This window comes from Nicotiana tabacum, chromosome 11, assembly GCF_000715075.1.
Source record: "Nicotiana tabacum cultivar K326 chromosome 11, ASM71507v2, whole genome shotgun sequence".
In the NCBI taxonomy this organism is placed as follows: domain Eukaryota; kingdom Viridiplantae; phylum Streptophyta; class Magnoliopsida; order Solanales; family Solanaceae; genus Nicotiana; species Nicotiana tabacum.
In genome coordinates this window covers 35,290,495-35,362,583 of record NC_134090.1, presented here as the reverse complement: position 1 = coordinate 35,362,583, position 72,089 = coordinate 35,290,495, and the positions used below count along the sequence as shown (strand labels likewise).

The window sequence follows — 72,089 nt, the reverse complement described above, 5'->3', positions numbered from 1 at the left end:
GGTGGGTTGTATGGGTAGTTTGACCTGTGAGGCCTGGGTTGGTTGTAGTGCGGCCTGCCAGCCCTGGACCAACTGCCTGCCTCGATCGTGGCAACCTCTTCTTTCTTTCTTCTTAGCGCACCTCCTGTGCCGCTTTGAATAGCCTGGGTTGTGGCTTTAAGTGCCGAATAGTTTAAGATCTTGTCCGACCTCAAACCTTCTTCTATCATGACCCCTATTTTGACCACCTCGTTGAAAGATTTTCCAACCGTTGTCACCAAGTGACCAAAGTAGGTTGGATCCAACGTCTGCAAAAAATAGTCTACCATCTCTCCCTCTCTAATGGGAGGATCGACCCTAGCTGTTTGTTCTCTCCAGCGGAATCCGAACTCGCGAAAACTTTCCCCGGGTTTCTTCCCAGTTCTCAATAACGTGAGACGGTCAGGGACTATCTCTAGATTGTACTGGAAATGACCTGCAAAAGCCTGTGCCAGATCATCCCACGTGTACCACCTGTTGAAATCCTGCCTGGTATACCATTCCAGTGCAGATCCGCTCAGACTTTGGCCGAAATAAGCTATCAAAAGCTCATCCTTGCCTCCTGCCCCTCTCATTTTGCTACAGAATCCCCGCAAATGTGCCATGGGATCACCGTGCCCTTCATATAAATCAAACTTGGGCATCTTGAACCCTGCCGGGAGTTGGACATCTGGGAAAGGGCACAGATCTTTGTATGCCACGCTAACTTGATTGCCCAGCCCGTGCAAGTTCCTGAAGGATTGCTCCAGGCTTTTGAACTTCCTCAACACTTCATCCTGTTCAGGGGCCTTAACCGGCTTCTCAACCTCTGCCGGTACTTCCAAATGGGGATTGTAAGCCTGTGGTTCGGGTGCATGGAATGTAGGCTCAGGGGGATAGTATTGTGTATCGTGAGCCTGAAACAATGGCTCACTGGTCGTTCGTTGCAAAGGGGCTGATGCAGGTCCCACAAAAATGGGAATGTTGGGTGTTGGGAGAGGTTGATGGGGTGGTGGAGCTTGGGAATCGTGAGGGCTTCTTTCTTGATGATAGAGGGGATTTGGGCGGCTTGTGGAAGGGCCAGAGTGAGGGTATTCCGGCATGTGTCCCAGTGTCTCAGGGCTCTTTTGTGTTTTGGCCAGGGCTAGCTGCATTGCATGCATCTCTAGTCCCATCCTTTCAATCTTTTCCATTGCCTCTTTTAGCAATTGGCTCATCGGCCTTTCTTCCTCATTGCTATTCTCCGAAGTAGTCATGCTTGATGCTATCGGTCCTTTGGATCTGGTTTGGTATGAATGTGTTGCCAGAATTCTTTAACAACTAACTGTCTGATGTCAGACAACAACAAACTTTGTTAGTGTTAGAGTTTAACAGATTTGATCATAACACATAGAGGATGCAATGCACCTAGGCAGTTAACCGTTTCTACATGCTTTGCTTCAAACAACATGCGTCATCCCGGTTTGCTCATTCGTCTCTTTAAAGTATTTTGCGAAACCCTGCGTTTTATTTTATTTACATTTTCTTTTCTTTATTTATTAAAAGCGGTCGAATCTTATGGGGATTGCCTACGTATCACGTCCCCACGTGAATCAGACCAGGCGTAGTTCTGCCATGAGGCTAACATTTATAAAAGAAAATGAACAAACATTACATTTGAAAACTTTGTAAAACAATGTCTTGAAATACACATCAAAGAAAATAAGCAACATTACATTTGAAAACTTTGTAAAAACAATGTCTTGAAACACACACATTCAAATTGAAAGAAAAAGATACAATTCTTAACATCTCATAACGTGCCCCACTTTCCACTTGTGTTGTAAATTATTAGATCATTTGTTCAAGGCGGGGCTTGACCCGGATGTCCTCCCAATGTTCGATACATCCTTTCCAACTCCACTGCTAGATGACGGGCAAAGGTGGGTGCATGCTCGGTAAACCTTTCATAATCCATTCCTTGGCAGCTTACATAACTTTGAGAGGTGTAGACCGCCAGGTCGTGGATCTGTGCCCTGAAATCTTGGAGACGTTGGCCTTGATCCTGCAATTGCTGCTGGCGAGTGGTGGCTACATCTCGGATACGGCCTTCACGATCTAGGGCTGACTCTAATATAGCTCGGAGTCTGGCCTGCTCTAATCTCATCTGCGCTCTTTCTCTCTCAGTGTCTGCTTGTTGATGCTCTCTGTATCTTCTTGCCTCTTCCAGTTGTGCCCGAAGTTGGTCTCCTGATCGTATCCAATGGTCTTTTTCCTTCTCGAATTGTGCCCTGTCTTTCTCGGATTGCCTATTTTGGCGTTCCTTATCAGATCTGGCTTCTTCGTTTAATTGTTGGACCCTTTCTTTTGCTTTGCTCAACGCCCTTTCTTTTGCAGCAAGAATGGAATCATAATCCTGCATTCTTTCAAAAAGTTTGGCGATGGTTTTTTGATCCTTCCAATTCCTCATTGGCGTTTCAGAAGCCTTTTTCATTTTCAGGAATCGAGCATGAAGACTTTCATTCTCACAGGCTAGACTCTTCTTCTCGCCTTCAGCTTCTTGTGCTTGCAAATCCTTCTCCAGACTGAGGTTCCTTAGATTTTCCTTTAGGGCGTGGATAGTTGCTTTGTACCCCTTCTCTTTTTCTCCCCAAATCAACCGCTCTTGGATTTTATCATTGAAGTTTTGAATATGGGGTCTTTTAATCGGCCTTCTCAGCTCAGGTTCTGGTACATCGTCCACGCGAGACCGTTTCTCGAACCACCTTGCATATCCGGGATTTATCTCACCCTTTGTGGTGTCTGGGACTTGAGTATCGTTTTTTAAGTATCGACACCCATTCCACATCTGTTGAAGTAACGCCTCAGGGATAGTGGCCTCTGGGTGTAATTCGATTTCTTGTGTGCTCAAATCTTCATCATCGGGGACTACCTGATATCTTCCTAGTTGCCTTAAGACTCTCAATGGCGCGTATGGCTGGATGCTTCTCAATCCCAATAGTAGCAAATAACTATTTGAGTTTGACATATGTATCACTTCCCTCATTGGTAGCCATCCCAGAGTCCATTCAATTTGATTTGCCGTTAGAGCCCATAGCCGAGATACCCATGCTTCTGTTCCTTCTGGAACCTGATAATTTTTCACTCTTTCCTCATAACCCTCGATGTAATTATCGTTGTTTGGCCTGTATTGTATGATCTTGGGTTGTTGTTGGAGATGTTCAATCAGCCACATTTGCAACAAAATTTCGCATCCTTCGAAGACTTTCGCTCCTGCTTTACATAAAGTCAAAGCCCGATAAATGTCTGAGAGAATGATGGGGACAATGGTGTGGTTTTCCTTGGAGGTGAGGATTTGCACAACTTTTGCGGCGTGAATATCGATTGTTCGTTCTTTGTTCGGGAAGACCATGATTCCTAGAAAAGCCACCATGAAGGCGAAACGACGGTGAACCTGCCATGCGTCTTTGTCTTGTTTGTTAGTAAGGCCTTTCTCATGAATTTCGAACCCATCTGACTTTCCGAATCTTGAATACAAAAAGTTGAAAGAACAACATCCGTTGATGACATTGCTTTTCCTGATTTGACTACTGATGTTCAGAAGACCGAAGAATCGATGTACCGAGGGAGCCTTCGTAAATATCAATCTTTGATTCCTTAAACTTCCGTCAAATCCAACATATCCGGCTACCTCCTCTAATGTAGGAGTGAGCTCGAAGTCAGAAAAACGAAAGACATTGTGAACAGGGTCCCAAAAAGTCACTAATGCCGCAATCAGATCCTCGCGGGGTTTCACCTTCATAATGTCCGGGAGATTTCCGAGATGCTTGATGACCCACTTTTGACCATCTTCGCCTAATTCACACCACCACATTTGAAGCTGGAATAAAAACTCCTCTGTATATGCGGAGAAAGGGTTTTGTGTGGTGCTCATTTTGTATCTGAAATTTTAATTTAATAAAGTTAAGACTTATTTCGAAAACATACTCCAATCATTTTCAGTCAAACTATTTCAAGACTTAAAACTATATATTTTTTTTTATTTTTTTTTCAAATTATTTTCAAGATTTGATACCTTTATTTCAAAACTATATATTTTTTATGTATATATATATTCTATTTTTTCATTTTCTTTTTATTTATGAAGACCTATTTTATTCCTCAGCTCTCATCATAATTTATTTAAACCGGTCAGCAAGCATGTTCGAAGCAAATGAATGCACATATAGCAAGTAGGATGCATCAGGATGGTCTTTTTATTTTGGGTTCACCTGTCCTAGACAGACCCAACCCCTATGTTGAGTCCCCTAAGTCAAATGCACGTGATGCAAATAAACGTTCCTACTAGGGATCCGGTACATGGCTGAGTTATTCTAAGTGTAAGACCTGAGGTTGATTGCTCTAGACCTGGCTTACCCAAACGGACAGTTTGAACCGAAGTGGGGGCAACGTACCGGGAGCACGAAAGTCTGCCCGGCCTAGTTACTTGTCCCAACTCCGTCTTATTTGGTATGACTTTAACAGAAAGGTGGGTCACGCGCACGTGTACACCATAAATTCAGAAGACTCAGAGGGAAGGGTTTCGTAGCAGTTTTATATACACAATTCAGATAATATTAAAGCGGTAAAAGCATCATTTAGCACATTAAGCATATATCATGTAAAAATCCGATAATAAATAAAGCCAAATAACAACAATTATTCTAAGCTCGAATTCTTAACCCTGAACCAGTGGTTCTGGGTCAAAATGGTCCCCAGCAGAGTCGCCAGAGCTGTCACACCTCCTTTTTCCGCACCAGAGAGGGTGCAAGGGAGTTTTTCCAATTAAAGGACAATCGAAATGGGATTGGTTTATTAATTTCAGAGTCGCCACTTGGGAGATTTAGGGTGTCCCAAGTCACCAATTTTAATCCCGAATCTAGGAAAAGAATGACTCCATATTACAGTCTGCGCACCAGAAATCCGGATAAGGAATTCTGTTAACCCGGGAGAAGGTGTTAGGCATTCCCGAGCTCCGTGGTTCTAGCACGGTCGCTCAACTGTTATATTCGACTTATTTATCTGATTTTAAAATACAATTATGAACCAATATGCCAATTTTAACTTTTAACCGCTTTATTATTATTGTATTTACAAGAATGTGAACATCGCTTAAAACACGTCTTTGGACTGCGTCACATGAAATGCACCCACAATCCGGAACGCATTTTATTTGATGTTTTGAGATTTGGATTTGGGTCGCATGAAATGCACACCCGAGTTTAAGAAAGTAAATTATTAAACGCGCGCCTAAAGAGACTATCGCGTTATTATTTTTGGGAAGGCCACGAAATTCACTAAGCGGCCCTCCTGAATTCTAAATAATTTAAAACAAGTATTTACTGAGGGCCCCGCATCTGTGTTTTGTTTATTTTTATCGAGGCTCATCTCGTTGTTATTTTTAAAGGATATCCTATAGCACCTACGTTTCTTGTCGTGTTTGTCTCTATCAATTGAAAGCAGTAAATAGCCTTAGTCGATTATAAAACCGGATTTAAATTGCTTTTACAGGATAATAAAACGTGACTACACTTATGGACAACTAGTCGCAGATTATGGGCCCAAACTAGCTCATGCGAGATGGCCAGACTTGGGCCCTGTTTTTCCGATACAGGCCTAGCTGATCTTTCGATTTCGGCTCGGCCTTCCTGAGGCTGAGGCCTAGAAATGATTCTTTGTTCTTTATCAATTTATATGTGACAAACTAGCAAAAGGGGAAAGAACTTTAACTCATGTGGATAGTTTTCCTATTTTGGCCTACATTACAGCATATATGGCAAAGCAAACTAAATCTGAGATGCAAACTAATTCATTGAGACCACCTTTATCTGACAGCAATACATATACAATTATCATTCGATACCCTACATTGACATCTACTATGCTTGCAAGCTAACTTCAGTATCCCAAAATGTGGTCTATTAGACATTACATGACATTCAACACACCAGTACATATATATAAACAACATCTGCAGATCTTCTCTTTTATACTCATTGCTCAAACTTTCGAGTTACATTGGTAGTGTAATTGTGTACCTGGTATGGATGACAAAGAAGAAAGGAATGATCAGCTGGGCAGTATGCAGTAAACACAGCAACAACAGGTACACAGCAACAGCACGACAACAAACCAACAACCAAATGTTTTCCACAATCCACGAACAACCAACAATAATTCCCAGAACAAAAGAAACCAGCAAATAGTCGAGTGCCAAACCAGTAATTCCAGACGAAGAGTAATGAAATACCAGAAGTAAAAGAGTGTTCAATGCAGCAAATACCAACAGTTCAGCAACCAACACACAGCTCAGTCAATGCAGACGACAGAACTTGGCCAAGGCAGCTTGACCAATATGAGTTCTTATTCAACTTTCGGATGGTGTTTGGTTACAATCTATTTGGAAACTAACTTATGTTTTCAGCTTTTTTTTTAACTCAGTAAACCTTTCTTTGGACTAAAAGTTTCAGCTTTAAGACTAAAATTCCAGCCCTTTTTCTCTTTTTCTGAAGACTAAAAGTCCAGCCCCTTTCTAAGTTCTCAAAGGGCCTATTTATAAGCCAAATGACTCAGTGCAGCTAGGCTGCCCTCGTGCTGCAACTTTGCAGCCTGCCCATACTCTGTTAAAGCCATGCCTAAGCATCTTTTGTGCCAGCCCCTTTTGTTCCCCACGCCTGGTTTTGTTTAATCAGGAGTTATGGGCATCATTTTATTATTCAATTTAAGCCCCATACCCTTGTGTCTTGTTCCCCATTGGTATTAGTTTAATCCTAAATTAGTACCCTAGTTGTCAGCTCATTTAAACTAATCCTTTTTGTTCTTTTCGAACCCCAGACTACCCCTGTCAAACCCTGCTTATTACTTCCCCGCCCCCCCTGCAATAATGGGTTATTTTGGACTTCTGAAAAATTTAAAATCGAAGCTGCCCTAGACTGAATCTTTTAGCTGTTTTGTAATGCAGTTTATAGGCCAATCTCAGGCAATATCGAGCATTCAGTTAGTGACATGGTTCATTTAGTCATGTGAAATTATTAGCTTATTTGATCCATTAGTTATATAGAATTAATCGACGACATTTATCGAGTCGACTATACTAATTATAGCAGGTAATAATCAGTCGCTCATATAAACTATACGTTCAGGGACCTAAAGGGCATCAGACATTTTTTGTTCAATTACTGGGGCCTATATGAGTTAACTTATCTGACGATTAAACTAATCGACGATCATGTTTATCACAGAGTACATTCAGAACACACACATAGAAAATCAATCGACCAAATAAAGGTCTTTGACAGAGATGGAAGAAATTAAGAAAACTATCAGAAAATAACAAACAAATACAACAAAGCATGCTAATGACTTAATCAGCAGTTGATATAAACGAAAAGGGAAAGAAAAACTTACCGACAAAGTTTGAAATCAAAATGGACCCCAAGTCAGACTCAACTTCGAACTCTTGAGGCCGAACAAACTTTAATCAAGGTGTTCTCACATGAGAACAACTTGATTAAGGTCTATTAGACCTCGAACCCCTGTTAAGGTCGGCTGGATTCCAAGGCTATCCGTGTTCTAGGTTTTGGATTCTCAGATCTGTTTTTTTGGGAGTTGTGGGTAGATTCGGACCAAACCAAGCTTGGTTTGGTCACGAGGAAGGTCAGGGGGGTGTCTGGTATGAAGATGGGGTGGTTTGGCATAGATCCGGGTTCGACTCAAATCTTCAAATGAAGATTCGAGACGAACGAAAGTGATTCGAGGCTCGTGGTTAGTGGATTCGTGTTCAGGACAGTGAGGTGGTCCTAGGGTGTTCAGGAGGCGGTCATCGGCGTTCATGCCGCCGGCTTTAATGGCGAGGGATACTGGGGCGGCTGCTAGGGTTCGGGGGGTTTCAGATTTGGGTTTGGGGACGATGAAGGGTGGGGTTGGTATAGGGGGTGCGGGGTACGATAGGAGGCTTATATACGGGGAGGCTGATTGGATTTGAGCCGTTAGATCAGATGATCTCAACGGCTTAGATCTGATCCTGAGAAATGAGACGGGGTCGTTTGGTAGTTAAACGAGGTCGTTTGGTTTAAGTGGGGGGTTGGGTCAGACTGGTTATTGGGTCGGGTTTGAAAACGGGTCGTTGAAAGGGGTCCTGAGCCGTTGGATTGGCCTGGACGGATGGCTCAGATCGAACGCCCTTATACGGCGTCGTTTGAATTGCTGCTTGGGCAGCCGGTTTTGGACTGGACTCGAGTGTCTGTTTGGGCCTGCATTGTTTTATTTCTTTGGGCCCAAACCGATTTTCCTTCACTCTTTTGCTTTCTTTCTCTTTTTTTTTCTTCAAATTAAACAAAAATTCCTAAAACAATGTAAAAATTAAAATAAACCTACACACATATTGAGTGATACCCACAACGATAAACACAAAAATGAACAAATAAAATAAAAATAAAAATGGTTAGCTCACAGCTGAGAATGAACGATGCACACATACACATTTTTTTGAATTTTCTTTTAACGACAGGCATTTTTGTATTTTTGTTTGATAATGCCTAGATGCAAAACGGACAGACCCATAAATGACTAACAACACATGTCACGGAAAACTCGAAGAATTGTACCGCGAAATCATTTGTCACTATTTTTATTTTCTTTTGGAGTGATTGCTCGTAAAGCAAAAATCACGTGCTTACAAGTGCAAGATAGGGGGTTGGGGAATGCCATGGCAGGCTGGTGGTCATGCCTAGACACGAGGTAGGCTGGCACACCCCTGACCAAGCCTGTTCAACCAACAAATAAGAGCACGAACCTATTGAAGGTTAGACTATGGTCTGGGCAGTGATTAGGACACTGCCAGACCAAGGTCTCAAGCTCAGAATATATATAAGGGGGAAAATGAATGGGAATTGAAAGAGTTTAGGACTCAGGGAGTCCAGTCCATATACATGAACAACAATGTCAAGGATTGTCATGTTTTCTGAACCATAACTCAGCAGACAAAGGGTTCAGGGATGGGGATTCATATAGGTACAGGAATAACAAGCTTGCAGAAAGCAGTAAAATAAACAAAGAAAAGATTGAAGCATAAACACATAAGAGAGGGGGCAGAATTTAAACAAGAAGAGACATACTAGTTGCAGAAAAGTAAGCACAAAGAAAAGCAGGATACTTGCAGCCAAAACACAATCAGAGAAGAGAGCTTATGAGTTCAGAGAAAACTTGAATGCTTTTTTTAGAAAACCTAAGTGTATTTGAGAGAAGAAGAGGTGACTTATGTTGTGTGTTCGAACTTGTTTTTTTTTTGAAAGAGAAGAGGTACAGGTATTTATAGTTTTGAAAACGAGTAGAGAATAAGGTAACAAATAAGGTTTCAACACAAACATGGAAATAAACACAGTCAGAATCAATTAACACAGGTATTCCCCTTTAATCAAGGGATTACTGCTCAAACGGACACTAACAGGATTAATATAAGGAAAGAAGATCAATTTGTAAGCAGAATGATTGTTACCATAAAAGGAGCAGTAAAACCATATAGTAAGGGATTAAGTCTAAATACAGGAATGTACTTATTTTGGAAAGGATCTGGTAAGGCCAAACAAAGAGAGAGAATCAATTAACCCTTAACGGGCGAGTAAAAAAATCAGAATTTCATAAGGAAAAGTTTTGAAAATCAATCACGAGTTTGAAAATCAATCACAGAAGGGACTCAGTATATAAATGAAGTGCACAAGTAATAAGCATGTGAGGCCAAGCTATGGCGAGAAGGAACATCATATAGTAATAGCATAGAGCAAGCATTCATAGTATGATAGTCACGTAGGTCAGGTTTCAGTGATTTAGTAGTAGAGGAAAAGATCAGAAGCATGCGAAGAATCAAGTAAAAACCTTTCTGAAAACACAGTCGAGTTTGACAGATAGTCGGAAATCGGAACAAAAGGAATCACATAAGGAAGAGAGATGTTGAAACAAAAAGAATCAGGCTGAGCAACTTCAGATAGATGAATTGCACGAATAAACTCAAGGGACTCGAATAGGCCCCAAAAAACTAGGGTTTTCGAAAATTAGTCGAGTTTAGAGGCGATAAACAAGTGAAACAAACAAGCTAATTCATAATCTCAAATAAACCCCAAAAATTAGGGTTTTCAACGCTATAACTCAAATAGAAAAACAACACAAGCAAAACACAGCAAAATATGTTGAGAATCAGAGAAGAGATTCGAAATAACTTAACATGAAACCCTAGTTGAAGAATAAAGAGTTTTGAAAGCAAAATTAAAGAAACTTCGAGAAAAAATGCTTAGCAAGTTCAAAACACACATAGATCCGGAGCAGATCTGAAAAAAATTCGGAGGAACCTTAGAGATTAGGGTTTCGTAAGAAACCAGGTGATGAGGAAGGCTTTGAAAACCATCGATCTAAGCAGGAGAGTCGAAGGTCGAACTCGGATAGCCATGGCTGGCCGGACAAAGGTTGAAGACGACCGGAGAACAGTCATCAAGCAAAGTCTTGGTCGAAACCTTTCAAGATCTGGTCATAGGACCTCAGAAACGAGCACGTAGAAGCCATGAGAGGCTGGTATAGGCCTCCGATGAGCCTGAGAAGCCATGGATTAGGGTCTTAGTGAGAGGCGGCGGCTAGGGTTTGAGGTGAGTTGAGAGAGAGTTGAGAGAAAGAAGGGATTCAAAGGCGGCGTCTCTGAAAGAATGTGGTAGGGTTTAGGGTCGTTTGGATTAAAAAAGGTAAGAAGCAACGGTGGCCGTTGATCTAAATGATCAACGGCCGGGATTAAAAGGGGTTATAGGGTGGGTCGGTTGAATAGGTTCTGGGTCGGGTTAGAGTGGTAATTGGTCCAGTCCGAATTTGAGTTTAAAATTGGGTCAATTTTAGGCTAAAATCGAAATGTAATGGGGCTACAATTGAAACGAACTGAGGCCAAAATTTAAATAGCCAGTTTTCCCTTTTTATTTTATAAAAATAGTAAAAAATAATTTTGAAATCAAATTAAAAGCACTGGATCCGTTAATAGTATGTAAATATTAATTAAAAAATATTGAAACTAGTTTCATAATTATAAAATGCTATTAAATCTTAAAGCAGACTAAAATTGCAATTATATGCAATTTAGCTTTTAAAATACCAAATTAATTTGTAAAAATATATGAAAAGTAACCTACCTATATTTTGGTATAAATATGAGAATAAAATAAGTTATTCACCAAAGTGATAATTTTGGGAATAATTATTGAGCAATAAATCAATTTAAAAATCTTTTAAAAAATTGGAAAAATACTAAAACACTTGGGCATACTTATATATGTATGTACATGATATTTGAAAGTATTTGTATATAAAAGAAATACATAGGGAAAAATTGGGTATCAACAAGCACCACCGGAAAAAAATGAATAAATGTAGTAATCGATAAGTGGTGGTTTGTTATAATTGCATCCAATGGATGAGGTTGTTGTAAATAAAAAAATGGTGGGATGTTTGGTTGACATAAGTATGGCTTTGAATGTTAATGTAATTGTATTAAAAAGTGCTTAGGGAGGTTAGTCACTACATCCAAATATATCTTCCCCGTCCCTTAGCTTACATTACAACCAAATGAAGTCCTAATTGATCTTAGACTGGATAGGCTCGATTAGTAGAGTATTACACTACGGGCAAGCCTATGGTGCATCTTTGTGGCATGTGAATGTTTTTTTGGAGAGTGAGCGTATTTTGACCATCTAAGTTCCTAATTGTTCTAAACATCATTATATGTGGAACTACTCTCTTGTGTGGATGTGAGGACATGTGATTCATGAAGGAAGGGCAAGTCTTGACTTCTGTATAGAGTAGTTTGAGAAAGTATGAATATTGCACGGCACGTGAGAGTCGACTTTTGAGGCTAATATTGTTCACTACTAGGCATAACTCATGTGATTTGTTCTTGGTGTGATGTGTTAAGGAAGAATGCTTAGTAAAGGAGCCTCTATAGAGTGTGATGGATTGCTCGAGGACTAGCAATGATTTAAGTGTGGGGTGTTGATAATAGGCTAGATTTATGTAATTTGGCGATTGTTATGCCCCATCTTAATTATGTTTCAATGTTATAATATAGTTAAATGATGAAAAACGGGCTCTAATTGTGAATGTCATACGTTGCAGGAGTGAAGAGCATGTATGAGGCCTTAAAGCTGTGATTGGAGCTACATTGAAGCAAGAAAATAAACCCCTAGGAGCTGAGTACGCAAGAAGACGAGAAAAAGAATAATTAAAATGAAGGCTTGGACTAGCGCGACCATTAGCGTGCTCACTAGTGCGACCGCGCTAGACCAGATGGTCGAGGCAGAATGTTAGGGTATTAGCGCGGACACGCTAGCCCAGTTCCGGAATATTAATTTTCAGGGGTAAACTTGGAAGTCTGGGGGGGAAATTCACTTAACCTATAGAAGGTCAAGCTCGCCTAAGGAGGGGATTATGCAGCTTTTGATAGCTTAGTGCAAGAAAAGGAGAGGCAAGAGGCAAGGAGGAGGATTCAACATCAAGTTCTTCATTTATTCCTTTTGTTTTTATGATTTGTGATGAATTTGATTATTGTAGTGATGAACACTAGTATGAGTAGCTAAATATTTATTCTAAGGTTTGATGGAACCTATTGAAGTTTGAACTTCTTGATTATGTTAATATAGTTTGCCATTTTAATCTCTATTTGTTCAACTACATGCTTGTTGTAGTTAATTGACAGGATCCTCAATTAGTTGTGCCTATTTAATGTGCATAACTCGGGAGAGAGTGCATATTTAGGTAATTGTTGAACAACACCACTCCCAAAATATATGAGGGATCAATAATTGCGAGTTTAAAGGCGGGATTAGGAATAACGAAGCCTTGGGTGCAATCTAAAGTGAGCTGTAATAAACAAAGCCAGCTAGCGTATCTCGGGAGAGTGCGTCTAGTAAATTATCGTGATTACTCGGGAGAGATTTACGGTAAGAGGAGTGCTTATGATTGATAGAGATGATTTGGTGATTCTATGTAAAGCATAACCGGAAGGGATTCCATCAATAAGGGAAATCATAGCCTTAGAACCTTCTCTTAATTGTTACAACTAAATCATAGTTAGTTTTAAGCTATTTAATTACATTCATTCTTAGTTAGTAGAGATACCATCAATTGTTATTGACAACGTTTGGGAAGTTGATTCCGTAGAGTTTAGTACGTTTAACGAAAGTAATTGATAGGTTAATTCCTTGTGGGTTCGACTCTGGGCTAAATACTCAGATTATATTTGCAACGTCCGCGTGTCCTTTTTATAAGGCATAGTTGGGCGTGATCAATCACTATCTCCATCATTGTCTTGGGTTCGTTCATGTGCAATAGGTGCCTTAGCAATTGAAACTGGATCAATATCAACTAAGCTCTCATTACTCTATATCTTCAATAGTTTGGTCTTAAAAAAATATTGCATCACGACTTCTAATAATTTTATTGTCAACTGGATCATAAAAACGATACCCAAACTCATCTTGACCATAACCGATAAAGATGCACTATTTAGTTTTGACATCCAGTTTCGATCTCTCATCTTTAGGAACATGCACACAAGCTTTACACCCAAAAAATCTCAGGTGATCATAAGAAACATCTTTGGCAAACCAAACTCTGTCTAGGACATCACCATCCAAAGCAACTGCAGGAGACAAATTGATAACATAGGCAACAGTGTTAAGTGCTTCCGCCCAAAATGTATTTGGAAGTTTAGCCTCTGAAAGTAAGCATCTAACTCTCTCAACTTGAGTTCTATTCATCCCCTCTGCCAAACCATTCAATTGAGGTGTCTTGGGTGGAGTTTTCTGATGACGAATTCCTTTTTCCTTGCAATAGTTATCAAAGGGACCACAATATTAACCACCATTGTCAGTGCGAATACATTTTAATTTCTTCCTCGTTTGTCTCTCAGCTAAGGCCTGAAATTCCCTAAACACGCTAAGTGTTTGATCTTTAGATTTCAAAGGATACACACAGAGCTTACGAGAATGATCATCAATGAAGGTCACAAAGTAAAGTGCACCACCTTTTGACTTTACTTTAAAAGGACCACACAAATTAGAGTGTACTAGCTCCAATAAATCGGGCTTTCTTGAGGGAGGATGGATATGAAAGGAAACCCTTTTCTGTTTGCCAACTAAACAATGTATGCACATTTTCAGCTTTGCTTGTTTCCCTCCAGAAAGTTAACTTTTCTAGGCCAAACATGTAATCCCCCTCTCACTCATATGACTCAATATTCAATGCCACAATTCTAACAAAGTATCACTTTCCACCAGATTTATTGAGTGATTAAAAATAGAGCCCTGTGTCACATATAAATAACCAGACTTGACTCCTCGAGCCACTACTAACGAGCCCTTGGTGAGCTTCCATTGGCCATTAAAGAGGGCATTATGGTAACCTTCATCGTCTAATCTTACTGCGGAGATCAAATTGAAAGGAAAGTTTGGAGCATGCTTGACATCTTGAAGATCTAACGTTGAACCATTATTAGTTTTCAAACAAACTGTGCCAATACTAAACACTTTAACTTCACTGACATTGCCCATTTTTAACACTCCAGAATCAACAGGAGGTATAAGATGAGAAAAAGTCTTTTCTTGGTGTGACATGTGAGGTAGCTCCAGAATCTACTATCCAGCTCGTCTCATGGGATACTAAATTGATGACATTTTCATCATAAGCAAAAAGAAGTTCATCTCGAACAACTTTCTTTCCTTCTCTAGTGTCTTGATTCAACTTGCGGCAAAACCTTTTGATGTGTCCTTTCTTCCCACAGTGGTTGCATGTAATATTATAGTATTTGGACCTTGACTTACTTCTACTTTTACCTCTATTCCTTGAGCCTCTTGTTCTATCTCTCCCCCGGTCTTCAGTAACCAAGATATCTGCTTGTGAGGACGAACCCTGAGATTTTCTCCTTACTTCCTCGTTCAACACACTACTCTTGGCATATTCCATGGTCACCTTACCTCCAGGAGCTGAATTTGTCAAAGAAACACGAAGAGTTTACCAAGAGTCTGGCAGAGTATTAAGAAGCCAAAGTCTTTGTATCTTATCATCAAAATTAACTCCCATTCCAGATAGCTGATCAAGGACGCCCTAAAAATCATTTATGTGATCAAGGATACGGCTGCCTTCCTTGTATTTAAAGGTCATCAATTGCTTTAGCAGAAATAATTTGTTGTTCCCTGAAAATTGTTAGGTGTTTGCCATAATTTTCTTACCATATTTGATTTTCCTATTTGTTGAAGGAAAGGGCAATATAATTACCTTAATTGGGTTTTCCTTTTTGTAGAAGGAAATTATAATTCTCCTATACTTGGCTAATCCTTTTTCTTGTAGGAAAAGGTTTGGAGTTCTATAAATTGAAGATCTGTCCTTCTCATTCAGTAGCATCCACAATGTTGCCATGGAGGCTTGAGAGTAGTGTTTAGAGGGAGAACTTTACGGGACAAGTATTAGTGTGTCACTTGTGTTTGCCTCTTCGTAAAGTTGTTCTCTCGATATTTTGTATTCTCTTTTTATATAGTGGATTGCTCATCCCCGCGGTGTACGTAGGTCAGTTGACGAACCACGTTAAATGTTTGTGTCTCTTTTGGTATATTTCTCCTTTGTTGTATGATTTATCGTCGTTCAACGTTTGCTTTTTTGCTTCCGCATGACTCCTGATTTTTTTCGGTCCTAACAAGTGGTATCAGAGCGAGGTTCAAGACAGGTTCATCTTGGCAGGTTCAGTTCTAGCCGCAACCTATTTGACGGTAATCATGATTTTTTTTTTGAGAAATTTGACCGGTGTGCTAGCACGTTGAGACAAACTTTGTGGTGGAGATTTGGAGATGCGAACTGTTGAAGGCTATGTGAAGAAGGTGGATCAAGTTTATTTTGTCAGAAAATTTTGGCCAAGGGGGAGAATTGTTAGGTGTTTGCCATAATTTTCTTACCATATTTGGTTTTCCTATTTGTTAAAGGAAAGGGCAATATAATTACCTTAATTGGGTTTTCCTTTTTGTAGAAGGAAATTATAATTCTCATATACTTGGCTAATCCTTTTTCTTGTAGGAAAATGTTTGGAGTTCTATAAATTGAAGACATGTCCTTCTCATTCAGTAGCATCCACAATGTAGCCATAGGGGTTTGAGAGTAGTGTTTAGGGGGAGAACTTTACAGGACAAGTGTTAGTGTGTCACTTGTATTTGCCTCTTCGTGAGGTTGTTCTCTCGATATTTTGTACTCACTTTTTATATAGTGGATTGCTCATCTTCGCGATGGACGTAGGTCAGTTGACCGAACCACGTTAAATGTTTGTGTCTCTTTTGATATATTTCTCCTTTGTTGTATGATTTATCGTCGTTCAACGTTTGCTTTTCTTGCTTCCTCATGACTCCTGATTTTTTTCGATCCTAACATCAAGTTCAGTAATCCATTAGCATGGTAATTCAATATTTACTTTGTACTTAGACGAGTTCAAATTATAAGATTCCTATGATATAGAAATACAGTGTCATCTGGTCTTAAAAAGACAAAAATCCTTGAGTATAGGGGCGGATTTATAGGATATTTTATGGGGTACGTGAACTCATAGTTTCTCCACTAAATTAAATATTTTATGTATGTATTTTTAAGAATTAGTCTAATATTATATATTGGCACTCATGATCCACAAAGACGGAATAGTACACTTGGCTGAATACTAAATTATTTATCCAATGAAATGAAACAAGGATCAATTCCCACTTAAATATTCTTTTTCACCTTTCTTTAGAGTGATGCACCCATATTTTAAAAAACCTAGATCTGCCTCTGCTTGAGCAGTATTAAATTTGTTGGTGTTAACGTAGTTGACACTTTTGTATGTAAAAAGGATACAAGAGTGTAATGCTTCATTTCTAATTTACCATCAATGATCATATAAGATTGTAAAGAAAGCAATTTGCCTTTTCCTCCTTTCCGTAACTTTGAAGAGTAGAGACGATCTGCCTTTCTTTTGATTGAAGCAAAATCCAAAACATGAGAATTTCTTTAATGTCTTTGTTTGTTTTATTGTTTTTTCCCTTCACTTAAATGATAATTTCTTAAGTAACAGTATGTATCATTGTTAACAAATGTAAGTAAACTACCAGATAATATTCTTGTTACTACCCTAAGATCGATATCTTTGTTTGGTAAAGGAGAGTAGAACTCGCAGGATATTAATTATGCTGTAACCTGTATACTACCCTAAGTATACAGGTAGGTTACAGTATCCAATTTTGATATAAATTCTGATATTGATTTCGTAAGTTCATTTGAAATAAAAATTTACAAATTTGGGAATTACATAAAGATAATATAGTTTGAAATATTTCAAAATTACAGAAGTTTTGGCCACTATATATGGACTCTTTCAGCCCTAGCGGCAGCACCGTGGTCTCTGTTCAAGGTCGGGTTCTAATTGGATTCAGCCTACCTAAATTGATGTCTAATAGAAATAGAACTTACCGGTGAAAATAGTACGGGCTAACAAGTTTTCGGACGGGTAATTAAAAAATAACTATCGTTTGCAAAGTCATTGAAAAATAGCACTATTTTGCTGAAACACAGAAAGTTCCAATATAATATGCTAGATTATGGAGCTCCTGCATATAAACTTCTAGCATGTTATGTTGGAACTCCAGCACACGGAAAGTTCCAGCATAATATGATGGATTATGGAGCTCCTGTGTATAAACTTCCAGCATATTATGTTGGAACTTCAGCACATTATGAAATTATAGCATATTATGCTGGAATATCATATGTAAAAAATTTGAACTCTAGCATATTATGCTGTAATTTTTCCGGATTTTTAAAGGTTTTTGTTCAGATTTTATCTTTACATAAAAAAGTGGCTAAATTTCGATTACTTTTGAAACTATGACTATTGTTCAATTACTAGTTGTAAATCTAAATATTTCTGATTTTTCCCAAACTTACTGGCCACCTTTCGGCCATGTCGGACATTAAAAAGTAGCCTACTATCCTGTGAAAAAAGAGTATATCATATAAATTCATATTTGGAGGTGTAGCTTTTGTTATTTTTTATCTCTTTTTGGTGTATGGTATAGCTTTTGTATTACAGTTTGTGAGATTTGACGGGGACAAACCTAGTATGGTTATTTTTTTCCCCAGAGTTTCAATGCAATCTAACAATCAAGTCTATTAAATATTTGATAGAGACTAAAGGTGCTCATATTTATCAAACTTAAGGACCAACCTAGTCAGGAGTATATTGAACGGACCACTTTGAACCTACCCCAAAAGATAAGGGACCATTTTGTCATTTTTTCGTTGTCCGGCTGCTGGTATTTAATATTCTTCCCATTTTACAAAAATATGCTTCATTTGGTTGTTGTATAGATACGACACACTTGACCTTTTTATCCTTCAACTCTTCGTTTTTCCAACTCTTCGTTTTTCCACTGTGCTGATAATTTTTTTTTTAATGAATAACTTTCACATCACGCAACTTCCTCTTAGCTGTAGTTTTTCCTTTGTCCCTGAGATCATTTATCTTTCAATGTTTTTCTAATTTAATTTCTATATTTTTCAAATTATTATCTTGTATGATTATACTACATTTATTCTTAAAAGATAATTTACTTAGGTCGCTAATATGAGTTCCATATCTATGCTTAAGGACGAAAACTTTACTCTATCTTGTGTAATTATCCAAACACATTTAATTAAAGAAAGGTTTTACGTTTCAAGCTTCAACCTCTACTAGAGAATTCTGATCGATCATCTTTAAGATTGATATTTAGCCAATCTTATCTTTTACTTAAGGAATTAAACAATTACCTTTGGATATGGTGATATATGTCACGAACTTAACACATTACGTTTGAATTACAGAGTAAAATAATTATTTTTAGTTTGAAATAAAATGAGTATCAAGTTTCGCCATTGACTTGTGAACAATCATCTTTACTTGTAAATAATTTAACAAGATAGGCAAAATTACATAGTATCAGATCTTGCCAATCCGTCATGGTTCGCCAGCAGTTTAACCAGGTAGGTTTGTTATAGGTTCCTTGTGGGCCTAAGACTAACAACTTGTTTGGATGGTTGTTACTTATTGTATTGTATCTATTGTTACTTTAAATACAATGTTTGTTTTGACTGTTAGTAAAATCCATCGTATCATATCGTTAAATTTATCATTACGTAACGATGAAAAGTGTCACTTTATGAAACGACGGATTTAGTGTGGTGGTGTCGTTTCCTTGCTTTTTTTCTCTCACCTTACCCTTTCTTATTATTAAATAATCATACTTTATCCTTTGCCCTCCTCTTTTATATAACAATTCTACTCCGTATCCTATTTTTTCTTAGTAATGTTGCAAGTTTATTCTTCGTATTGTTAGTGCGTGACATCATGAAACGAAAGCAAACGATACAATCTATCCAAATGTTGTGTTCATTAAACAATACAATATAATGCAATACAATACAATACGTTATAAAATGACATGTTACGATATTCCAAACAAGCTGCAAGTGTAGTGAAAGGTTTGTTCGTTACAATGAATTGAAGGTTGTTTCAAGGAGCTGTTAGTTTTTAAACATGTTGAACACACACGTAGGAAATATTACTCAAAACTTATTAAAAAACTCAAGTTTGTCTCAACAATATAACTCCTTTTTCAAAAAGGGTTATTATGTTGTGTTATCACAGGAATATCAAGAGAGGATCCACCTCCAGATTATAGATTCTTGCTATGATCATTTTGGAATGGACATTTGTTCACTTAGATTTCATTCTGAGGAAATAAAAGCCTGGTCTGTAGTCCAGATATGCTTGTGATACACACTCCTTGAGTATATATTTAAGTCGTTGAAAACTTCACCAACAGATAGAAGTTTTTATTTCTGAATATCTATGGCAAATTGGGGAATAATCAAGACAAGGGCCCAACCTGGTAGGACAAGTTACATGAAGTCAAAAACTCTGCAGCATTTAAACCTTAATCTGTAAAATATGACGAAATCTAGCCAACTATCAAGCTGGAGGCAATGTAACCAACTTTTAAGCTGGGGCAGCAGACATTGCCTCCGTTTCTTCAGCTGCAAAAGGAATTGGCTTGGTTGGGGCAGGCAACCGCCCAATGCTGTCCACCTTCTCCTTCAGTTTCGGTGGAGGCCTTGCCGGTCTTGGAAGCAACCTGCCCTTTTTCTCGAACCACTCGGGCTTCAGTAGTGCTCGCAACCCTAGTTTGTTGTAATGCACTCTCCTTACAGACCCGCCTGCTGCTTCAACAGCTGCTTTAGCTCTAACAGTCACCCTTGAGACCTGTCATCAACAGTTGATGTTGGATGAATACAATTAGGGGGGCATACATACATGCTCATTTTTTGAAGACAAATGTGCTCCATATTCTTTATTTAATGATACCGTTAACAAGGGAATAAAAGGATCATGTCAAACCATATTTGTCCTCAATGAAAAGCATTTATAACCACACAAATACTCTGACATGTTAACACCACAAGTTTCAAAAGAATTATAGCCACACAAACGATATGGTTTGTTTAGGACCACAAGTTTTAAAATTCTTCATTTCTTTCTTAATCTCCGTACCCGGTCAAATAGGTTCTCATAAATTGGAACAAAGGGAGTATGTGATTTTGGTCATTTTCCATTTTCTTAGTTTCTTGCCTTCTTTTCCCATAGAGTAGTGACTGGGGCTTCAGAAGATACACCTAAAGAAGATAAATACTCGCACCCCCAGTCCCAACTAATCAATATTTTTGAAGACACACAGACACTTCTGGGAGTGCCAAGCTGACTTAAGCTTTTAGAATTACTTGCACTTCCGAATGCATTCACAATAAATGGCAGTACATGTGCAAATCGATTCTGAAATTCTAACGCAAATGTAAAGTTGATGTTATTTCTATCAAATACACTTTTAGATAAACTTTATAAGAAGTGTAACACAATATATTATGGAAAAGAAAAAGTAAACTATAACAAAACTAAGAATCCAAGGCTATTCCAGTAGTCTTAGCTGAATATTACCTCTAGATGGATGGGCCATTGAATATGTTCAGCTCCACGCCCCATCAACCTGACTCCATCTCCTATTTGCTTCCCTATTGCCGCAGAATCCTATTGCCAGGAGAAGTTGATTTATAACTCAAGGTCTAAATGCTTAAGCAATATCATGCTATATTGTTGCATCAGAAGCCATAATTACCTTTAAAGTTTTCATTGTTATCAACTCTGACGAGTCAATCTTCCCTGCATTTATCAGCTTTGCAATCTTTCCCAACCCAACTGGCTGGACAAAGCACAAGACAAAGAACAAGAAATCAGACAGCAATCAGCAAAATTACTCCAAAGTTTTACAGTTATAAGTGGTTTCAGTATTCTATACAAATGCTCAAAAGTTTTGTCTCAGCAACAAAAATCTTAGTAATATATGTCATATGCCTTCTCCCCACATGATAGTTCAATTGTATCTGTTTGGTGCAGATAACATATCTAGGTAGAAGTTGAAGACTTTTGCCAGTTTTTACATTTCCTTTCATTATAATGAGTCCTATGACTATTACAGGTTTCTGTTTATGTCCTTTATGATCTTTCACCAGTGTATGCATTTCCTTCATGCCTTTGTTCATCAGTGACATCTTATTTACCAATCAACCAGAGAGAGAGAGAGAGAGAGAGAGAGGGAGGGAGGGAGAGAGAGAGAGGAAGGGTGGTTGCATAGCTTTTGTTTAAATCCATAGAAAACAGGCAAATAGCTTGTGACACCGGAATGAAAATAAGATCGTTGGCAACTTGATGCTCGTCCTTTTGGGAAAGAAAAAGTTTTCAATGACTTTTAACAGCAGAATTGACAAGCTCATGCTTAGGGTGTCAGTTAATAAACACAAATATATAATTACATTGGCAGAATAACAGTATAAAATCACTAAATTGTACTGGGCTTCTACATCATTATGCAAAACTTTAGCAATATTAGATATGCTGATATGAACAGCAGAGGACAGTGTAGCCACAAGGTAGCGAGGAAGATCCCTCAGTTTGAATAGAAGTAGCTGTGCTTACACTAGTTGACAGATCAACACAAAGAGTACAAAGCTAACAAACAGACATTCTTAACAGCATCCTTGGAATGTTATAAATGAAAGTCCAACTTATTTGTTCGACCAATAAAAAGAAAAAGAAAGTCCAACCTATTTGATTTTAAGGTAAAATGTAACAGTGCCCTTCATTTGAGATTGTAGTACAATAGAAGGTGTTTTATCTGGTTTCAGAAGCTGGCTAGGTCCACAAAAAATAAAGAAGAATTCACTGTCCCATACATTACGTAATATACTGGCAATACTCAAGTGCATCCTGAGCATAAAGATGTCATTTTATCACTCACATCCATTTCTTGACCTTGCTCCTTAACATAATAAAGCAATCATTACCAATTTCTATATACCATTCAAAAAGAGAAATATGCACAGAAGTTAACATTTTTCTTATATCAATAGATCAGGTAACTGGCTAAAGGTGATACAAATGTGTTCGTTCTTCTCCTGTTGTTCTTTAAATACCAAGAGATTCTTCCATATCTCACACTCAAAGAGGTAATGGGAGTGGGTACAACAACAACAAACCTAGTGTAATTCCACAAGTGGGGTCTGGGGAGGGCAGTGTGTATGCAGACCTTACCCCTACTTTTAAGAAGGCAGAGATGTTGTTTCCGGTAGACACTCGGAGGTAATGGGAGCGGGTAATTTGAAATTTATTGATCTGATTACTCCATCAGAAACAGGACATAAGCAGGTGAGGATAAGAAGTTATAATTCCACCTGAGCCCAAGGTTATCAAACACTGCACAAGGGAACAGTAAGTATCCTACTTCTTCCGGCTAAAGATAAACAAGGGCTGATAAAAAGAAATAGATTAATATGGGGACATGCTTGATACTTTATCATGTCCATGGCTATCCACGAATTACCAAACAAGTAAACAAAGCCAGGAACATTATGTTTTAATGAACTAAAAGCTATCAGTTATAATTCAGATTTCATGGACATGCAACTAATCATGTTGAAACAGTTCTCAAGTTTTGCTAAAAAGCATTCAAAAGAGCATCAATAAATTCCTTACTTTGCAAAAGATTATAAGATTTTAAGCATCAAAATATAATTAAATAAAGCTGTATAGTGTTTGTTGTTTAAAGTGGAGATGACAAGTGATAATAGTCTTGTAGCCTGCCATAAGGTAATTGAAGAAGCTTGAAGAGAGGGGAAAAGAAACAGAGAGCCAAACGAAAAGCAGAATGAAAGGGATCACTTCTTTCTATTTTGACTAATAATGAGACTACTGACAGGATCTTTAACGAGAAACAATTTGCAGGATTGAGATTTCTAACACCGTAGTTCCAAGTATCAGTGTTGATTTGGTATCGCAATGCCTACAATTTTCCGTAAGGATGGACAGGACAGGATGAACGGGGGCAGGAAAAATAGGGGAGTCATATATCTAATCTGATAAGCACTCCTGCAGCCACTCCCCCTAATGTTTTTTTTTTAAATAACCGTGGTGTCTGAGCCAATTCGCTGACACCTCGACTAATTATTCCATGGGGTACCTACACAGGTACCGGGTTAGCCACTCCCTAATGTTTTACGATGTCCAAAATTGAGTCCTGAAACAGATATATCGAGATCTTAGATGTTATTCTAATTGTATTTGGTACCAAAATTTGGCCTAAACTCCAAACTCTTTTTGCTAAACTTCTTTTTTATCAGGATTGTATACTAAAACAAAGTTAATCTAAAGCAAATGAAGAATTTGATCTAATAATGATTATTTGGTTAATTAATTTACTAGCAATGACTAATGTGTAGTTCCGACCAAAAAAGTTAAGGGTGAACCTAGTGTAAGGAACTTGATATTACTCAATAAGAGCCTGCTTTTAATTGGTTGTGGAGATATAGATAAGAACAGGATACTCTATGGAGAAGGGTCACAACTGCTAAACATGGGGTACTGCATAGGTGCACTAAAAGAGATTCATACAGTCAATGATATGGCTTATGGAAACACTTAACAAGCCTCTGGCCAGGTTCCAAACGCAAACCGGCTAAAAGTAGGAAATGGACAAAAAAGAGATGCTGGAATGATATTTGGCTTGGAGATAGCCCTCTGAATGAGATTTATCCAGATGCTTTAACCTAGCTGTTAACCCAAAAGCCACAATATCCATTACAGAGCTGGTAACAGTTAGGACATAAAACTAAGGAGAAATGCCCAGGACTAGGAGATGGACAGTTGTTATATCTGATGGGCACAATGGATTGGAGAGCTTGGGAGTTTGAAAGAAATGACAAACTGAGATGGTCATATGAGAATAGAGGGCTTTAGTCGAATAAGTGCTGGCTGCAGTTAATATGTGTAATTTGCCTTGGAAAATGAAGCGTCTCAATTCAAGATAATCTGAAGGAGGAATAACAACATGTAATAGATGTTCCATGTGTGAAACAGATCTGTAAAGCGTTAGTCAACTCTCTCTACACGGTAAAGTTGCAACAGATCCATGGAATATGTTCCTATATTTGTTTGGGGTAAAATGGGTGATGCATAGTACCATATTTCAGCATTCCTGGAGCTGGAATTGAGAACAAGGAAAAAGGAATGCAGGGACATTTGGAATACTACTCCTGCATGCATCGTTTGGTTCTTATGCAAGAGAGAAACAGTATGTGCCTTGAAGACTGCTGACGGACACTTCATCAGCTTAAAGTTTTCAGTCTGCATCTTCTATACGGCTATACCTCTGGTGCAAATCTGAAGTTGTTATATAGAAAATCTGGTGGATTTTATCACTTTTCCTTCTTTGTTAGGAGGATGTATTTATAATTTTTAAATGGTGTAAAAATGCACTGTCCTAGTACCATATTATTAACACCTTACATTTATGCTCCAAAAGAATGTTTCGAAGATATTCGGCAACATAATAACATGAAAACCTTGAGATTACATTTTCTAGTGACCCAATAAACTTTTTTTTAAAAAAAACAGTAAAAAGAAACAAGACTGAATAATGTTATTTGGACTGCTAAATTTAGCAAGCAAAATCCAATCACTAGTCCTGTGTGTCATGAAATAACAGCGACACCCATTTTCCACAGGGCTATCCTTCAGGACCTTCACGATAATCATACCTTTATTTTATTTTTCCATTTTTAAAGGAAAGAAGTAACAAAGACACTTTTGGTGCGTCTTATATAGTTCACCACCATATCATTCCGATCATAACCTAACTCCCTCTACCAACATTAAGTAAAATCAAAACAACAATTATACTCCACTATAAGTAAATTCCAAGAATTCAGACAACCTCTTAAAACAGACACAGAAACCTCCAATGGATAGCCCTTATTTAGTACGGTCCTCACCCAAACTGCACACTAATTACCATGTTTTCACCAAACCCAATTATCAATACCCTTCCCATTTACATGTCCTGCTTTCACTAAATTAAATTTAATATTAACAAAAAGTTGTACAGGGCCCATGTCTACTCTGTTTTTCTTTGAAAAGGTAAGGTTAGAGATTTCAAAAAGCACCAAGGAGTTACAGCCCATGCCTGCTCCTATTAGAGAAACTTTCTCCTTCATACTTCATTGTATCATCTAACAACAACAAAATGACATGTGACCTCGCATATTTGTTCAATAAATACTCCCTCCGAACAAATTTACTTTAGCACTAATTCAATAATAAACTCCATGAAAAGATAGAAAAAGATAATCATTTCTCTTGTTTCTAGTTTTCAGTTTTATATGATTGACACTACACACATGTTCTTAAGTGAGGAAACAAAATCCAGGATTGGGTTTTCCACATGCTAGTAACGATTAGGTTTTGTTGGAGTTAGTATTGAATTCTGAACCCAATCACGCCCTTGGCCTATAATATTCCATAGAGGTGCGACAGGGTAAAGGGGAGTACAGGAAATAGCATACCCATGTATTACTATGAATGCAAAATTTAGCAAGCAGAATCCAATCATTAGTTCGGCGTATCATGAAAAAACCATCAGTTCACCATAGGGCTGTCACTCACCGCTAATCATAATTTTGGCTATACGCGTATAACATTAATTTCATTGAAAAAAGGGGCTATGTACATATAACATTAACTAAATACATAAGCATACTGACTTATTTTAAAAAGAAATAGAAAAATAAGGCACCTTAATTATTCTCCTATGGTTCCCATTGTAAAGGGACATCAATTCTAATAATAAAACTAACTTCCTCAAGCAACATAAAAGTAAAATTATAACACCAACTATACTCCACTGCACTTAAATTCCCACCATACATAACACCACACAAAATAGCTATAGCCTATTACAATCCTCACTCGACCACACACCAATTATCAGTTTTTCTACCAAACTACTATTCCCATTTTACATGACCTACTTTCTATTTATTACATTTTACATTAACAAAAAAGTTACATAGGAACCTCATTTACCCTTATCAGAACAGCTTTTCTATCACTCTATCATTCAACAACCAAAAAGTGATATGTGATCTCACGCATTAACTCAACAAATACTCCCTCTGTCCAATTCTATTATAATACCATTTCACTAATAATAATTCATTTAACTAATCAAAATTTTAAAATTTAACACAAAATCAATGACTATACCTGAAATTCGAGACTGAACGGGTTCTTGAACCCACGTTTAGGCAAACGGCGACGAAGCGGGGTCTGCCCACCTTCAAAACCAAACTTATGGGTCCCTCTAGCCTTCTGACCCTTATGTCCTCGACCCGCTGTCTTCCCCTTACCCGACCCGATACCTCTTCCTTTCCGGGTCTTCTGCTTCCTAGCACCCTTGTTATCTTGCAAATCATTTAAGCTCAGAAGACTGTAGGCTTTCCTCATACCCTGATAATGCTGAAACTGTCGCCCCAATGATCCATTTGGAGCAATGCTGGAGATGGGGTGTTGAGAAAATTCCAAAGATTGAATCTTTGGGGAAGACGTGAATATGGGTTGGGAAATCTTGATGGGTTTGTTATAGATTTGAACATTTTGGAGTGAAGATGATAGTATTAAAGTGATTCTCCTTCTCAACATTTCTTCTACTTCTGGGGTTTATGTGTGAGCATAGATAGTAGTGAAAGTTTTGGATTTTGCTTGAAAGCTTGAGCTTTGATGTGTAGGGTTTTAATGGGGGTTAAATTGCTGTTTTTGTTTTTGGTTGAAATGGCTATTGTGAGAGTTTAGGGAAGATGGGAAGTTTAAACGACATCGTATTGCTTCCTACCAGTGTATTTTCTAGGGCACTTTCTTTTCTTTTCCCCTTTTTGTAAACTCACGATTTTAAAAAAAATCCCTTTTTTATTAATTATTACACACACATAAGAATTTCCACAAATATGAAAAAAGAAAATAAAGGCGATTTTTTTTTTGGCGTAATTTTGGTGAAAGTACTATATACACTAAGTTTTAGAAAATTATTTTGAAAAGATGATGCTATACTAAACGATTCTTTTGAAAATAATGACTAGTGTGTACAATCCTTTATTGGTTAGATACTAGAGATTGTTGCATTCTTTCAGTCTATTGCAAAGGTTTTAAATATTGAGTGGATTAATGCTTGGATTGTATTCAATTCCAAAATTAGTAGTTTGGTTTAGTGACAAAGCATCTAGTTAGCTATCAAAATATTGTCTCTGCAATGACTAAATATCATTGTTTAATGCATAAATCTGTGAGAGATTTTCCCAATGATACTTAAGGCCAAAATGTAAAAGATGTACAAATAATCTCTTGCTAGCAAATGATATTAATATGATTTTTTTGATGAATAAATGATGTTGCAAATAGTAAGACGAAAATTCTTATAATATATGAACAAAAAGACCCATATGTAATTTTTCGGTTATTTCAAGTATTATATAGGAAAATTTTACGAGGCCAAAGGTTTAGAAAAGGAAAACATGAATTAACGTAAACAGTCCCACTTAAACTAAAATAACCGACGAATGTCTAATATATGGATAATTCATATATAATATGTGTATAACCTTATGCAATTAATGTATGATTGATGTCTACAAATTAAAAAAAAAATTAAATTTAGCTGGCTATTTGTGTAAGGATCCTAGAAAAGAATTGAGAAATTTTTATAAAGCAATATCTTTTAGTAGTAATTAGTCATCTATAAATACCATTTGATATATTACAGTTTATAGATACCTTTTCTGTGGTTATAAGATGTATTTGATGTATTTAAGCTAATGTATTCATGAATACAGTAACGCATTTTGCGTAAAATATGGACCTTTCAACTGGTTTAAAACGGAAAGAAAATCAATTTACCTGATATTCTCCTAATATAACCTAACTAACATAAACTAATAGCCCATAAAAATGTATGCCTCCTTTCACGAAAGTTTTTCAATCGAAAAAATAGCCAAAAGCAGAGCAACATCTGGATTTTAAGTTCTCCCTTTTTTCTGTAGTTCCAGTGCGTACCTAGTTCTCTTTTCAACCACGAAAAATTGTGATTGATACAATTGTATACGTATGGCAAGTTTAACAGTGTTGTTGCGGCATTCTGGCAAGTGGAACAGTGAGAGCAATTACGTCAATTCTTCAATTGAGGGAATACTAATAAAAGAATATGCGTCGTATAATGATTTGGTTGCGTCAATATCTAATCAACTGGGCATAGATTTGAGCTCAAAGTCCATTAAAATTCAATACAAAGTAGAAGGAAATTGCACGTCAATGGAAATACACAATGGTATGGGTTACAAGGTGTATGTAGAGTTGAAAAAAGAGAACAGAGAATTCGGGATGTATCCTTTGTGCATAACAACGATTGAAAAAGAACTTGTATCCGAAGGTAGTTTAATTCAAGGCGACATTGTGCAAATAGACGAAGCAGTTCAAAGGTATGATTCTGATACAAATGATACACTTGCTCTAGATTTTGTCAATTCAGGACAAGCAATTGGGGTGTTCGAACTGGACAAGGATTTGATAATTTCAAAAACTAATCAAAGGGAGGATATGGCTAGACAAGTATATAAGGATAATGCTACATTGAAAGAGGTGATGGAGCATTATGCTATATCTCAAAGGTTTCAATTCCGGGTTGATAGGTCTAATTCTGTCAGGTTTGAGTGTATTTTATTATTCTTTATTTTTGTTGTATATTGTATTAATGGTTGGAGTTGTAAGTTATATGTTGATGTGTTTATGCGTATTTGTGGATTTTCACTTGATCTGCACTGATGTGGTTAACTATTTTTTTATGGTCTTCAAATACATGTATTCTTGTGTATTTTACTTGTATAAACTTATTACAGTGGCTCTCATTGATTTCCTCTTTGGTTTACTAGTTGTATATAAATGTATGCATATAACTATAGATGTATTCAGTTGTATTATTTGCACAAATAACTATAGGCGTATTTGCATTCATGTGTATATGAGTGAGTTTTTTGTAAGCATTTATGCTAATCATTTGTATAATGATATATTCTTTTCAGCTATGCATTATTATGTATGTCAAAAGATTGTGAATAGAGGTTTAAGACCTTGAGCATTAATAAATCAGAACTATTCAAAGTGAGAGAGTTCATTGATAAACATACATGTCTGTTGAAAGACAAGGTGTATGAGCAGCGACATGCAAGTAGCAGCCTTATAGGTGGTATGATTAGGCCAAATCTTACTAATCATAAGAGGAAATACACCCCAAAGAATATTATTGATGATGTGAAATCAGATTTAGGTGTAGATGTTAGCTACATGTCGGCGTGACGGGCTAAAGAAAAGGCAATGAATTTTTTGAGAGGTGAACCAGCTGATTCATACAAAAAATTACCAGAATACTTATATAAAATGGATATGACATATCTAGGTTTGCACATTAGAATGGTAAAATCGCTCAAAAATGAATTCATGTATGTGTATATATCTTTGTACGCCTTTTATAAAGGGGTTTGATTATTGTAGACCCATTGTGGTTGTGGATGGAAGTCACCTAAAATCTTACTATACTGGAACATTCGTCTCAGCCAGCACGTTGGATGGTGCAGGTGAGTATGTGAATTATAATAAATTTTGTTAATATTGTAAAGATTGAAATACATGTTTTAAAAATATGTATGCAATTATCTTTACAGGTCATATATTGCCACTAACATACGGTGTTATTGATTCAGAGAACGATGCCGCTTGGATGTGGTTCTTTGAGCAATTCAAGATAGCATACGGTGACAAGGAAAACATGTGTATCGTTTCAGATAGAAATGAGAGTATCATTAAATCTGTATCGAGAGTGTATCCAGATGTACCACAGTTTGCATGTATATGGCATCTATGGAACAACGTATATAAGAAATTCAAAAAGAGCCATGCAAAATTGAGCGAGATATACTTCTCGATGGCAAAAGCATACACACAAGCTGAATTTGACAGTCTAATGGAGAAGGTGGTGAAGGTACATATTAGGGTGAAAGAATACTTGGAGTTAAATGGATACGAAAAGTGGGCTAGGTTGTATGTACCTGTTAACAAGGATGGACCATGACGTCAAATATTGCTGAGTCCATCAATGTCGCACTAGTGTCAGCAAGGTAATTGCCAATATACGACTTCCCCGAAGAAGTTAGGAAGATTTTTGGACGTTGGAATTGCAGTAACTGCAAAGAAGCTACACAGACATACACAACGCTTGAAAAAAAATACCAGGAGATGCTGACTTTGAATGAGGCAATGTCTACACGCATGACTGTAAGTTTTATTTTAATGTCATTGTATCATATATTTAGCTCTTTTTTTAGATAGCTTATTTTTTCTGAAATAATTTATACCTTTTTTTAGATAGATGTATTCAATTGTATTATCATGCAGTAGCCTTATAATGTGTTTGTTTCTTTTCAGCTGCTTAAAGTTAAGCAGATATTAAATGTATAACAGTGTATTCATAAGCTAAGACGTAATTATAGTTTATAGTCTGCCGGTCTACATATATGATGTATTCTTCTGTATTCAAACATTTCAGTTGTATTTAACTGAATAATTCTGCATTATACATACAAAAATATGTTTGTATTTGTCATACCTCCTTTTTCACCTACACCCCGCAAAGGGGCGTAAGGGGAATTTTTCCAATTAAAGGACAATCGAAACAGGATTTTATTTAAAGATTCAGAGTCGCCACTTGGGAGATTTGTGGTGTCCCAAGTCACCGGTTGAAACCTGAATCGAGGAAAAGAATGACTCTGTTTAACAGTCTGCGCACCAGAAATCCGGATAAGGAATTCTGTTAACCCGGGAAAAGGTGTTAGGCATTCCCGAGTTCCGTGGTTCTAGCACGGTCGCTCTACTGTCATATTCGGCTTAATTATCTGATTTTATACAATTATGAACGTATGTGCAAATTTTAACTGTTTACCGCTTTGGTTATTATTTATTCAAAGAATTGCAACGTCGTGAGAATGCATCTCGAATTGCGCCACATAAATGTACCCGCAATTTTCGATACGTTCCAACTTCGTTGAGATTTGGATTTGGGTCACATAAATGTGCACCCGAGTTTAGGAAGATAACATTATTAAATACGCGCCTAAAGATACTAACGTGTTGTTATTTTTTTTAGAAAAAGCCGTAAAGTTCGCTATGCAGCCTGTCTCGAAATCTGAGCATTTGAAATAACTGTCCGTTGAGGGCCCCGCAGTTTGTGTATTCTTGTTTGTCGAGACTCGTCTCATTCATTATTTTTTAAAGGAATTTGCAACGTCATGGAAATGCATCTCGAACTACGTCACAATTAATGTACCCTTGATTAGCAACACATTTCGGCTTCGTTAAGATTTGGATTTGGGTCACATAAATGTGCACCCGAATTTAAGAAAGTAAGATTATTTAAAGTACACGTCTAACAGTGACTAACGCGTTATTACTTTTGAAAAAAAAAGGCCGTGAAATTTGCTAAGAGGCCGATCCCGAGTTCTAAGTAATTAATATATATACAGTCGTGAGGGCCCCGCAATCGTTGAGTTTTACTAGGCGAGGCTCATCTCATTTATTTGAAAGGACAATCCTAAAGTGACTACATTTTTTCTTATTTATCTTTAAAGGAATTTGAACTCCTACTCAATCAACTTAATTCACAAAGTCCGGTACAGTAAGATTTGTTATAACTGGGGTTCATGGGCGCATGAGTTCAAATCATTCAACGGATTTGGGCCTTTCTACAGTCCGTGTAAGGAATCAGTACAAACGCCAGCTTGGGCCAAAATGTGAGCCCAATTAAACAACGGCTGAGGGCAAGGTCCCAAGTCAAAACATCAGTTGCATGAATAAAAAGAGAATATTACTCCTACTCATTCTACTGTTCGTTATTTACATATAGGAAGTGGCTTATATCATGTATCAAGTCCAATTGGGTTTAACACTACCTTTATTAACGCCAATACGTGCAATCAGTACCCTTAATCTGAATTACATGTTCCTGCTTCAAAACTAGTGAGCCATTACTAATTGTTTTGAGAAATCTGTGATTACTTAATAGCAGAACAACACAATCAGAAATGCTAAAATCATAATTGACGCCTACGACTGGTGCTATCTAACAATGCTAGTTACATTTACAATCTTCTCTTCTTTTCAATTGCTGTAGTGATATCCGAATTATCAAATGGTGTGCAAGCTAAATACTCAGAACTAATAGAACCTAATCTAACAACTATAGCTTCCAATTGGTTTTAACAGTCCATTAAGCTCGTTCTTAACTACATGGATCTATATACTACATCAGTGACTGAATAATTTAAATACATCAATCATATAGAAACCAAAACAAAACTTCAACTCTTCACGTATATTCGACCTCCATGTTTTTAACTTACAAATGCCAGAGTTACAGTGGTGTACCTGGTATTGGAATACAAGAAGAAGAAGAAAAGGATCACCAAAAGCAGTAGCAAAACAATACAGCAGAACAGCACCAGTAACCAATATCTAGTATCAACTCATGAAAACCAGTTGAAACAAAAATTCCCAGCAATACCAACAGCAAACCAAACACCCAGTAATTGAACAAACTGAGCTCGGATAAGGTCGGAAGCAGAATCAATGGACTGCCAAATAGATTCAACAATCAAAAGAGCAAGAACCAGTGCTTGGAATCTATATTTTGCCTAGAACTCAATGGAACAGTATCTTTAAACTCTCCCTTAGAACTAATTCAAAACTCAAAATGTTCCTCTCAGATTACTTTTTCCTCTCTTCAGATTTCCCTCCAGATTTTTCAGAAAATCCTTTTATCCTCTCCCAAAAACTCAGCCCCCTCTTCTGTCTATAACTGACTCTATTTATATCCAAACACTGACCCTGCCCCCCTTACCTTATCAGATTTTCTGCCCATCATCTTCCCTTACAGCCCATTATCAAGTGTTTTGTTCCCCACTACACTTGTCTTTTCTTTATTTAAATTCAAATAGGCATGGGCACCTATTTCTTAATCCATTTTCTTTAAAACCTTTCCCCCACCATTATGTCTTGTTCCCCATTAGCACTAAACAATTGTATTAGTTTAATGGTATTTTAATACTTAGTGGACAGAACACTCAAACTACCCATTTCTTTCTGTTTTCAATTCCCAACTTATCCCTGAAACCCTTTTATATTACTGCCCCTAATACAATCTATTCATCCATCTTAAAACCTTTTAACTCTAAAATCTGTTCAAACTAACAATGATTTAAAACTAAATCTGACTAACAGCTATAACCAATTCTCCTAACAACTGAATGACTAAGGTTGAGTTCTCATTGAAACACATGGACTGAATTTAAATCACAATACAGAACTCAACAGAATCATTAAAACTGAAACTGAAAACTAAATCAAAATGAATATGAATGCAGGTTCATTGTCAACCTATTGACAATGCCCTGAAGCTAAGTGTCCACAGATCAAGCACACACACCACATGACATTAAACCATTTTATGAACTTACTGGTCTACAAACAAGAACGAACTAATCGACGAAACTATTTATAACCTATGTTATTAATCGACAGAACATAAACTGATGGAGAAAACTGGAAAATAACGAACAAAAGTTGAATTATAATGAACCTAATTTAGGTAAACGAAGAATTGATTGAACTACTCAAACAAACATTGGAATATTTAAACTAACCAAAATCAGAAAAAGAAACAGAATATATATACTGGATTAACTTAACCCGAAAACCCTAAAGAAGCGACTAATCACACAGACAAACAAACACATAGAAAAAGAGGAAAAGAAGAAGTTAAGAAGAACTCACTGTTCTTTTCTTGGATTTCAACCATATGTCCTTTCGAACTTGAGTTCCGGTTAGTATTATACGTCTATTTCATCATAAATAGACTTATAATACTAACCAGGAATCGTTCGACCCTGATAGCTTCGAAACAGTCTCGAACTGTCGAGCCCTAGATCCGCCATTCGATGAGCCTTTACTCGGATTCGAGCCAATCTGGTTAGGGATTAGCGACGAAGAGGTCAAGGAGATTATTGGGTGTGATTTCAGGGCGGATTGGGGTAGGTCCAGGTTTTGCTCGAATCTTCAAATAAAGATTCAAGAAGTTTGAGGTTGATTCGAAACAAACGGGTACTGGATCTGTGTTGAGGGTGGTTAGGTGGTTCAGTGGTGTGAATTTCACGGCCGACGGCGTCGTTGCCGCCGGGTTTACGGTGAAGGGGAGGGGTGGCGGCTGCTAGGGTTTGAGAGGAGGTGTTCGTCTCTGAGTTTGGAGACGATGGGGTGGGTTTGGCTATGGGGGGGGTAAGGTTTAGGAATATATACTAGGTGTGAGATTAAAACCTGGCCGTTTGATCTGATGAGATCAACGACTCGGATTAATTCTCTTGAAGTAAACAGTGTCGTTTGGGTGTAGTAACGGGTGAGACCGGGTTGGGGAATGGGTCGGGTTAAGTCAATGGATATAGGGGTGTGTTTTGAGCCGTTGGATCGATGTGTATTGAATGGCTAAGATTGATTGCCCACAATCTATACTACGTCGTTTGGCTCCTATACTACGTCGTTTCATCATCCTGTGAGACCTGAAGATTTGGACCGGGTGGGATAGTGTTGATTTGGGCTAAAAACTGGCCCAATACGTTGGTCCAGTCCGATTTCCCTATTTTTTTTGTTCTTTTCTACTTGTTTTTTTTTCTTATTTCCTTTTTTTTAAATTTCTTTTCCCAAAACGAAAAAACCTAAATTAACTTATAGAACTAAATTAAATTATAAAAAACACTAATTAACTTTTAATAATAATTAACACACACAATTAAATACCAATTAAAAATAAAATCACACGATTTGGACATTAAATGCTAAAAATGCAAAGTACATATTTTTTGTGATTTTTTCATTTTGTAAAACACTTAATTACTTCTAATTGTAGAATTAAATCTTAAATAAAAATGCAACATATTTTTGTATTTTTTATTAATTTAACAAATAAACATGCACGGACAAATGCAAACAATACAAGAAAAATGACACAAATTCGCAACAATTGCAAACAAACAAAATTATTTTATTTTGAATTTTTTGGGAGTAATTCTCATATAGGGCAAAAATCACGTGCTCACAGCTGCCCCTCTTTGCTCGTAAACTCGAAGAGTTTTCGTGCAAAGATAAAGTGAGCGGATACGAGCGATTTTTGCCTGTTGGAATACTCCGTGTGAAGCATTTTTTGAAAAGATTTAACCGAACCTCTGCTTCAAAGGTTTCCTACATATCCTTGGCTAAAAAGAAATCAGGTCAATGTAGTTCGGAAAGTTTTGGTAGCTGGGACTGCCATGGGACTGCAATTTTGCTGTTACTGCTGCTGCATGCTATCACTACTGCTTTCCAATCTCCTTATTACACCGTTGCTAAAAGAAAAACAAGAAGCTAGACTAAACTAGGAATTCCAAAATCTTATCTATTCCCGTCTTGCTCTTGTTGCCTTGCGTTCTACTTTCTGCGGTGGATTTTATGCTGGGGTTATTTTGTTGTAACCCTCCGTATTATTGCCTTCTGACTTGTATTTGAGTATAGTCCTCTGTTCTACAGGTGGGCTCCTGACTTCAAACTTAAAATGTATTCCTCTGTTCTACAGGCGGGCTCCTGATTCCAACTTGAAATGTAAAGCTAATGTAGCCTCCATTCTCCGGGCGGGCTCCTGACTTCATTAGCAAAAATAATTCAGCCTCCATTTTCCAGGCGGGCTCCTGACTTCATCAGCAATTTTGAAAATAAATCAGCCACCATTCTCTAGGCGGGCTCCTGACTCCAACATCAACTTTGAAAGTAAATCAGCCTCCATTCTCCAGGCGGGCTCCTGACTCCAACAACAATTTAAAGATAATTCAGCCTCCATTCTCCAGGCGGGCTCCTGACTTTATCAGCAACTTTGAAAATAAATCAGCCTCCATTCTCCAGGCGGGCTCCTGACTCCAACAACAACTTAAAAATAATTCAGCCTCCATTCTTCAGGCGGGCTCCTGACTTCATCAGCAAAAATAATTCAGCCTCCATTCTCCAGGCGGGCTCCTGACTTCATCAGCAAATTTGAAAATAAATCAGCCTCTATTCTCCAGGCGGGCTCCTGACTCCAACAACAACTTTGAAAGTAAATCAGCCTCCATTCTCCAGGCGGGCTCCTGACTCCAACAATAATTTAAAGATAATTCAGCCTCCATTCTTCAGGCGGCTCCTGACTTCATCAGCAACTTTGAAAATAAATCAGTCTCCATTCTTCAGGCGGGCTCCTGACTCCAACAACAATTATGAAAATAAATCGGCCTTCATTCTCCAGGCGGGCTCCTGACTCCAACAACAACTTTGAAAGTAAATCAGCCTCCATTCTCCAGGCGGGCTCCTGACTTCATCAGCAACTTTTAAAATAAATCAGCCTCCATTCTCCAGGCAGGCTCCTGACTCCAACAACAACTTTGAAAGTAAATCAGCCTCCATTCTCCAGGCGGGCTCCTGACTCCAACAACTTCTTAAAAAATGCGTTTTTTTGATGTTGTTCCTTCCTGCCTCCCGAACCATTTTTCTTCTAACGTGAATCATCTTCTTTCAACTGCTTCCCTCAAAACTGGTGTCTTATTCCTCCGAAAACTGCTGGGGATAACACCGGTGTTCTATTCAAAAAATATGTCTTTTTTCTACTTCAAAGACTACTTCCTTTAAAGCTGGTGCCTTCCTTCCACTTGGAACTACTTTCCTCAAGCTGGTCTTTTCACTTCTCTGAAACCTGCCGGGGATAACACTGCTGGGGAATTATCTTCCTTCTTTAAGACTAGTTACTTTCCTCCCTTTAACACTGGTGGGGATGGCACTGATTCACGGACCAATACCCTTAAAACTCGGGTTATCTTGCTTCTTCCAAGATTGCTTTCTTAAAAACTTGCATCGCCTTCTCTCGTATACTGCGGGGAATTCCACTTCTTTCAAAACTTGTGTTATCTTCCATCTTCCCCAAGTGGGTATCTGATTTCAAGAAAATTTTCGTAATGAGAGAAAATTCTCTGCCCCAGTTTGATAATCTTCTTTGTGGCCGTGTCTTCCCGCTGTCAATAACATTTCCTTTCCCTGCTTCAAATCAAAGAAAAATTTGTTAGTTTAAAACGTGGTGAGTGGTTGTGCCACTTTTGCTGGGGATGGTTTTTCCCTTTTTCCTTTCCCTGTTTTGCTACAAAATTTGCTGGGGATGATATTATTTGTTGGGGATGATACTTCTGCTAGTGATGGTTTTTTCTTTTCTCTTCCTTCCCCGCTCTGTGTTGTCCGACCATTGCGGAACTTGGTCGAGAATCTGTCGGAGTTATTCCTGTATCTCGCACATCTGTTGGGGATCCTCATAACCTTTTAACTGTTGCTTTTCCGTTTTTCTCCAACTTTCCCTGGAAATTTGGTCCTCTTGGGATCTAGACCCATTCATCATTTGGTCTTGCGACCAACTTCTTTTCGCTTTGTCGTCTTACCTTTGGCCTGTCCTATTCGCATTTTGCTTTGCACCATTTTGGCCACTGGTAGTAAGCTCTGAAAATCCTTTTCAAAAACAAACTGCTGGGGAGGTAAAGTTTTTAAACCAAGAAATGAAAAAGTGATGATTTCAAAAAATAGAAAAAGAAGAAGTCTTTCTAAACAAATGCTAGGGAAAAAGAAAGAAAAGAACTTACCTGAATGATACAACCGATCCCAACGATCATGTCGTGCATTCCGGATTAATCAACTCAGTCTATTTATATCAATCAATCTCTCGGACGGCCTTATCTTGCTGGGGATAAACAAGTACTCAACTCTTTGCCAAATGCGGACCATTTCCGCCAATCTTGCCTTGTCGCCTCATAGTGCCCTTCGAGGGGTTTTCACTAATAAGACTGTCTCATTTCTCTCAACTCCCGTCGCCTTATGGTGCCTGTGAAGGTTTTCACCGATAAGACTCTCTCATTTTATTTTATTTTTCAGCTGGGGATTGGAGTGTTGCCGATATGACTCTCTTTGCTGGGGATTCTTTTCGGCTATCAATTCATTTCCAGTTTATGATCCTTTTCTCTGCTGGGGATCAGAGTGTTATTTCCGACTTTCGTTTGCTTGACTTGGCACTTCTCGGAGGCTAATCGGGAGGTCTTTTTTGGACATCAATATGGTTTTTTGTGTATGGCTAAAGAAAAGGGGTATCAAGAGTTCAAAATAATTTTGATGGGTAAAATAGTACAACTCTTGAAATCAAACTTTCTTTCCAAAATTACAAACACAAACTTCTGCCTTAGTTCTTCTTGCTTGGGGATTTTTATTTTTTGTTACATTTTGGCATACTATGTTATACTATGTTACACTATGCACACTATGTTACACTATGACCGAGTCGTGAGGCGCCTACGTATCCTTCTTTGAGGAATCAGGTCAAACGTATTTCCCAATTCCTTTGTTTTGCTTGTGACTTTCTTTTGTCTTTATTATCATTATTTTTCTCTTCTCTTTTTCGTTCATTTTCATTACTGATTCCAAAAGAGGGGTATGAAAAAAAATAAGGCTCAAAAGGGGAAGCAAAAGTTAAAGTGTTTGGATAGAAGAAAGAATTGCCTCCGTCATTTCATTTTCCGATAAATGCCAAATACAAACAAACAACAATTACAATTAAGAAAATCATACATAATATCTCTTAACTGCGTCAGAATTGATAGCCATGTCGACGCATTTCCCTTCGATATCTGTTAAACATAAAGCGCCATTGGACAACACTTTGGTTACAATGAATGGCCTTTGCCAATTCGAGGCGAACTTGCCCTTTGCCTCAGCCTAATGTGGGAGGATGCGTTTCAGCACTTGCTGGCCCACTTCAAATTTCCGGGGACGCACCTTTTTGTTGTATGCTCTTGCCATTCTCTTTTGATACAACTGGCCATGACACACAGCTGCCAATCTCTTTTCATCAATTAGGTTCAACTGCTCCAAACGGGCTTTGACCCACTCGTCATCATCAATCTCAGCCTCAGCGACAATCTGAAGGGATGGAATTTCAACTTCCGCCGGTATCACTGCTTCAGTTCCGTATACCAACAAATAAGGAGTTGCACCTACTGAAGTACGAACAGTAGTGCGATAACCCAATAATGCAAATGGTAATTTCTCATGCCATTGTCTGGATCCTTCTATCATCTTCCTCAGTATTTTCTTTATGTTCTTCTTGGCCGCCTTGACCGCTCCATTCGCCTTGGGGCGATATAGGGTGGAATTACGGTGTGCAATCTTAAACTGTCGACATACTTCTTTCATCAAATTGCTGTTAAGATTGGTACCATTATCCGTGATGATCACCTTTGGGATTCCAAATCTACAGATGATATGGGTGTGAACAAAATCTATCACTGCCTTCTTGGTTACCGACTTGAAAGTTTTAGCTTCAACCCACTTAGTGAAATAATCGATGGTCACCAGAATGAACCTATGACCGTTGGTAGCCGCCGACTCAATAGGTCCAATGACATCCATGCCCCAAGCAACAAATGGCCATGGTGCTGACATTGTATGTAATTCTGTCGGTGGAGAATGAATCAAATCTCCGTGTATCTAACACTGATTGCATTTTCGTACGCAATTGATACAATCACGCTCCATAGTGAGCCAATAGTACCTTGCTCGAAGAATCTTCTTCGCCAACAAATATCCGCTCATATGTGGACCACAAACTCCAGCATGTACCTCTGTCATAACTGTCGCGGCTTGACTAGCATCTATACATCTCAACAATCCCAAATCTGGTGTTCTTTTGTACAACACTCCTCCACTGAGGAAAAATCCATTGGCCAATCGCCGAATGGTTCTCTTTTGATCTTCGGTGGCCTGCTCCGGGTATATCCCCATCCTGAGGTATTCCTTAACATCATAGAACCATGGCTCGCCATCCATTTCTTCCTCTATCATGTTGCAATAAGCATGCTGATCACGAATCTGGATATGCAACGGGTCAACATGAATTTTGTCTGAGTGGTGCAACATCGATGCTAAAGTGGCCAAAGCATCGGCAACCTCAGTGTGAACTCTTAGGATGTGTCTGAACTCCACTGATCGAAATCGCTTGCTCAGATCATGCAAACATTGTCGATATGGTATAAGCTTCAAATCCCGTATTTCCCATTCACCCTGGATTTGAGGCACCAGGAGGTCCGAGTCTCCCAAGACCAAGACGTCCTGGACATCCATGTCTGCAGCTAACCGTAAGCCCAAAATGCATGCCTCACATTCAGCCATGTTATTGGTACAATAGAAACGTAGTTGTGCCGTAACAGGATAATGATGTCCTATTTCAGAAATAAGTACCGCTCCTATTCCAACTCCTTTCGCATTTGCGGCTCCATCAAAGAAGAGCTCCCAACCTGGTTCCTCAGATAAATCCAACTTATCTATATGCATCACATCTTCATCAGGAAAATACGTCCTCAATGGCTCGTATTCTTCATCAACAGGATTCTCAGCCAAGTGATCGGTTAGTGCTTGGGCTTTCATGGCCGTCCTCGTCACATAGACGATGTCGAATTCTGTGAGTAATATTTGCCATTTCGCTAACCTCCCTGTGGGCATAGGCTTCTGGAAAATATACTTCAGTGGATCCAAGCGTGAAATGAGATAAGTAGTATATGATGACAGATAATGCTTCAATTTCTGGGCCACCCAAGTTAGGGCGCAACATGTCTTCTCGAGTTGAGTGTACTTAACCTCATAGCCTGTAAACTTCTTGCTGAGATAATAGATGGCTTGCTCCTTCCTTCCTGTAATGTCGTGTTACCCCAGTACGCAGCCAAACGAATTCTCCAGGACCGTTAGATAAAGAATTAACGGTCTCCCCGGCTCAGGTGGAACCAACACAGGTGGATTTGATAAATATCCTTTGATTTGGTCAAATGCCTCCTGACATTCTACCGTCCATTCTATCGCGGCATTTTTCTTCAGTAGCCGAAAGATGGGTTCACAAGTCGCTGTGAGTTGAGCGATATACCTGCTGATATAATTCAACCTTCCCAACAGACTCATTACTTGTGTTTTGTTCTTCGGCGGTGGCAACTCTTGGATGGATTTGATCTTTGACGGGTCCAACTCAATACCTCGCAGACTGACGATGAATCCCAACAACTTTCCAGATGGAACACCAAATGCACATTTGGCCGGGTTGAGCTTAATATCATACCTTCGAAGTCTTTGGAAAAACTTCCTCATGTCTGCTACGTGGTCTTCCTGATGCTTGGATTTTATGATCACATCGTCCACGTATACCTCAATCTCTTTGTGTATCATGTCATGAAACATAGTAGTCATTGCTCTCATGTACGTTGCCCTAGCGTTCTTCAAACCAAATGGCATTACTCGGTAGCAATAAGTCCCCCACGGCGTAATGAAAGCCGTCTTTTCCGCGTCTTCTTCATCCATCAGAATCTGATGATACCCCGCATAGCAATCTACAAAAGACCCGATCTCGCGTCCAGCACAGTTATCGATCAAGATATGGATGTTGGGTAATGGAAATTTGTCCTTGGGGCTTGCCCTGTTCAAATTGCGGTAATCGAGACACACTCTGATCTTCCCATCTTTCTTCGGCACTGGCACCACATTAGCAAACCAATCAGGATATCGAGTGACCCGAATAACCTTTGCTTGCAGCTGCTTGGTTACTTCTTCTTTAATCTTCACACTCATATCTATCTTCAACTTCCTCAATTTCTGCTTGACGGGAGGGCAATGGGCAATTTGTGAACCACTAGATCGGTGCTTAAGCCCGGTATGTCATCGTACGACCATGCAAAAACATCTTTGAATTCAATGAGTGTTTTGACTAGTTCTTCCCTGATTTTTGGCTCGAGGTGGACACTTATCTTAGTCTCTTGGACATTGTCTATGTCCCCTAAATTGACGGCTTCGGTGTCATTCAAATTGGGCTTAGATTTCTCTTCAAACTGACTTATCTCTCTGTTTATCTCTTCGAAGGCTTCATCCTCATCGTATTCCGATTCATCATCATAATCGACCTCTTGTACAATTAGTTCGGAATCAGATTGATTTTTTAGACTGGGTTGAAGATCCGTTGTGCATGCCATGTCATTAGAACCAATATAAAGAGAACTGTTCAGAAAGAGAAAAGAAGAAAACAAAGTTAAAACAAAATAAGAAGAACAAAAGCTTTCACTTTATTAAAATACGAGATAACAGAGCTTCACACTTTGCCGAATACAAAACAAAACTAGATTACAACCCTGGAATAATCCAGAAAGACAAGAAAGAAAAATCAGAGCCCACTACCAAGACTCCCTCCGAGTAGGAAGAGGAGTAGCTGTCCAATTGTTGACATTGGCTCTAGGCCCCACAAACTGTATGTCTGCCTTACTGGAACCTTCTCCAGCTTCTATCATGTTGACTTCGGCGAACAGCCTTTCAAAGCCCTCATTTAAATCTTCGTCTGGCCCAATCAGAGGTCCGAGAATTTTGGGGACTGACAACCTTCCGCTACCTGCTCTGGCAAAGGATCTGGAAAGATGTGGAACTGGCTTAGGAAGAACCCAAACTTTCTTTTTCAATTTTTGGGCCCGCCTTACATCTGCTGCCGTAGGCTTGAATCCTAGCCCGAAAGTATCCAGGTTCTTGGGCAAAGAAACTGGCTGGACAGTACCCTGCAGATCAACCCCCAAACCTTTTCCTGGTACAAACCCGCTGTTTAACATTTCTGAGGCTATCATGAAGGTTGCAGCTGCTATTCTGGGAAGTGGAAGGCCCCCGCCCTCAGGAATTTTGTCCACTAAGACTGTGTCAAAAACTTGGTAAACTGATGGGCCCTTATCATCATTGGTTTCTATGAAGGGCACAATGGCATCACTAACGGCGCCTGTACCGTCATCCCCGTGTACCACAATCTCTTGTCTATCCCATTCAAATTTGATCGTCTGATGCAGTGTAGAAGGTACTGCTTTGGCTGCATGGATCCAGGGTCGCCCCAACAGAAGATTATACGACACCGCCACATCTATCACTTGAAATTCCATGGTGAACTCGACCGGACCAATTGTCAATTCCAGCATGATATCACCTACTGTGTCAGTACCAACCCCATCAAAACCTCGGACGTAGACGATGTTCTTGTGAATCCTATCATTATCAACTTTCAGTTTGTTCAGAGTGGCCAAAGAACAGATATTGGCACTGGACCCATTATCAATCAGTACTCGAGTGACAACCGAGTCTTCGCATTTCGCAGTCAAATAGAGAGCTTTGTTGTGTTCTGTACCCTCTACTGGCAACTCATCATCAGAAAATGTCACTCGATTTACCTCGAAGATTTTGTGCACTATTTTCTCCAAATGGTTCACTGAGATTTTGTCCGGAACATGGGCTTCGTTCAGAATCTTCATTAATGCCCGACAATGATCGCTTGAATGGATCAACAAGGATAGCAACGAAATTTGGGCCGGAGTCTTCCTCAACTGCTCTACAATGGAGTAGTCCTGTGCCTTCATCTTTTTCAAAAACTACTCTGCTTCTTCCTCCGTCACTGGCTTCTTTATTGTTATAGGATTGGCCCTTCTCAATTCTGCGGGAGCAAAACAGCTTCCCGAACGAGTTAACCCCTGGGCCTCGCATACTTCTTACACAACCTCCTTCCCCTTATGCATCACCATCACTTGACTGTAGCTCCATGGCACAGCTTTCTCACTTGTTATCGACAACTGCATTACTGGCCTGATAACAACTGGTTCTACGCAGGCCCCCTTCATAACTAACACTAGTGTGCTTGGTACTCCCTGTAGCACTACCTTGACCGGCTCTAGCTTCTTCGCAACAATAGACGAACCTTCCCCATTACCACAACTGGCTTGTCATCTACCCTTCCCAACTGTACCACTGCCTTTCCACTGGTCGGCTTTTCGTTTGGACTGGCACGAATCATCATTACCATTTGTGAGGGTTTCTTGGGCTCCCCTCCTTCGTGTACTAGTTCGATCATGTGGGCCTCATGGTGCACCGGCAATGGGTTCTCATTGATGTTGGGTGCCTCTGGTGCCTGAACCTCGATCCTATTTGTGTCAATAAGATCTTGTACGACAGTTTTTAACTTCCAACACTTCTCAGTATCATGCCCGGGATCCCCCGAACAATATTCACAACTTACCGAGTGGTCCAGATTTTTGGGAAGGAGACTTGGCAATTTGGGCTCAACAGGACTCAATAGGCCTAATTGCTTCAATTTGTGGAACAGAGTAGTATAGGTTTCTCCCAGCGGAGTGAATGCTCTCTGCCTGTGCACCCTTTCATTCTTGAAAGCCTGATTTCCGCGGAAGCCTGGCCCTGAAGGATTCCTGTAGGCCCTTAGTGGTGGATATGTGCTTTGCGGAGGTGGGTATGTGTTTTGTGGAGGTGGATACGTATTCTGGGGAAACGGCGCACACCATTGTGGGCGAGCCGTAGGCTAGGTGTGAGTTTGGGCGTGATGGACGGAGAAATGTGGCTTTGGTGGATAATAGGGTTGTGGAGGGTTGTATGGAGTGTGTGGGTAATTTGGGTGATGGGGTCTGGGTTGGTAGTGAGGGGAAGGACCTCTGGATCTGGACAAAGTACCTGCTTCGACTGTCGCGACCTCCTCTCTCTTTTTTTTCCCAAGCGCACCTCCCGTGCCGCTTTGGATAGCCTGAGTTGTGGCCTTGATTGCCGAATAGCTCATTATCTTGTTGGACTTGAGTCCCTCTTCAACCATACCGCCCATTTTTACTACTTCGTTGAAAGATTTACCGACTGACATCACCAGGTGACCAAAGTAAGTTGGCTCCAAAGTTTGTAAGAAGTAGTCCACCATTTCACCTTCCCTCATTGGTGGATCGACTCTTGCTGCTTGTTCTCTCCAAAGGAATCTGAATTTCCTAAAGCTCTCTCCAGGATTTTTCTCAAGTTTCAACAGTGTGAGACGGTCAGGGACGATCTCAAGGTTGTACTGGAAGTGACCTGTAAATGCTTGTGCTAGATCGTCCCAAGTATACCACCTGCTAGGATCCTGCCTCGTGTACCATTCCAGTGTGGACCCGCTTAAACTTTGACCGAAATAAGCTATCAGCAGCTCATCCTTTCTACCTGCCCCTCTCATCTTACTACATAAACCTCGTAGATGTGCCATGGGATCACCATGTCCCTCATATAGATCAAATTTTGGCATCTTAAAACCTACCGGAAATTGAACATTGGGGAAGGGACACAGATCTTTGTAGGCCACACTAACTTGGCTGCCCAATCCATGCATATTCCTGAAGGATTGCTCCAGGCTTTTCACTTTATGAAGCACTTTGTCCTACTCCGGATTCTTAGCCGGCCTCTCAGTTTTTGCCGGGAGCTGAAGGTGAGGGGTGTAAGTGTATGGCTCGGGTGCTTTGAAGGTGAGTTCAGGAGGATAGTATTGGTTGTCGTAAACCTGAAACATTGGTTCATCGGATGATTTTTGCAATGTGGCAGGTGGAGGTGCCACGAAAACAGGAACAGTTGGTGGAGGAGGGTTTTGTTTGGGTGGTGGAGCTTGGGGATTATAGGATGTTTCCCCCTGATAGTATTGGGCAATGGGGAAGCTCGTTGATGGACCAGTGGGAAGGTGTTCCGGAGTCCGAGCCGGTGAGAGGGTAGGAGTAGGGGGAGGTGTTGGTGATGTTTGTCCCCTAGCCCAGGCTAGGTGCATCCCAGCTATCTCTTGTCTCAACCTGTCTACTTCCTCCTTCATCATTTGCATCTCCGTCTTTTCTTCTTCAACACTTTTATTCGAACCAGACATACTTTTCGGAATGGGCCCTTTAGATCTTGTGTGGTAATGGTAATTTGCCAGAACGTTCTAACGAGCTAACTATTTCAAAATCTCTGGATCAACAACAAACTTGTTAGCGTTAGAGTTTAACACATATTGCAATTTCACTTTGGGGATGCAATGTTCCTAAGCAGTTTAACCATTTCCATCATGTCTTTGTTCTGACTGCATGCGTCATTCCGACTTCTTTTAAGTGCCTCCAAACTTTTCCTTTTTTTAGTGGTGGTCGAATCTTATGTGGATTGCCTACGTATCATGTCCCCGCATGAATCAGACGGGGCGTAGTTCTGCCACAAGTGCAGAAAATAAAGACACCATTTTTTGGATTTTTCAACCTTTACTAGCAAAACGTTTTATTACAAGACAAAACATTTTTGAAAGGAAATTGACAAACTTGATACAGACTACAGACTTTTATGCCAAAAAGGGAAATACAAACTCCGACGGACAACAGACTCTGAAGACAAGGAAAATACAGACTCAAACTATGAATGTTTCAGAGTTTTGAATTTTGGCGCCCGCGGGGCGTCGTTCGGCCTCGCCGTGGGCTTTGGTGCAAGGCCCCTTTGCAGATCTTTCAAATCTTCCATGATCTGGTGGACATAAATCATTATTGAAGCAAAGAAGGTGGTACGGGACATATCCTCACAAGCTAGGCACTTTATGGTGATGTAGTGCCCGATATCGTCGATTCTTCCCTTGATTCTGTCCCTTTCCATAAGCAATCGCTCTATTTGTTGATTCCGCGTCCCCAACATTTGCGCGTTGTAAAGGAGTTGATCCTGAAACTCATTCATCTGTTTCTCCATTCGGGCCATTAGATCATAGTAGCGCTTCCTATCTGCTCTGGCATCTCGGGCTTGTCTGAAGGTCCGCTCTTCGAGAGTGGATATTGTTTCTCTCAATAGAGAGATGCTCCTTTCGTAGTCCCTCTTCATTTGTTGCATAGACCGTGCTCGCTCTTCTACCTTCTTTATCCATTTCACCTAGATTCTCGCTAGACCAGCTTTAGATTTTTCCAAGTCTTCTTGATACTCGAGGACTTTCTTCTTCATACCGTTTATGAGCTTTTCATCACCCCAGCTTCTCTTCGGGTTTCTGGTAGCTATTTTCATTTCCCAGATTTGAGCTTTGAGGACCTCGCTTCCCCAAGCTATTTTGCTCTTCTCTCCTTCATCGACAGCAACTTGCACCTTGTTCTCAAATTTTAGATCCTTAATCTGTTGTTTCAGCTTACCTATTTCGGCCCGGTATTCGCGCTCTTTGGCCAACCAGTCCCACGGTTCTTGTGACGCCTCAACGGACTCTTAAATGTGAGGTTTTTTGGTTGGCCGTTCTGGCTCATCTCTTACAACATCTCTCTTCATGTACCAGGCGATATAAGTCGGTGTGACTTCACCTTTGGATAGGTCGCGCACTCGAGTGTTTACCGTTAAATACTGGCATTCATTCCATATAGAACGAACGACTTCTTCATGAAATTGGCCGTTGGTGCTAACCTCGATTGCATAAACACTGAGATCTTCTTCTGGGTGTACCACCTGACACCTCCCTAACTGTCTCATCACCCAGTAAGGCGCATAAGGCTGAATGCCTCGGAGTCCTATTAAGAGGAAGTAAGGAACCGTGGCGGGCATGTACACAATTTCTTCAACAGGAAGCCGACCCAATGTCCACCCTATTTGTGCTGCAGTGATGGCGCGAAGGCAAGATACCCAGTCTTCAGACCCTTCTGGCATTTTGAGCCCTGAAATCCTCGTGTTATATCCTTCAATGCAACCTTCGTTTGCAGATCTATAGCTCATATACTGAGGATGATGACACAGGTGCTCGGTCATCCACATCTGCAATAACAAATTGCATCCTTCGAAAAATTCTACCCCAACTTTACAGGCTATGAGAGCTCGGTATATCTCTGACACTATCATAGGGGCAAACGTGCTTTTGTTGTTGGTAATTAGGACCTTGACGACTCCAGCCACCTTCAAATCAATATTTCTGTCTTTCCGAGGAAGCACTACAATGACCAAGAATGCTACCATGAAGGCGAACCGCCTATGTTCATCCCATTTTGTCCGATTCCCTCTGCTGCAGACCCCGCTTTCCAGATCGTCGAACCCTCCTATATGCCCATACCTTTGGTATATGAACTGCAGAGTAGAAAAACCTCTATCCAACTCAGAGTACGGGACTCCCTTGCTTATCTTCAGTAAATCCATGAACTTGTGCGAATTGACAGCTCTTGGAGCAATCAGATATTTGTGACTTAGCCCCTCAGTAATGTCCATATAACCTGCTACCTCTTCTAAGGTTGGGGTGAGTTCAAAATCCGAGAAGTGGAATACGTTGTGGGCCGGGTCCCAAAATGTAACCAGAGCTTTTATGATGTCACATCTGGGTCTGACGTTCAACAAACTGGTGAGGCCTCCAAATTGTAATTTGATCTTATCTCGCTCTGACTTTTCCAAATCCTCCCACCACAAGCGCAACTCCAAAGGGATCTTGCTCCTAATTGTTACCGGCAAACTTGGCCCCGGGCTCATTCCGTATGTTTGTTTGGGGTGATTAATACTCATTGGACTCAAAGAAAGAATAAACTAAAATTGACACACATTTAAATAAAACTCCGGTCTTGTCAATACAGCCTTTCATCACTTCGAAGAAGATTTAAAGGCTGTGTTTTACCAACCGGACAAAACCTTGAAAATGACCAAAAGTGGCTATTTTCGCAAAAACAGCCTTCCGGCGTCTTTTTAGGGATATTCGGTTATTTTTACAAGAATGGAATCACCCGATTTATTTATGACGAAAATTAAAAATTTTGACATTTTTTTGTTTGGCTATTTTTGCAAAAGAGGAGGTTGGACCCGATGAGGGTTGCCTACGTATCTCACATCCTATGAGAATCAAACCGGTGTAGTTCGGGCCACGAAAATAACCTAATTTTGAAAACGAAACTTGTTTAAATAAATTACGCTAAAAAAACATTTTTTTTTATTCCAGTATTTTCAGAAGCCGATCAGCATGCAAGTCTGCGGCAAATAAATGCATAAAACAAACAGGATGCAGCAGGATGGTCTTTTCATTTCAGGTTGCTTGTCCTAGACGGACCCAACCCCTGTGTTGAGTCCCCTAAGTTAAGTGCACATAATGCAAATAAGCATTCCTACTAGGGATCCGGCATGAGGTTTTGTTATACTAGGTTTATCCTGGGTTTTTGTTCTAGACCTGGCTTACCCGAGCGGACAACTCGAGCCAAGGATGGGAACTGCGTGCCGGTAACCAAAAGATCATCCGGTTTTGCAACTCCTCCGAATCCTCGATCTATTTTGGGATATGACACTAACAGAAAGAAGTCACGACCAGCGTGCACTCCTCAAGAGGGAGAAGAGAGGGATTTCGTAGTAGTTTATATATACAGTTCAGATAATATCAAAGCGGTAAGAGCAACATTTTGCACATTTATGCTAAAACATGTAATAAAATCAGATAATAAATAAAGTCAAATAATAACAATTATTATAAGCTCGAATTCTGAACCCTGAACCAGAGATTCTGGGTTCAGTCCCCAGCAGAGTCGCTAGAGCTGTCACACCTCCTTTTTCACCTACACCCCCGAAAAAGGGCGTAGGGGAGTTTTTCCAATTAAAGGACAATCGAAACGGGATTTTATTTAAAGATTCAGAGTCGCCACTTGGGAGATTTGTGGTGTCCCAAGTCACCGGTTGAATCCTGAATCGAGGAAAAGAATGACTCTGTTTAACAGTCTGCGCACCAGAAATCCGGATAAGGAATTCTGTTAACCCGGGAAAAAGTGTTAGGCATTCCCGAGTTCCGTGGTTCTAGCACGGTCGCTATACTGTCATATTCGGCTTAATTATCTGATTTTATACAATTATGAACCTATGTGCAAATTTTAACTGTTTACCGCTTTGGTTATTATTTATTCAAAGAATTGCAACGTCGTGAGAATGCATCTCGAATTGCGCCACATAAATGTACCCGCAATTTTCGATACGTTCCAACTTCGTTGAGATTTGGATTTGGGTCACATAAATGTGCACCCGAGTTTAGGAAGATAACATTATTAAATACGCACCTAAAGATACTAACGCGTTGTTATTTTTTTGAGAAAAAGCCGTAAAGTTCGCTATGCGGCCTGTCTCGAAATCTGAGCATTTGAAATAACTGTCCGTTGAGGGCCCCGTAGTTTGTGTATTCTTGTTTGTCGAGGCTCGTCTCATTCATTATTTTTTAAAGAAATTTGCAACGTCATGGAAATACATCTCGAACTACGTCACAATCAATGTACCCGTGATTAGGGACACATTTCGGCTTCGTTGAGATTTTGATTTGGGTCACATAAATGTGCACCCGAATTTAAGAAAGTAATTTAGTAAAAAGTACGCGCCTAATAGTGACTAACGTGTTATTACTTTTGGGAAAAAAAGGCCGTGAAATTTGCTAAGAGGCCGATCCCGAGTTCTAAGTAATTAATATATATACAGTCGTGAGGGCCCCGTAGTCGTTGAGTTTTACTAGGCGAGGCTCATCTCGTTTATTTGAAAGGACAATCCTAAAGTGACTACATTTTTTCATATTTATCTTTAAAGGAATTTGAACTCCTACTCAATCAACTTAATTCACAAAGTCCGGTACAGTAAGATTTGTTATAACTGGGGTTCATGGGCGCATGAGTTCAAATCATTCAACGGATTTGGGCCTTTCTACAGTCCGTGTAAGGAATCGGTTCAAACGCCAGCTTGGGCCCAAATGTGAGCCCAATTAAACAATGGCTGAGGGCAAGGTCCCAAGTCAAAACATCAGTTGCATGAATAAAAAGCGAATATTACTCCTACTCATTCTACTGTTCGTTATTTACATATAGGAAGTGACTTATATCATGCATCAAGTCCAATTGGGTTTAACACTACCTTTATTAACGCCAATACGGGCAACCGGTACCCTTAATCTGAATTACATGTTCCTGCTTCAAAACTAGTGAGCCATTACCAATTGTTTTGAGAAATCTGTGATTACTTAATAGTAGAACAACACAATCAGAAATGCTAAAATCATAATTGACGCCTACGACTGGTGCTATCTAACAATGCTAGTTACATTTACAATCTTCTCTTCTTTTCAATTGCTGCAGTGATATCTGAATTATCAAATGGTGTGCAAGCTAAATACTCAGAACTAACAGAACCTAATCTAACAACAATACCTTCCAATTGGTTTTAACAGTCCATTAAGCTCGTTCTTAACTACAGGGATGTATATACTACATCAGTGACTGAATAATTTAAATACATCAATCATATAGAAACCAAAACAAAACCTGAATAATTTAAATACATCAATCATATAGAAACCAAAACAAAACTTCAACTCTTCACGTATATTCGACCTCCATGTTTTTAACTTAAAAATGCCAGAGTTACAGTGGTGTACCTGGTATTGGAATACAAGAAGAAGAAGAAAAGGATCAGCAGAAGCAGTAGCAAAACAATACAGCAGAACAGCACCAGTAACCAATATCTAGTATCAACTCATGAAAACCAGTTGAAACAAAAATTCCCAGCAATACCAACAGCAAACCAAACATCCAGTAATTGAACAAACTAAGCTCGGATAAGGTCAGAAGCAGAATCAATGGACTGCCAAATAGATTCAATAATCAAAAGAGCAAGAACCAACGCTTGGAATCTATATTCTGCCTAGAACTTAATGGAACAATATCTTTAATCTCTCCCTTAGAACTAATTCAAAACTCAAAATGTTCCTCTCAGATTACTTTTTCCTCTCTTCAGACTTCCCTCCAGATTTTTCAGAAAATCCTTTTATCCTCTCCCAAAAACTCAGCCCCCTCTTCTGTCTATAACTGACTCTATTTATATCCAAACACTGACCCTGCCCCCCTTACCTTATCAGATTTTCTGCCCATCATCTTCTCTTACAGCCCATTATCAAGTGTTTTGTTCCCCACTACACTTGTCTTTTCTTTATTTAAATTCAAATAGGCATGAGCACCTATTTCTTAATCCATTTTCTTTAAACCTTTCCCCCACCATTATGTCTTGTTCCCCATTAGCACTAAACAATTGTATTAGTTTAATGGTGTTTTAATACTTAGTGGACAGAACACTCAAACTACTCATTTCTTTCTGTTTTCAATTCCCAACTTACCCCTGAAACCCCTTTATATTACTGCCCCTAATACAATCTATTCATCCGTATTAAAACCTTTTAACTCTAAAATTTGTTCAAACTAACAATGATTTAAAATTGAATCTGACTAACAGCTATAACCAATTCTCCTAACAACTGAATGACTAAGGTTGAGTTCTCATTGAAACCCATGGACTGAATTTAAATCACAACATAAAACTCAATAGAATCATTAAAACTGAAACTGAAAATTGAATCAAAATGAATATGAATGCAGGTTCATTGTCAGCCTATTGACAATGCCCTGAAGCTAAGTGTCCACATATCAAGCACACACACCACATGACATTAAACCATTTGATGAACTTACTGGTCTACAAACAAGAACGAACTAATCGACGAAACTATTTATAACCTATGTTATTAATCGACAGAATATAAATTGATGGAGAAAAATGGAAAATAACAAACAAAAGATGAATTACAATGAACCTAATTTAGGTAAACGAAGAATTGATTGAACTACTCAAACAAACATTGGACTATTTAAACTAACCAAAATAAAAAAAACAGAATATATATACTGGATTAACTTAACCCGAAAACCCTAAAGAAGCGACTAATCACACAGACAAACAAACACATAGAAAAAGAGGAAAAGAAGAAGTTAAGAAGAACTCACTGTTCTTTTCTTGGATTTCAACCATATGCCCTTTCGAACTTGAGTTCCAGTTAGTATTATACGTCTATTTCATCAGAAATAGACTTATAATACTAACCAAGAATCGTTCGACCCTGATAGCTTTGAAACAGTCTCGAACTGTCGAGCCCTAGATCCGCCATTCGATGAGCCTTTACTCGGATTCGAGCCAATCTGGTTAGGGATTAGCGACGAGGAGGTCAAAGAGATTATTAGGTGTGATTTCAGGGTGGATTGGGGTAGGTCCAGGTTTTGCTCGAATCTTCAAATGAAGATTCGAGAAGTTTGAGGATGATTCGAAACAAACGGGTACTGGATCTGTGTTGAGGGTGGTTAGGTGGTTCAGTGGTGTGAATTTCACGGTCGGCGGCGTCGTTGCCGCCGGGTTTACGACGAAGGGGAGGGGTGGCGGCTGCTAGGGTTCGAGGGGAGGTGTTCGTCTCTGAGTTTGGAGACTATGGGGTGGGTTTGGCTATGGGGGGGGTAAGGTTTAGGAATATATACTAGGTGTGAGATTAAAACCTGGCCGTTTGATCTGATAAGATCAACGACTCGGATTAGTTCTCTTGAAGGAAACGGTGTCGTTTGGGTGCAGTAACGGGTGAGACCGGGTTGGGGAATGGGTCGGGTTAAGTCAATGGATATAGGGGTGTGTTTTGAGCCGTTGGATCGATGTGGATTGAATGGCTAAGATTGATTGCCCACAAAACGACGTAGTTTGGCTCCTATACTACGTCGTTTCATCATCCTGTGAGACCTGAAGATTTGGACCGGGTGGGATAGTGTTGATTTGGGCTAAAAACTGGCCCAATACGTTGGTCCAGTCCGATTTCCCTATTTTTTTTGTTCTTTTCTACTTGTTTTTTTTCTTCTTATTTCCTCTTTTTTAATTTCTTTTCCCAAAACGAAAAAAACCTAAATTAATTTATAGAACTAAATTAAATTATAAAAAGCACTTATTAACTTTTAATAACAATTAACACACACAATTAAATACCAATTAAAAATAAAATCACACGATTTTGACATTAAATGCTAAAAATGCAAAGTACATATTTTTTTTGTGATTTTTTCATTTTGTAAAACACTTAATTACTTCTAATTGTAGAATTAAATCCTAAATAAAAATGCAACATATTTTTGTATTTTTTATTAATTTAACAAATAAACATGCACAGACAAATGCAAACAATACAAGAAAAATAACACAAATTCGCAACAATTGCAAACAAACAAAATTATTTTATTTTGAATTTTTTGGGAGTAATTCTCATATAGGGCAAAAATCACGTGCTCACAGCATTCAATGCATATTTGATTTAATTCATACTGCTGTATATTTAATACGTCTATTCTTTGGTATATAAATGAATTTTTTTGCTTATATGTGCTCAAAACTTATAAGTCTATGTTTAAATGTAGGTGATACCATCGACTGAATACTTACATACGGTTACTGATGAAGGGAGGAATTACATTGTCTGCCTGTTAGAGAGAAAATGCGTTTGAGGGAGGTTCAAAGTTGATGAATTACCATGCCCACATGCTTGGGCTGTATTGAAGAGCAAGTTTCTAATGCCAGAAGATTATTGCTCTAACTATTACAAACCAAATTCTATTGTAATGACATACGATGTGCCTGTGTACTCGCTACCGGACCAAAATGAATGGAATATACCAGCACATATTGTAGAGGAAGTTGTATTACCACCCAAATGGAAAAGACCTCCTGGAAGGCCAAAGAAGAAGCGCGATAAACCTTTCAATGAATTGCTACAGCCGAAAAATTAACATTCATCTAGAATATGTGGGCAGGGAGGACATAATAAGCGAACTTGTGGAAATGCTCCACGTAGGATTTAGTTAACACTCTGACATGTATTAGTGCTCCAACGATTTGTCATAGATTCCGATGACATTGTGAAGTAATACATTTTGAACCTTTTCTTGAATAGATTCTGGATATAGTTAGTTGTAGTATTGTGTTGAATACATTCGAATACAACCTGTTTAACACATACTTATACAATCTATTATAGACAATGCCTGACTTGTATATACATATCCAACCACAATACATCTGAATACAGCTACATACTCAGCTATAATATAACAATTTCAATACATACACATACAATCTGCTGAATATATAATTATAGCCAGTGTATTATTCAGTCTCTGAATTGGATATACAATGCACACGATTGGATCTGATTACATATTAATATACAATGTTGAATACATACAAAAATACAAATTGTCTTATACATTGTGTCTGCCTTGACTATACAACTCCAACCAAATAAATACAATTAATTACTTATAGATTTGTATAAGTATGAATATAACTTGCTTAAGTAAAATAAATACATCAGGGTGAGTACATATGTATAAACCTATAACATACAGTTTCTGACTTTGATATACAAGCCAAGTGACTGAATCTTAATACATACTTATACGCCCTGTTGAATACATATGAATATATCCTGTAAGATACATATGAATAGAAACATTAGATTAAGCGTGAATACTTATGAACAAAATAATGAAACATAGATTGAAAAGTTGCAATGGTCATATATGAACACTGTTGATAAAGTGATTAAAACATGATTTTTTCTAACTGAATACTATCTTCACCAAAAAACTATACAAAAAATAGTATTCACATAAAACAACCTTCCAAAACTACATTCACCTAAAGCTACTCTAACACTATCTTCAACTTTGAATCTAACTCCGTGATTTGCCTAGCAATCTTTGAGGGTGTTTCATTCTCGCTTATGGCATCAGCGTCTATTTTCCATATAGCATAGTCCCAGAGGAGATCACCATATCTTTGACGGAGTAGATTGGAATCAAATGTTGTTTGTGGAACCTCATCAAAAGTGCTCAGAAACTCTGCGTATGCCACAACATGCACCCCACAATCCCTGAAAAATGTTGATTGAAACAATTAAAAACAATTCATACTATTAGAGTTTTAAAATGATACAAGCATGATGATTGAATACATACATGCTCCCAGCTTTTTGTTGAGGCAGATTTGATATGAAAATAACTTCAAAGGGATCAGTATGTGACTTGTCAGTGTATGCTAAGTAAGTAGACCAATCTATGCCTTGATTATCTCTGTAAAAGCCACTGATTGATAGATATAGAGGTACAAACTTAGCAAGCTTATCTACCTCAGAATCTACATAGGCATCATGACTTGCAGATCTGTATGAGTCATACACTTTGATACATCTCTCCTTGAATGAGACAACAACTAATATCCAGTATAGTTTGTCCTTCAAGTTGACTGGTATCAAGACATTGTCAACAGTATGCCAAGGTACATTAGCTAGCAATTTGTAGCCCTTAAGTACTCACATACCACATCCTCTTCTTTGGCTACATTTGCATTACTATCTGTATCAGCATACCTGTCGAAGATTTCTGCGATTCTTGTCTTGAATATACAATCAACAGTTGTATACTTGAAGTTGGTTATTTGGTTGTACTTTCCCTTCTTTCTCAGATAGTAGAATATGACGTCAATATGCTATATACAAATTTAATTACATAGTGTTAGTATATTGAATGAAATTAAGAAAAAGAAACTGGATATAATAAGTGAATATTATCTTATCAGGTGCTGAAAACAAATGGAATTAACGTAATTCCATACATTAAAGGTTGAAAAATAATAGAATACAACTTGGTATCACCAGTTAAGATACATAGTGATTAATACATATATGTATTTGATACATAATACAGTTCCATACATTTTGTTTACTACAAATCAGAAACTAATCATGAACTATTTTAATAAAAAATGCATACTATACAAATAGTTCAATCTGCTTCTGAAACTGAGACAGATTCAGTTAAATACATCTGTTATTTAAAACACTACTGAGTACTATTAAAATACATCTGAATATAGTTAAATACATTTGTTATTCAAAACTAATGAGGCCATTAAATACATCAGATGTAAAAGATACATCTGAGTACAATTGAATACATAAAAATCATGTAAGACAAATTTGTGTGAGAGCTCAATTTGTGAATTATACAATTAGACAAACCAATCCTAAAATAATGAATTATAGTGGATTTGGAAGGGGTAAAACTTACATTGTCATCCCATAGTTTACCGTCAAACGATAGAAGGTAAAATCAATTTTTTGAATTGACTTGATCAACTCCAAAATCCAATGGTATATGAAGTGTTGACTTGTTCTACTTGTAATGGTCTTCCAGATTACTTCTACAAGGATGATATAAAAAAACACTATATCCATTTTTAAAAATATAAATATATAATAGACATACCGGGGAAAAACTCACTTCTGTTCATGTCTAGCGAGAAGACCATCACGAACCCATTTCTCGTATTCCTGAATGGTTAATGTATGATGTGGCCCCGTTATTGAATTATCCTCAAAGGGGTGTCTTTTTTCAAATATGGGGGTCAACTTTACTGAGGTACCTGTTGTTCATTGAATTCATGAATAGAGAGTTTTAATTATAGATACCATGGGGAAATAGATCATAAGTTTATAAAACACTAACCTGCGGAGTCGAAGTTAGACTCGTAAGGCGAAGAATACCATCGACTTGGTCGCCGATTCCTATGAGATGGTAATGGGGTTGATTCAATATTTTTGCACCATGATGTATCACAATTCTAGTTTCTGGAATTTGACTTGGAAGAAACTTGTCGTCCAACTCAAATTGCGATACATAGAAATCTGTAGATACACTCTCTTGGCCTATAGGTGGTATGTTGCACGACACCTCTAATGTAGTATTCCCCTCCACTCTTGACTCCACACAAAGAGTATTAACAACTGCATTCTGTTATACATATACATCAATGTTAGTGTATTATAAATGACCTATATATATAAAGTAACTGATGGTATGAATACATATAAATACATATAAATACAATACATATTTGATCTTGAATTTGTATTTTGTTGAGGCTGTATTTAAATGGAGAATTTAAATACATTTGAATACATGTTAAGAATACATATAAATAATATATATTTGAGGCAGTATTTAAGTGCATCTAACTGATGTGTAATAACATTACTATATAGAGGAAGCTTAAATATATACAAATATCATGTTTTAATATATATGAATACATCTAGATACGAGATGCAAAGATCACAATAATTATGTAGAAATAAAGTCAGGAAAATACAAATGCATATAGGATTAAGATAATTAAAAATACTGAAGTATTCTGTATATACTTGTATTTCACAATGTTACAAATTGTTTTATATATGATTAATCCGAATAAGAGCAAACACGAGATATAAACATATACTAAAGAGGTTAAAAAAATGTTAAACCTCAACATTATCGCCGACAGCTGTATCAGTCTGTCTGTGACCTTTTGGATTATCTTGCAAGTTGGCATCATATGACACTTCAATACCATCATCACGTCTCTCTGTGGTTTCCTTTCTCTGGTGTACACTTTCCTTTTGTTGATTGTCTTAAAGATGTTCAGAAAGCATCTTAAAGTTATCATTGATCAATGATCTCAAAGACTTGAACCCGCCCACAACCTTAGCAAGACAGAAATAATTAGAAAAGGGCGCCAAAATATACAAATGTTAAGCACTAAACTGTAATGTTTAATATGTGCATAAAAAACTCACGTATTCTTTGAATGAATTTAGATCTTTCCTCAAAGAAGACACTTCATCATTTTTGGAATCTGCCGGCTGATTGCGATGCAAAACATTTTGTGCAATTTCAGATACACCAACAGGAGGAATCTTGGATTGAGTCTCTGTATTTGAGGGATGAATAATCTGTTCTTTGCGCTTTTTATGGGGCGGTGATGAAGATGGACCAACACTTGCAACATGTTTCTTCTTAGACTGAAGATCAGGTATAGGAGAAAAGTCATCCGAATCCTCTGCCGACTTGTCTGAATAAGTAGGAGTAGGACTGTTCTCAATAGCAATACCTACTAGAGGAATCTTAATAACGGCAAGCTCTATATCGCTTGGTGGATGTCCTTGTAAACAATCTGAAAAATAAAATACAATCAAAGTCTTACTACCATGGCTGTATGCAAATCTGAAATCAAAATGTAATTTGTATTCAAATGAAGGCTGTATACATCCGTATGCAACTGTATGCAACAATAATGATTAGTAAATTATAAACTAGCTACCTAACAAATAGTAAACTACCATGTTTCCCTTATCATTGAACATGTCGTTCATCAGATAAGCAAAGTTTGGCTGATTTCCGGTGGATCTCCAATTGAGTATTTTGGGTACCACGTTATCAACTCGCAGTGCAATGTTAGGATCAACATTTGAACATCACTCATAAAACCAAACTTGCATGGCTAGAAGCATCCCAACTATCCTCTAGTACTTCTTCTGAGCATCCATCTTCTTGCTAATAGATTTTATAAGGCTTTAAAATGCTTTTATACCCCATGGATAATCAAAATAGCTCCCAATCACGACCCAAAAACCCGGACCCGATTGTGATGGTGCCTTTCGTGAAGACAAGGCCAACCGACACATTTCCAATTCATTATAAGCAATTAAAGTAGTACAAATTAAGTCATTAAACATAATAAAATTTCAAAATACGGTAAATAATACAATTTGCGGAATACAAAACCAACACAGCCCGATACCGGGGTGTCACCAGTCATGAGCATCTATCAATTTAATACAAGTCTGAAAAGTCTACAAAGCTACTACAGAATCACTAATAAGGGAAAGGAAATGAGATAAAGGGGGAGAAACACGGGGCTGCGGACGCCGAGCAGCTACCTCGTGAACTCTGAAGTTTGTTGGGAGCTCTCAACCCTCATAAGTAGGATCAACAGCGCCTGAATCTGCACACGGAGTACAGGGAGTAAAGTGAGTACTCCAACTCAGTGAGTAATAATCATAAATAAAGTCTAAGGAGTAAGATATCACGTAAGACACATAACAGGCTATAAGGAAGCAATAAAAGCCAATAAAAATAGTGAAGCAGTAAAGATGTGTAAAGTCACTGAATTCAGTTTAAACTTCAAAAAATGCCTTTTTAACAATTAAGCAAGTAAATGACAGGCAAATAGGAAAAGATAAACACATAAAGGATCGCCCCTCAGGCACAATGTCAACAAATCCGCCCCTTGGGCAATATCTCAGAAACCATACCAGCCCCTCGAGCTATATCTCACATCACAATGGGTAACTGCACTCACTGGGGGTGTGCAGACTCCTAGAGGGGCCCCTTACGACCCAAGCGCAATATCAAGCCATCTCGTGGAATAATCACTTAGGCTCTCGGCCTCATATCAACAAGCTACCTCGTGGCGTAAAAATCTCAGGCCCTCATCCTCATAATCATAATCAAATGTTTCCTCACAACATAGGCCCTCGGTATTACTCAATCAGAATCTCAAAAGCCACTAGGGCAACAGTAAAACATGATGCTCAGCCCAAAATATCAGTTAAAATATCCGCTAAGGGTTTAAATAGTTGGCACGAGGCCCAAATATGGCATTCAGCCCAAAACATGATGATAGCAAATAGTTTTCAGTCAAACGCGCGGTAAAATAGTCATTCAGGATGGACTAAGTCACAATCCCCAACAGTGCACGACCCCACGCTCGTCATCTAGCGTGTGCGCACCTCAATATAGCACAACTATATGAAATCCAGGGTTTCATACCCTCAGGACAAAATTTACAATCATTACTCACCTCAATCCGGTCCAAACTCTAGCCCGCGACACCTTTGCCTCTCGAATCGGCCTCCACTCGCGTCGAATCTAACCAAAATCAGAATCACTACGTCAAAATATGCTCAAGGAACGAAGCCCAAGCGAAAATAATCAATTTATAACATAAATCCCGAAATTACCAAAATCCGATCCCTGAGCCCATGTCTCGGAATTCGATAAAATTCACATCAATAGATTTCTTATCTCCCCACGAGTTCATACATATCAAAAGTACCAAAATCCGACCACAAATGGTCCCTCAAATCCTCAAGTCTAGGTCTCCAATACTAAGCCCTAGTTTCCCCAATTTTTAACCCTTAAATTCCATTAATTACAGCTCTAACCCGTGAAATAATACCATAGAAATGAGTTTTAGGTCCGAAATCCTTACCTCAATAAAACCCCCTTGAAATCCTTCTTCAAATCGCCCAAAAAGCTCCAAAAGCCGACTAAGAAAATGGTGGAATAGCTAAATAATTGCGAAGGAATCAATTTATATGTTCTGGCCTAGGCATTTCGCATATGCGGCCCTTTTGCCGCTTCTGCGGTACCATTTTTGCGGTCCCAGACGCCGCTTCTGCGATTTTAACTTATTCCCCAGCTTCCGCATCTGTGATGCACCTTTCGCACCTATGCCATCGCAGGTGCGGCTCCTCAGCCGCTTCTGCGGTTCCACCCTTCCTAGCCCCTTTTCCGCTTTTGCGACTCCTAAATCGCTTCTGCGAGACCGCACATGCGGTCCCCTAGCCGCAGGTGCGGTTATGATAGCAATTCCACACTTCAACTGCCAAACTAAATTTCCAGACTCTCTGTCAACCATCCGAAATCTCCCCGAGGCCCCCGGGACCTCAACCAAAAGTACAAACATATCCTATAACCTTATTCAAACTCGTAACAATCTTCAAAACACCCCAAACGATATTGGATCAACCAAAACACATCGGATTCAAGCCTAAGTTTCCAAAATCTTCCGAATTACGCTTTTGATAAAAAAACCAACCAAACTACGTCCGAATGACCTGACATTTTGCACACATATCCCAAATGATACAACGGAACTACTGCAACTCCCGAAATTCCATTCCGAACCATATATCAAAATCTCACCTACCAACCGGAAAACGCCAAAAATCCAATTTTTCCAATTCAAGCCTAAATCTACTCCGGACCTCCAAAACACATTCCGATCACGCTCTTAAGTATCAAATCACCTCCCAAAGCTATCCGAACCGTCAGAACTCACATTCGAGCCCTCTAACTCATAAGTCAACATCCGTTTGACTTTTCCAACTTAAGTTTCGTCAAAAGAGACTAAGTGTCTCAAACCTTAACAAATCCTTTCCGAACCCAAGCCAACCAACCCGATCACTCATAGAACTGATAGACAGGGCAATAAGAAGCAGAAATAGGGGAAATGGAGCGGTAACTCATGAGATGATTGGCCGGGTCATCACATCCTCCCCATCTTAAACAAACGTTCATCCTCGAACGAGTCAAGATACATACCTGAAGCTTCAAACAGGTGAGAATATCTGCTCCGCATCTCCCGCTCGGTCTCCCAGGTAGCCTCCTCCACGGGCCGACCTCTCTACTACACTTTCACTGAAGCTATATCCTTTGATCTCAACTTTCGAACCTGACACCCTAAAATAGCCACTAGCTCCACATCATAAGTCAAATCACCATCCAACTGAACCGTGCTGAAATCGAGAACATAAGACGGATCCCCAATATACTTCTGGAGCATAGAATCATGAAATATCGGATGCACACTCGACAAGTTGGGTGGCAAACCTCCTAAATCAATGACACAAGCACGCAACATGTCCTCCAATATCTGAATAGTGCGCTCGGACTACCCGTCTGTCTGAGGATAAAAAGCTGTGCTCAACTCAACCTGAGTACCCAACTCTCATAGCACAGACCTCCAAAACTACGAAGTAAACTAAGTGCCCCTATCTGAGATGATGGAAACTGGGACACCATGCAAATGAACAATCTCCTGGATATAAATCTCTGTCAATCGCTTTGAAGAATATGTAGTGCACATAGGAATGAAGTGCGTGGACTTGGTCAGCCGATCCACACTCACCCAAATAGCATCGAACTTCTTCAAAGTCTGTGGGAGCCCAACTACAAAATCTATGGTGATCCGCTCCCACTTCCACTCCGGAATATCCATCCGCTGAAGCAAGCCACCTGGTCTCTGATGCTCATATTTCACCTATTGACAATTGATACACCGAGCTACAAATCCCAAAATGTCTTTCTTCATTCTCCTCAACCAATAATGTTGTCTCAAATCCTGATACATCTTCGTGACACTCGGATGAATGGAATACCACGAGCTATGGGCCTCCTCCAGAATCAACTCCCGAAGCCCATCTATATTGGGCACACAAATCCGGCCCTGCATCCTTAACACCCCATCATCACTAATAGTCACATCTCTGGCATCATCATACTGAACTTTGTCCTTAAGGACAAGCAAATGTGGATCATCATACTGGCGCTCTCTAATGCGATCATATAAGGAAGACCGAGAAATCACACAAGCCAATACCCGACTAGGCTCCGAAATATCTAACCTCACGAACCGATTGGCCATGGCCTGAACATCAACTGCAAGGGGTTTCTCCCCAACTGGAATATATGCCAAACTCCCCATAATCACCGCCTTTTTGGATCAAAGCATCGGCTACCACGTTGGCCTTCCCCGGATGGTACAATATAGTAATATCATAATCCTTTAACAACTCCAACCACCTTCGCTGCCTCAAATTAAGATCCTTCTTCTTGAACAAGTGCTGGAGGATACGATGATCAGTAAACACCTCAGAAGACACACCATACAAGTAATGCCTCCAAATCTTCAACGCGTGAACTATGGCAGCCAACTCCAAATCACGAACGAGGTAGTTCTTCTCATGGGGCTTCAACTTACGAGAAGCATAAGCAATAACTCTACCCTCCTACATCAATACACACCCAATACCAACTCTCGAAGCATCACAATACACGGTATATGAACCTGAAGCTGATGACAAAACTAATACTAGAGCTGTGGTCAAGGCTGTCTTGAGCTTTTGAAAGCTCCCCTCGCACTCATCCGACCATATAAATGAAGCACCCTTTTAAGTCAACTTGGTCAAGGGTGATGCGATAGATGAGAATCCCTGCACAAACCGGCGATAATAGCCTGCCAAACCAAGAAAGCTGCGAATCTCTGTGGCTGAGGACGGTTTGGGCCAACTCTGAACCACCTCTATCTTCTTCAGATCAACCTAAATACCCTCGCTGGACACCACGTGCCCCAAGAAAGCCACTGAACTGATCCAAAACTCACACTTGGAGAATTTTGCATAAAGCTTCTCCTCCTTCAATCTCTGCAACGCAACTCTCAAATGCTCCACGTGCTCCTCCTAACTATGGGAATACACCAGAATATCATTACTGAAGACTATGACAAATGAGTCGAGATAAGGTTGGAACACACTGTTCATCAAATGCATGAACGCTGCTGGGGCACTGGTCAGCCCAAAAGACATCACCAAGAACTCATAATGACCATATCGGGTCCTGAAAGTTATCTTAAGAATATCCGAGTCCCTGATCTTTAACTGGTTATAACCCAAACGGAGATCGATCTTGGAGAACACTCTCGCTCCCTGAAGTTGGTCGAATAGATCATCAATGCGAGGCAAAAGATACTTGTTCTTAACTGTTACTTTGCTCAATTGCCTATAATCAATGCACATCCTCATAATGCCATCCTTCTTCTTCACAAATAGAATCAGCGCACCCCAAGGTGACACATTAGGCCGAATGAACCCCTTATCGAGGAGTTCCTGAAGCTGCTCCTTCAACTCCGCTGGTGCCATACAATACGGCAAAATAGAAATGGGCTGAGTGCCCGGTACCAAGTCAATACCAAAATCAATATCCCTCTCCGGTGGCATGCCCAGCAGGTCTGCAGGAAACACATCAGGAAAATCCCTCACAACTGGAACAGAATCAATACTGGGAGTCTCAACACCGACATCCCTCACAAAGGCTAGATACGAAAGACAACCCTTCCCAACCATACGTTGGGCTTTCAATAATGAGATCACTCTATTGGGAACATAATCAGTCACACCTCGCCACTCAATCTGTGGCACACCCGGTATAGCCAATATCACTGTCTTAGCATGACAATCCACAATAGCCCGACAAGGAAATAGCCAATCCATGCCCAAAATAGCATCAAAATCCACCATATATAATAGTAAAAGATCCACTCGGGTCTTTAGACCCCCAGTAGTCACCACACACGAACTGTACACATGGTCTACAACAATAGTATAGCCCACTGGGGTAGATACATGAACAGGTGAAGCAAGAAACTCACAGGCGTACCCAAATATCGAGCAAAGTATGATGACACATAAGAAAAGGTAGATCCGGGATCAAATAATACAGAGACATCTCTGTGGAAGACTGAAACAATATCGGTAATGACAACATCAGAAGCAATATCATCAGGTCTAGCTGGAAGTGCATAGAAACGGGCTTGGACGCCACCTGATCGACCTCCCCCTTTGGGGCGACCCCTAGCTAGCTGACCTCCACCCCTAGCTGGCTGGGCGAGTGGTGGTGAAATAACTGGCACTGAAGCCGATGGCTGACTCTTCTACTGAGATGAACCCGCAAGACAACGAGGACACTACCTCCACATATAACCCATCTCTCCACACTCATAGCAATTCCCATGTGCTGGAGAAGGGGAATGAAAGGAACCTCTCGCACCAGAGTGACTAGCAAATGCTCCTAGCATAGAAGAGCCCTGAACTGATGGAGCACGGGATGAACTTTGAGCTGGAAGGGCGCTAAGTGATGACTGGCCCTGATGAGAACTGTGAGAACCATGACTCGATGATGCCCCACGATAACCTAGGTAAGCTGGCTGAGCATGCCTGAATGGACGACCTCTGCCGTGCTGAAACTGACCTCTCGAAGGAGCACCACTATAACTACCAAATCCTCGAGGCCTCTTGGCCTCCCTCTCTTCTCGCTCCTAGCGACGAACAAACTCAATCTCACGAGCAATGTCTACCACCTCCTTAAAAGTAGCACTAGTTACCCTCTCCCTGGTTATGAGAATACGAAGCTGATAAGTGAGGCCATCAACAAACCTCCTAATACTCTCTCTATCTGTCGGAACCAACCAAATAGCATGACGAGCTAACTCGGAGAACCTTATCTCATACTGCATCACAGTCATCTCTCCCTGATGCAACCACTCAAACTGCCTACGCAGCTCCTCTCTACGAGACTGCGGCACATACATCTCTAGGAAGAAAATAGAGAACTACTGCCAGGTAAGAGGTGTTGCACCAATAGGCCTACACCTCTCAAAAGCCTCCCACCAAGTGAAGGCAGTTCTAGAAAACTAACAAGTAGTGAAAGCGACCCCGCTGGTCTCCATAATACCCGTTGTACGAAGCATCCCCTGATACTTATCCAAGAAACCCTGGGCATCCTCGCCTTCTACACCACTAAAGGTCAGAGGCTGAAGTCTACCAAACCTCTCCAACCTACGCTGCTCATCCTCTGGCATGGCAGGAACTACATAGTCCTGAGCAGCTGCAACCGGCTGGGCTAGATGCGCCCCCAGTGTCTGAAGTCCCTACACGACCTTCTCAAGTGTGCGAGCGGCGGGAGTCTGAGTGCCTCCCCCAGCCTGAGAAGCAGCTGCGGCTGTAGTAACTAAGACCGCCTGAGCTAAGCCAGTGCAAACTGATAGAATCTGAGCCAAGGCCTCCTGAAGACCTAGAATCACAATGGGCACAGTTGGTGCTACTGGAGCGTCCACAGTTGGGACCTGATCCTGAACTGGGGCGGCTGGTGGATCTGCAGGTGCTGCCCTAGCTGCTGTGGGGTCACACCCCTACCCCTACCGCAACCACGACCGCATCCTCGGCCTCTAGTGGCCCCAGCTGGTGGTACTGGTGGTCGTCCATCCTGACCAGTAGCGTGTGTCCTTACCATCTGTGAGAGAATAGAATAACAAAAGTTTAGTACTCGGATCAACAAATTCGCACGATAAGAATTTCAATAATATGAAGTTTTCCTAAAGGTTATGCAGCCTCTCAAGGATAAATACAGACGCCTCTGTACCGATTCGCGAGACTCTACTAAACTTGCTCATTACTCGTGATACCTATGTAACCTAGGCTCTCATACCAACTTGTTACGACCCAAAAACCCGGACCCGATAGTGATGGTGCCTCTCATGAAGACAAGGCCAGTCGACACGTTCCCAATTAATTTTTTAAGCAATTAAAGTAGTACAAATTAAGTCATTAAACATAATAAAATCCCAAAATACAGTGAATAATACAGTTTGCGGAATACAAAACCAACACAGCCCGATACTGAGGTGTCACCAGTCATGAGCATCTATCAATTTAATACAAGTCTGAATAGTCTACAAAGCTACTACAGAATCACTAATAAGGGAAAGGAAATGAGATAAAGGGGGAGAAGCACGGGGCTGCGGACGCCGAGCAGCTACCTCGTGAACTCCGAAGTCTGCCGGGAACTCACAACCCTCACAAGTAGGATCAACATCGCCTGAATCTGCACACAGGGTGCATGGAGTAAAGTGAGTACTCCAACTCAGTGAGTAATAATCATAAATAAAGGATGAGGAGTAAGAAATCACGTAAGACACATAACAGGCTATAAGGAAGCAGTAAAAGCCAATAAAAATAGTGAAGCAGTAAAGATGTGTAAAGTCACTGAGTTCAGTTTAAACTTCATAAAATGCTTTTTTAACAATTAAAAAAATAAATGACCGACAAATAGGAAAAGATAAACACATAAAGGATCGCCCCTCGGGCATAATGTCAACAAATCCATCCCTCAGGCAATATCTCAAAAACCATACCAGCCCTTCGGGCTATATTTCACATCACAATGGGTAACCGCGCTCACGGGGGTGTGCAGACTCCGGGAGGGGCCCCTTACGACCCAAGCACAATATCAAGCCATCTCGTGGAATAATCACATAGGCTCTCGGCCTAATATCAAAAGCCACCTCGTGGCATACAAATCTCAAGCCCTCGGCCTCATAATCATAGTCAGGTGTTTCCTCACAACATAGGCCCTCGGCCTTACTTAGTCAGAATCTCAAAAGACACTCAGGCAACAGTAAAACATGATGCTTAGCCCAAAATATCAGTTAAAATATCCCCTAAGGGTTCAAATAGTTGGCACGAGGCCCAAATATGGCATTCAACCCAAAACATGATGATAGCAAATAGTTTTCAGTCAAACGCGTGGTAAAATAGTCATTCAGGATGGACTAAGTCACAATCCCCAACAGTGTACGACCCCACACTCGTCATCTAGCATGTGTGTCACCTCAATATAGCACAACAATGTGAAATACGGGGTTTCATACCCTTAGGACAACATTTACAATCATTACTCACCTCAATCCAGTCCAAACTCTAGCCTGCGACGCCTTTGCCCCTCGAATCGACCTCCACCCACGTCGAATCTAACCAAAATCTGAATCACGACGTCAAAGTATACTAAGGGAACGAAGCCCAAGCGAAAATAATCAATTTATAGCATAAATTCAGAAATTACCAAAATCCGACCCCCGGGACCACGTCTTAGAATTCAATAAAATTCACATTAATAGATTCCTTATCTCCCCACGAGTTCATACATATCAAAAGTACTAAAATCCGACCACAAATGGTCCCTCAAATCCTCAAGTCTAGGTCTCCAATATCAAGCCCTAGTTTCCCCAATTTTCAACCCTTAAATTTCATTAATTACTGTTCTAATCCGTGAAATAATACCATAAAAATGAGTTTTAGGTTCGAAATCTTTACCTCAATGAAAACCCCTTGAAATCCTTCTTCAAATCACCCAAAAAGCTCCAAAAGACGACTTAGAAATGGTGGAATAACTCAAAAATCGCGAAGGAATGAATTTATATGTTCTGGCCCAGGCATTTCGCATCTACGGCCCTTTTACCGCTTCTGCGGTACTGCTTTTGCGGTCCCAAATGCCGCTTTTGCGGTTTTAACTTATTCCCTAGCTTCCGCATTTGCGATGCACCTTCCACACCTGCGCCATCGCAGGTGCGGCTCCTCAGCCGCTTCTGCGGCTACAGACTTCCTAGCCCCTTTTCCGTTTCTGCGACTCCTAAATCGCTTCTGCGAGACCGCACCTGCGGTCCCCTAGCCGCAGGTGCGGTTATTACAGCAATTCCACACTTCAGCTGCCAAACCAAATTTCCAAACTCTCCGTCAACCATCTGAAATCACCCCGAGGCCCCCGGGACCTCTACCAAAGCACAAACATATCTTATAACCTTATTCAAACTCGTACCAATCTTCAAAACACCCCAAACGATATTGGATCAACCAAAACACATCAGATTCAAGCCTAAGTTTCCAAAATCTTCCGAATTACGCTTTTGATCAAAAACCCAACCAAACTACGTCTGAATGACTTGAAATTTTACACACACATCCCAAATGACTCAACGGAACTACTGCAACTCCCGGAATTCCATTCCGACCCCTACATCAAAATCTCACCTACCAACCGGAAAACGCCAAAAATCCAATTTCGCCAATTCAAGCCTAAATCTACTCCAAACCTCCAAAACACATTCCGATCACGCTCCTAGGTCTCAAATAACCTCCCAAAGTTATCCGAACCGTCAGAACTCACATCCAGCCCTCTAACTCATAAGTCAATATCTGGTTAACTTTTCCAACTTAAGCTTCCTCAAAAGACACTAAACGTCTCAAACCTTACCGAATCCTTTCCGAACCCGAGCCATCCAACCCGATTACTCATAGAACCGATAGACAAGGTAATAAAAAACAAAAATGGGGGAAACAGAGCGGTAACTCATGAGACGACTGGCCGGGTCGTCACACTCCCACTCTCGATCAAGTCAAAATGTAGCCTTGGGATGATTGTGCTGTTCTTCTCGGATGAAAATATGAAAGTGTGTATCAAATACAATACAACTATCTTGATGGCATCCCCATCGTTGTCATGACCCCAATTTTTGTTAGCAAAGCATTTAGATAAATATTTTTTTTTACAAGATTGGCACCGCCAAAGTATGTCTCAACAATCTGGTTAGGAACCTTTTCATTGAACTGAAAATCAGCAGGGTTAACAACACATTTGAGGCCAGTCACAAGCGCAAACTCCCTTATTGAGAAAGATAACGTAGTCATTGACGTATATTGAAAATACATCGTCAGGACTTCCTTCTAACTGTAGAACCATGAAGCATCTGAACAGTTGATGTTGGACTTCACAATGCTTCATTTCAAGGAAACTTGCAAAATAAGTATTACCCAGTTGTTTGTACTGCTCTGGAGTAAGATTTTCTTTGAGGTCGGAGACTATGTCTGTTTTAGTATATACACTGATATGCGATGCAAATATAGGTTGTTTTTTCACAAACAGCTTAATTTCCTGCATTTAACAAGAATAAATACATATAAATACAATTGAATACAACACATATTTCATAGTATAATTGTTATGAATACATATAAATACACTGAATACAAACTGTAAAAATAAACTGGAGTAAGAAGTCAGTGATAGAAATATATGTACATATATAATACATACACATACAACAAATAAAGACATTGCAATTAGAATAAAACAGTGATGAGAACTTTGAAAATCCTTATAAATACAACTATATGCAATATGAAAAGGTCAGTCTAGTAAGATAAAAATAGTGAAAGAACTATTTGAATACATCTAAATAAATCTAAATGCATTATGCGACATACAATTCAATAAAAGTCAATTTGTATACATCAGAAAACATCTATATATTTGTATCATTGATTTCTGTAAGTACAAAAATACATTGAATATACTTTTTGAATAAATCTAAAATACATCTACATGTATTTATATACATAAAAAACAGAGAAGTCAACATGTTTATACATATAAATACATATAATACAGATAAATACATCAACAATATAGATGAATACGTCAGAAATTACCTTTTCTCCAGTGTATCCAAGCTTTTACTTGCTTCAACCTCCTTCCCCTTGACAGATGAAGCTTTAGAAATATGTTTTTTCCTCTTTTCCACAATGGGAAGTCTTGTTTCCTTTAATGATTTCTCAACTTGGGTTTCTTTGAAATTGGCATGGCGAGATTTTGTTCTCTTCTCCAATGCCATATTTTTGGCTAAATATGCATCCAATTCCCCTTGAGTGATTTGCAAGGAGAAAGAGGGCCCATCAAAAGTGAGAATTTTAGTGGGCATACCTCTGGTAATCAACTTGCGGGGTGCTGAATTAGACATTGTGAGAATACGCTTGGATACTGTTGATTAGAGAAAACTTGGGGAGTGGAGATGTTGAGAATAAACAAAAATAGCGAAAATAAAAAAAAAATATTTACCACACTAATTATAGAAACAAATGACAATAATCGAGAGGAAATTAGGGTTTATACCGATATTGGGGAAGAATGAAGCGGTGTGGGTGAGAGGTTTCTCTGGTTTTGAGCGTGTTTACAGGAAATGAGAAAGAGAATAGAGTGTATCAAAATAGAGCGAGAAAGAACGTGTATTGAGAAGTTTTTATGAAATACGGTAATTATGAGAGAGAAAAATTTGAAAAGATAGAGAGAAAAATAAAAAATAGCGTGTTTAGTGGCTTAAGTGTATGAGATAACCAAAATTAAAAATTTTGCTATAAACCATAAAAAGTATCTATAAAATATAATTTATTTAAAATAAATAAGGTGAACCTTTGTTATATGAGATAAAAATTCCAAAGAATTCCAGGTAGCGGATTCTTACACAAATAGCCAAAAAAATTTACAGTTTACTTTTTCTAACCGATATACATAGATTTATAGGTAGATTACATACGATTATATATATAATCGGCTAGAAAAAGTAAGCTGTAAATTTGATCGGCTATTTGGGTAAGTATCCCTAATTC

The 72,089-nt window shown here is 39.3% G+C and overlaps 1 protein-coding gene across 1 annotated transcript; it reads right to left on the bottom strand.

Annotated features, from left to right (window-relative positions):
* Positions 1-19,861: 19,861 nt before the first annotated feature.
* LOC107795949 (uncharacterized) lies at positions 19,862-27,306 on the bottom strand. Its single transcript, XM_075224964.1, has 4 exons — positions 26,738-27,306; positions 21,261-21,344; positions 21,083-21,172; positions 19,862-20,353 (listed from the first exon to the last, which is right to left on the bottom strand). Exons 1-4 carry the CDS (start codon positions 27,170-27,172, stop codon positions 20,090-20,092), a joined length of 873 nt encoding a protein of 290 aa, XP_075081065.1. The 5' UTR covers positions 27,173-27,306; the 3' UTR covers positions 19,862-20,089.
* Between the last annotated feature and the right edge of the window lie 44,783 nt (positions 27,307-72,089).

Bases quoted from the DNA above. Each gene is read 5' to 3' on its own strand.
- LOC107795949 (XM_075224964.1), bottom strand. From the start codon at position 27,172: ATGTTGAGAAGGAGAATCACTTTAATACTATCATCTTCACTCCAAAAT. The intron at 21,345-26,737 runs GTATAGTCATTG...TGCTTTGTCCAG, and splicing joins CGTTCAGTCTCGAATTTCAG to CCAGTTGGGTTGGGAAAGAT. The intron at 20,354-21,082 runs GTAATATTCAGC...TGTTGATGACAG, and splicing joins AATGGCCCATCCATCTAGAG to GTCTCAAGGGTGACTGTTAG.